Source organism: Perca fluviatilis, chromosome 22, assembly GCF_010015445.1.
Source record: "Perca fluviatilis chromosome 22, GENO_Pfluv_1.0, whole genome shotgun sequence".
Taxonomy (NCBI): domain Eukaryota; kingdom Metazoa; phylum Chordata; class Actinopteri; order Perciformes; family Percidae; genus Perca; species Perca fluviatilis.
This window is the reverse complement of record NC_053133.1, coordinates 3,139,310-3,201,302: the sequence shown is the minus strand read 5'-3', so window position 1 is coordinate 3,201,302 and position 61,993 is coordinate 3,139,310. Positions and strand designations below refer to the sequence as shown.

The window sequence follows — 61,993 nt, the reverse complement described above, 5'->3', positions numbered from 1 at the left end:
TAACACACAAAATACAAATGAACACAAGCACTGCTGTTACCGTTAGCCTATCGCTAGCTGCTATGTTAATGTAGGAAACAGACTTGCTAAGGGCTAACACAATCTACTCACCTAGCTTGATGCTTGGTTTGCTCGCTAGCTAGCTAGCTTAGCTCTGTTCCACAACACATGCAACGTTATCTTAACTGCTGTGTTTTATCCAGTCAAGTGTTTTCAGCAGAGAAGCAAAAGAACAAGCGAGATCCTCTACTCATTAGAGTAACGTTACATCCCCGGTACGTTACACACAGACATCGTAGCTTCAGAGAGACGTCATCCATGAAGTTTGTAGTCTTTCTTATTACGTATTTTCACAGTCTTATACTTCAACAGTTTAACAATAAACTGAGACTTTCTTCGGTTGAAAAATAGTGTTTTAAATTGACAAACATCATATTTGTAATCCATGGCTCAATTCAAACATGATAAAAAAATAATTATTATCTCTCCATTGACCCTCATTCATATTTTTTCGAAAGATAGGTCCCATGGACAGGAAGTAGAAGGGCGTGACTTCGTCTCTCTTGCTGCGTTCATGCCACCTCGGAATAACAGGCACCGCCCCCCCTGGTTACGTTATTTTTCCGAATGGCAGCGTTCACATGGTCGGGATGCGTGTTCTTCTTCTCTGTTATATTGGCGTTTGGCATAACCACTTTAACGCATAACGCACGGTCTATTCAAAGCCAGACTGCCATGGCGGCTTGTTCAGAATACGATCTCATATTGTACTAAAATAGTTCACTCAAACGTGTTTCTGAAAACTAGGGCTGCAGCTATCGATTATTTTAGTAATCGAGTATTCTACCGATTATTCCATCGATTAATCGAGTAATCGGATAAGAAATACTTTTGTTTTATGGAAGAGCAATAATAAACAATTTTAGGAAAAAGCAACATTTTTATTGCCTACATTGCTTACAATATCATATCTCAAAAAACTAAACATATTAAGTGCATTCAAGTACCATATTACATTGTTTTTTAAAGAAAACATTTTTTCAAATGATATCTTTTATCTTTTATACCTTTGTGCGCATCTGATAGGACAGCACACTTCCCTCCTGAACTGTCCCGAACATGGAGTTAACCAGAGGTACATCACTTGATACTGAAATTGTTGTGATCGTAGGAGTAGGCCTGCACGATTCAGGGAAAAAAATATGAATCACGATTTTTTAGCTTAGAATTGATATCACGATTCTCTGCCACGATTTATTTCTCACAATGTGTAATATTTATTGCACACATGAACCATGAAAAAACAAAACAAATTGGCAGTACCAAACATTGATTTTTAGCACCTACAGCACATTGTGCATCACCACAAGCCTGTATACATAGAGGCTTCAATGAAAAAAAAAATAATAAAGTACTGGCCATTTAAGTACAGTAGGCTACCAAAAATAGTGACCTAACATTGAACTAAATATGGCCCTGATACCAGCTCTATCTGAACTCCTTGAACATATCTTTACATAAAACATGTCAATCAACATGCTGCAGCTACAGCTTCTAGAGAAATGGAAATTTTTTTGTAAATTGCCAATCAATACACTATCAAAAACAGAATGATTTCTTAGCACGCTCTTTAACTGCTTGCCTTTTATAGAATTAACATTCAACTGGCCATTCAAGTAGGTTACCAAAAATAGAAGTTTAACGCACTACGCTGAATATGACCCTGAACATGGCTGTGAATAGGCTAATTGAAACGTCTTTCAGACCTCTTGCCTTGTACGGCTTATTGCAGTTTGTGGTGACGTTTGAGGTGCTGGTAAAGTCTTGTGGTGTTACTTTGCGGTGCTGCAACGAGGGAAAAGCATGCCTTGCAAATCACATCGGACTGACTCTCATCTTGCTTGAATCCAAAATACTTCCACACCACCGAATGTGAGCCTTTTTTCGGAACGAGTTCGGTTTGAGACTGAGTGGTTGGCTGATTGATTCTCGTCACTAGTACCTGGGTTTTCATCAATATCCATTTGGTTTATTCTTCGTATATACTATCTATGGGTTTATTTCCGAACTTCCGCGCTTGCTCGACGAGTGAAACACGTGACTAAAAGGTGCTTTGTCATTGGTTGAGGGTGAAGCCCTGAACTGACGAGTGAAACATGTGACTAAAAGGCGCTTTGTCAGTGGCTGAGGGTGAAGACCTGAACTTTGTGAGAGATGTCCTACCAAAATAAACGCCGAAAATCCCCCAAAAATGTTTTAATATATATATATATATATTTTTTTTTTTTTTTTTTTAAATCAAAGTCATTTAAAAATCAAATTGTGAACAATGTGAATCGAGATCGCGATTTTATAACGATTTATTGTGCAGGCCTACATGGGAGCCAGATCAGCAGGAATGTCCTGGTACACTGCTCCGACATTAAGTGTGGCAGGTTCAGGCAAGGGGGAAGTTACTCCTCTGTACAGGTTGCATCTGTGAAAAAGACAGAACAGAAGACAAAAACAATCTAAGTATTATATGCTAAAGCATAAGTAGAAGTGAAGTAGCAGTAAAGACAACTAAAAAAGTGAGTGATGGTGTTTTAAGTTTGTAAGCATTTCAGTAATGCAATAGCAATACAATAATGCAGTAACAATACAAACCTGATTCCTTCTTATACCAGCCTTCTTTCTTTTGGTCGGGCTGAGAGGATCACCATCTCGTTCACCAGACCAGGTTTAACACCCTGCAATGAAACCAAACACATTTTAGTAAAAGTTAACCTAACATCCATTAATGAAACTGTTAGCTTATGTTTTGTTACCCGCTATATTCTTGAACCGTATATCCCCTAAAAGGTGTTGGACAACAGCTTTTGCTAACTAATGTAAACATACACCTAAACATGCACAATTTCATCCAGAATCACTAACTGCACCTATAAGACAGTCTTGAACACAGTTTGAGAACGGTTTTGAACTGTAATGAACTGTAATTAGCCTAGGCTGGGAACTTGTAAGAAGAAATGAGAAAAGAGAGACACTATAAAAGTGCAACTTATGTGTAGTAGGCCTAGTCTACAGCCTACTTTATTATGCAAAATTCCACGAGTCCGATTTTATGATTACGCTCACTTTACTCGTTTACTTACAGAGTGAAGTAGTAGTAAAGAAGTAAGAGAACTCTGAACACAATCTAGTTTCTGTGAGATTTTCTTTCTACATGTTTTCCAATACTGGGTCAGATGACATGGAACAAATGTGACAATATACATTATGAAAAATATAGCCTTTAGTTATTAGGTAGCGTAGTTGAGTATTTTTTTTTCATAATTTAATTCAAAGCAATGCCATGACTCACAGAAACTTGATTTGAGTAACTCATTTATCATGAACCTGATCTGAACATGCATGATCCCTTACACTTGGACTGTGAGACTTTTTTCGTTTCTCCATACTTCTGAAGCACTCAGACCTAACAGTAGTCTCTCCTGCCGGACTCTTGTTTGAAGCTGAGATTAACACTGGGGTTAATATATTATATTGCACACAAATAACACACAAAATACAAATGAACACAAGCACTGCTGTTACCGTTAGCCTATCGCTAGCTGCTATGTTAATGTAGGAAACAGACTTGCTAAGGGCTAATAACAACATTGTAAACTTACCTTCGTAGTTGTTTATGTAGTTCATCACATACAGTCTGAACTCCTTGTTCTTCATCGCCGCAGATGTTGAAATCTGACTGTAAGCAACTCAGCTATTTGTATTGATTGATAAGTTTTAACAATTTAGCAGACAGAAATTAAAACCAACCGTTGTCGGCAGGATTCGAACCTGCGCGGGGAAACCCCAATGGATTTCTAGTCCATCGCCTTAACCACTCGGCCACGACAACTCACGCTACTTCACATTTCACAATAAGAAAAAGGGAATTGAAAAAGTATTAGGTCCCATGGCAAGAAAATTTCACTTCATGAGTTTTTTTTTAACATTAATATGCGTTCCCCCAGCCTGCCTATGGTCCCCCAGTAGCTAGAAATGGTGATAGGTGTAAACCGAGCCCTGGGTATCCTGCTCTGCCTTTGAGAAAATAAAAGCTCAGATGGGCCGATCTGGAATCTTCTCCTTATGAGGTCATAAGGAGCAAGGTTACCTCCTCTTTCTCTGCTTTGCCCGCCCAGAGAATTTGGCCCGCCCATGAGAGAGAGACATCATGGCTTTCAAACGAGCAAAGTGGCAGTTGGTCAAGGCCACACCCCCACCCTCCACCTTGCCCCCTCTCCTCCTCAATAGCTACAGACACAGAAATGGCACATCCTAAGGAAAGCTCATTATGGGACTGGCTCTAGTGGCTGTAATTCTGCACCAAGGCTGAATTTCGGGAAAGAGACTTCAGATACAGTATTAGGGGACCACTGAGGCCTATATAAAAGAGACTTCAGATACAGTATTAGGGGACCACTAAGGCCTACCTTATTTTCCGGACTATAAGTCGCACTTTTTTCCTACTTTGGCTGGTCCTGCAACTTATAGTCAGGTGCGACTTATATATCAAAATATATATAATTTAACATGTTTTTACAAGGTTATTTCATACTGAAAACATTACCGTCTACAGCCGCGAGAGGGCGCTCTAGGCTTGTGACAACTATATGCTGCTCCTAAAGACAACTGAGAAAGAAAAGAGATAACAAACTGCAGGTAGTAAAATATGCAGCCGAAAACGGTAATCGAGCAGCAGAAAGAAAGTTTGAAATGAGGGAGAAACTTGTGAGGGACTGGCAAAAAGGTGACTCTTACTGCAATGAAGAAAACAAAGAAAGCTAATCGGCTAATCACGGGCTGAAAGCAAGATGGCCAGAGCTGGAGGAACGAGTCGGGAGGGGCTCGTCAACGGTGCAGTTACGTCTCCATGCCTTTTAATACATCCATGTTCCACGCCCTGGTAGCTAGTTGTTCTGTGTGCTATTGTATAGTTCAATAACTGTTAATGTGTTACGTTAACATACCGGACACCTACCGTATTCAGCCTGTTGTTCTGTGTGCTATTGTGTAGTTGACAGATGAAAAAAAAATAATAATCTAAATATAGTCCGGTGTGACTTATATATAATATTATATATGTTTTTTTCTTCTTCATGACGCATTTTTTGACTGATGCGACTTATACTTCGTATTTCATAATAAGCACATCTCTGACTACACACAGACTTTTTGGTGCATCAATTAGTACGATTGCCAGAATTAAAGTCCCACATTTGCACCTTACAAATAGCTTTGCAGCTATGTTCCCAGCAAACTTCAGTCAGGTTTTTCCTAACTACACCTCCCTCTCAGGTTTTGGATCTGACCAAATTAGTTGGTCTTTAGCAAACATTCCTCAGAAGAAAACTTTTGCAATGGCCAGGAATCAAGCCTGGGTCAACTGCTTGTAAGAAAGCTATGCTCACCACTATACCACCATTGCAGGACAAATAAAAGCATTCCACTGAAGACTCAGCAGTTTATGTCAGGGCTTGACATAAACTTTTTGAGGCACTTGTCCTTTGGACAAGTACATTTACATTTCACTTGTCCGTGCACAAAAGTCACTTGTCCGGGTAAAGATTTATCATTTTATAAAAGAAATTGTGTTTTGCTAATGCAGAATTCGAACAAACCGTTGAAAGCATCCAAACACTATCAACGTAAATAAAATTCTGTTGAAACAGTAGAAACAAATGTGTCCCAAGAATAGATTTCCCCTTCAACAAGAAAAAAGGATCTCCAGACTCCATAATATAAAGTAATACTTTGCACGCCGGTGTGCAGAAGTCAATATATTGAGATACTGAACCAATATTTTGAGATTCTAGTCAATATTTTACATTTTCTTATTACTTTGAGATTCTTAGTTTATATTCTGAGATACTAAGTCAATGACCAGAGGTAGTGGTGACTTAAACTTGAACTTATACTATATCTAAAATAATTTTGTAGACATAACAATGGATTTTGTCACTATATAATAAATATTAAATAAAACAATTTCACTAATTTCTACCCGGCAGAGGCTGATTTACCAAAGGAATACTTTAAAAGGTGTAGCTACTTTACAGTTGATTATTACCTGATATTTAATCCGCATACCTGCAAACTCAGAAGGGCTGTAAAAGGATATATATATATAGATATATATCTCTCTCTCTCTCTATATATATATATATATATATATATACACATATATATATATACACATGTTAGGTTTACGTGCAGTTACGTCTCCATGCCTTTTAATACATCCATGCTCCACGCCCTGGTAGCTAGTTGTTCTGTGTGCTATTGTATAGTTCAATAACTGTTAATGTGTTACGTTAACATACCGGACACCTACCGTATTCAGCCTGTTGTTCTGCGTGCTATTGTGTAGTTGACAGATGGATTTATTTATTCTAAATAAATGCGACTTATAGTCCGGTGCGACTTATATATGTTTTTTTCCTCTTCATGACGCATTTTTTGACTGATGCGACTTATACTCCGGAGCGACTTATAGTCCGGAAAATACGGTATATATATATATATATATATATATAACGCAACATCTGTGTTGTTTTTCCGACAACAGCAGCTGCACACTGTCATACATTCCTCTACTACAGTGAAATACAGACAAACTTTTACACCGTTTAGCTGTCAGCATTTTAACCGTGTTCCTGGTTTACTCCAGCTGCTAGCTAACGGTAGGCTAACGTTACCTGCTGCCAAGTGTAGTGTTTACTAGCGTGACATGCAGCGATGTTTCAGTTCCCTCTAACGTCCGTTTTCGGAGCATCAGAGAGAAGCGCAGGCATTTAAATGGCACCTAAATCCGCGTTGCAATTCGGCCCGGTAGATAACGGTCGTTAAGGCACCGGTGCCGCATTAGCACTGGGTCTCTCGTTTTCTGCCAACGACGTGGCGAAGAGATAACGTTAAGGCGGAGTTAGCAAGCTAACGTTAGCTAACTGACACCGGCTGGTTCGCTGTGCTTTCATGCTGCATTGCTTACAGAGAATGAGCTGAACAGCGGGCTGGGTCTAACGTTAGCGGTCCACTGCCCCGGATTGCGGGGGAAAAAAATTTATCGTTTCAAATCAGTAACATAGACGTAATAAGTGGCACATAACGTAAAGTAACATGGCATTTTATTTTCTTTGAGTTTTAACTTATCCAGTGGGGCAAGTAAATGTCTCTTCCACTTGCCCTACAAAAAAATCCACTTGTCCCGGAGAAGCGGACAAGCCTTAATGTCGAGCCCTGTATGTGACGAAGTGTAAGGGAAGAAGGGATTGGGGGGAAAAAGGAGGAGTGGAGGAGAGGAAGGGAGAGGTGCATCCAAAACTCTGCTTGCCTTTGAGATTCAGAATCTGACATTATTCAGTAGTATATGCAGGGCTCCAGACTAACTTTTTGCCTTGGTTGTATTGGTGCACCTAACTTTTTTTATTTAGGTGCACCAGCACAAAATTTAGGTGCACCCAAATTGTTCCTTGCGTCGCCATTAAGGCAACCATTTCAAGGGCACCTTTTTATCACACTCCATATACATTCATATATATATTATGTCAATTATTTTAAACAAGAATAAGGAGTTGGTACATTTTTTTTTTATTTTAAGCACAATTATACTGTACTCAAAGTCTTATAGCGGGTCCCCCCTTGCTGTCAAATGCCCCTCATAACTCACAGTGCTATAAGTCATACATGGAAGTGGGAGAAGTCATTGTTCCTGCTGAACTGCACAATCTGGCACAGTTTATTGCTCTTATAGTGTAATTGGTACCATGTGTTCAAAACAATTTTTTAAATGGAACTTTGTCACTGGTATCAGTTTGTTAAGTAAAAAGCACATGTATATAGTGGATAGAAAGCATTCAGTCATAGTTCTCACAGTAACACCATTTCCTGAAGGCAACATGACAGAGGAGTCTTCTGCCTTCTTTGTTAGGCTGTCACTCATAATGCCACGCCCCTCTGAGTTGAAGCCACGCCCCCTACGCAAAATCAGGGCCAAAAGTCTGAAACCGAAAAAAAATTATCTGAAAGTGAAAAACAGATCTAAAACCAAAAAAAAAAAGATTTGAAACCGTAAAAAAAATAAGTTTTGAATCTGAAAACATGAAATGTGGAACTGAAAAGAAATATAAAAGTGAAAAATGAAAATTTATAATTTATTCAAAATAATTCCAGAATTGAATCTAAATTTTATTCAAACTGAAAGAAAAATTGGTACACTTATTTTTAGTTTGAATACGTGGTTTTATTTTTTCCAAGTTTTGACCAAAACTTAAATTTTCAAGTTCAAGCTTTAGTTTTTCAACTATATATATTTTTTTCAAATTAACAAAACATTTGGCCCCAATTTAGCTCCATAAGCATGTGGCCCGGCGGCGCTGTGTCTCTCCATGTTGCAGGGGAGCCGTGTGTGAGTGAATGGGGGCGGGGCTGCGCGGAGGAGAGATCCAAACACAGGCACGGCTTTTCAGAAGGAACAGGTCACGTAACGCAACATTAAACCATATCGATAGAAACGACATCGCTTCGTTCGTGGAGAGGCAGCGGATACGAGGACGTATGCACCGGTGCAACCTAGGAAAAATCTTAGTCGCACCCTTACAAATTTTGGTCGCCACTCTAGAGCCCTGATATTAATTATATATACCGATTAACACTGTGAGTTAAACAGTTAAAAACAACATTATTAAAACAAAAACAAAAAGGCAATTAAAAAGATTTTTGCATTGTAAAAGAAAAATAGGCTATACAATCTTTCCTAACCTTTGAGAGGCGTTCTTCGCGGTCGTCCGGCTCGGCATTTCCGGTAATTGGCCATTGAGTCCTCGCCAGACTGTTCAATGGCTGATAATGGGGTTGGTGTGTCAGCGCCTTAACAACTGGTGACTGTGTCCTGCAATAACAAGGCACGTCGTTTCATCGCCTTTTAGTTTCTCTCTTTTTCCAAAGCTGCCTTCAAGTGCGGTCGGAAATGTTGGTTTCCCCCGCCGCTGCCTCCACCACAGAAGCTTTGAATATTCACTGTTAAAAACCAAGGGTGTAAGCCTCTCCTCACAACGCGTAGCTCCTATAGCGCCATTTTGATGCTAACAAGCACTCACCCGCCGTTAGCATTCCATTGACTGCCATTCATTTTGATGTCACTTTGACAGCGAATAACTTTACATCTGAAGCGTTTAAATGGGTGATAGAATGATTGTATAGGGTATTTCACACTGTTCCTTAATGTCTACTAATAGGGTATGTAACATTGGTTGGGCTGAAAATGTGATTTACCAATTTAGCTGGCAGAACTTAAAACCAACCGTTGTCGGCAGGATTCGAACCTGCGCGGGGAGACCCCAATGGATTTCTAGTCCATCGCCTTAACCACTCGGCCACGACAACTTGTGCCTCTTTACCTTTCACAATAAGCACATCGCTGACTACGCACAGACTTTTTGGTGTATCAATTAGGATGGTTGCCAAAATTGAAGTCCCACATTTGTACCTTAAGAAAACCCTTTGCATCTATGTTCCCAGAAAACTTCAGTCAGGGTTTTCCTAACTACACCTCCCTCTCAGGTTTTGGATCTGACCAAATTATTTGGTCTATAGCAAACATTCCTCAGAAGAAAACGTTTGCGATGGCCGGGAATCGAACCCGGGTCAACTGCTTGGAAGGCAGCTATGCTCACCACTATACCACCATCACAGTACAAATAAAAAAACATTCCCCTGCAGACTAAGCAGTTTATGTGACGTAGTGAAAGGGAAGAAGGGATTGAGGTGAAAAAGGAGGAGTGGAGGAGAGGAAGGGGGAGGTGCATCAAAAACTCTGCTTGCCTTTGAGATTCAGAATCTGACATTATTCAGTAGTATATGTATCAGTAGTGTCTAGAGATGGTAATGATTAACGTTTTAACCGTTAACCGAAAATAATAATTTTTAGTTGACCGATTAACACTATGAGTTAAACAGTTAAAAACATTATTATGCTGCTGCGTGACACTGATGGAAGATGGCGCACACTGTGTGTGTCTCACCGCTTACCTCTGTTGGAATTATTGTATATTTGCCTCTTTCTACTGTTTGCCATTCAAAATGTGTCACCTCTGTTGGTGTATGACCGCCTGACTCTTTTAAGTATGTTATTCTGCGGAGAAAGTAAAACTTTAATATTAATTTATACAATTGCAATGCCTTGATTTTAGTAAAGTTAGTACACAGTCATAGCCATAAATGCAATGGTACTAATAATTGGCATAATTTCTTTCGGTGTTTCGGTTTTGGTTTCCTCTTTTTCGTTTTTCGGTTTCGGCCAAGAATTTTCATTTCGGTGCATCCCTAAAAACTATTAAACCTAAGGCGGACCCTTGGCTAAATGACACCACAAGGGCCATTAGGCAGCACTGCAGAAAAGCTGAACAAAGGTGGAAGAAGGACAAGTTGCATGTATCTCTGGGTTTATTAAGGGACAGTCTAGCAGCATAACAGAAGGCTGTGAAGGTGGCAAAGATGCAGCATCTCTCATCTGTCATAGCTAGCAGTTGCCATGTACCTAGAGTGTTATTTAATGTGATAAACTCTGTTGTGAATCCATGCACTTCTGCTCCGACAGATGTTTCAAACAGTACATGTGAGAAATTTCTGTTATTTTATTGACAAAGTTGCATCTGTCAGGCAAAACGCCAGTGCTAATTTCAATGAGTCTGTACCTGCTGCTCCTGTGCACTCTGCTGTGTTTGGGGAATTTAAGCCAGTTTCTCTGACATTGCTAACTGAGGTAGTGTAACACATAAAACCGACCAACTGTCCTTTAGACATTGTTCCTGCCAGAATAGTGAAGGAGGTTTTTAATAGCACCATTGGGTCAAGTCTTCTTACTTTTTTTAATTCCTGTCTTAGTTTAGGTTCTGTCCCAGCTGCTTTTAAACATGCTGTGGTCAGGCCCTTACTTAAGAAGCCTCAGCTTGACCCCACCGTATTGTCCAATTTTAGACGAGTCTCTCATCTGCCTTTTCTGTCAAAGGTTTTGGAAAAAGTTGTTTTTATACAGTTTTCAAGCCTTTTTGCAACAGAACTTTTGTTTTAGAAAAATTTCAATCTGGTTTCAGATCACGTCATAGCACTGAGTCTGCACTGATTAGAGTGCGCAACGACATTGCCTTATCTGTAGATGCCGTGAATCCGGCTGCTTTAGTGCTTTTGGACCTCACAGCGGCGTTTGATACAGTGGATCATGCAGTCCTCTCTCGCCTTGATCAGTGTGTTTGGTGATTGGTGACTTATCCTCGTAAACTGCTCCTCTCTCCTGTGGGGTAACCCAGGGTTCTATTCTTGGCCCCATCCTGTTTTCCTTATATATGTTGCCTTTAGGGGCTATTATAAGAAAACTTTTCATTGTTATGCAGATGATTTACAAATTTATTTGCCTATGAAACCGAATGACAGTGTCGCACTAGACTCCCTGCTTAGCTGTATTAATTATATTAAGTTGTGGCTTTCACAAAATTTTCTTCATTTGAATGAAGCTAAAACTGAGTGTATCGTCTTTAGTACTTCAGATATGCCAAACGGTCCAGCTTTGAGTTTGGGTGCCCTGGCTTCATACCTTAAGCCAGCTGTCAAAACTCTGGGGGTTAATTTTGATTGCAACATTAAATTTGATAAGCAAATCAGCAATGTTGTTAGAATGAGCTTTTTCCAGCTTCGCTAAAGTTAAGCCCTTCCCTAACAGGCATGATCTAGAAAAGGCGATTCATGCTTTTATTAGTTCAAGGTTGGATTACTGTAATGCTCTTTATGTTGGTCTGAATCAGACCTCCATCTTACGACTTCAACTTGCTGTCCCTTCTCCTAGGAGAACTTCCAGCTTCTTTTCTGGTGTTAACTTTGGGAAGTTTTATTTTTTTGACTACTTTTCCTACGGGCCCGAGTAAGTGCAGTGCCAAGTATTACGTTGTTTGGATTAGAAATGTAAAATATATCGTTAAATATATATTGGTGAAAGAAGCACACATTGACTTTTGCCACTCTAGACGCTGGCCACTCCCCCTCTCACACTGAGGACCAGAGACAGAGAGCAGCAGAGCTTTGGCAACTAAAATGTGACCTCAGACCCACAAAAATGTGCAAAGTAGCACTACTTTGGACTGTCTTTGACTTTGAATAAACAAACAACAATTCCCGAATTTAAAGGGATACACCAATTAGCATTAAGCTTTGTATCAGTAGAAACACGGTAGTATTTTCGAATGACCGTGCTTCCCTCCCTCATGTCCTGAGACTAGATTTCCCTGTATTGTGGGTGTGGAAAAAAGCGTCGGATAACGCAAAAATTGTCAGTTAGCGTCATCTGAGGCTTTTTTGCCCAGAGTCTGTGGACTGCAGCCAGCTAGTTCCGAGTGTTTTCCACCCGCCCACAGGGGGTTGGACTGTCGTCGTTACCCGGAGCGAGCCAAAGCTAGTCGAGTGTCAGCCATCTTGGAGCTAAGCTACAGCTCTCTCTTTTCAGCAGCAAACTTTTACAACAATTATGTTCATTCAAACTACCGCACATGTGTACCACTGGGATACATTGGTACAGATCGGAGAATATGCAGGAAACTTTATTACAGACGGAATACTCAACACACTACGCAAGCTTCGCCTGCTATGGAGACCAGCACCTCAGCCTGCGGTGTCGCTCGATGCCGCTAGCCGGGTAAGGGAACATCCAAAGCGGTGAAACGTGGAACGAGGGCAGGAGTTTGAGCAAGGTGGAAAGCTAACGCTAGCCAGCCACCTGTCTCATCCATCCTGCTTGCAAGTATCCGCACATTAGACAACAAACTGAACTACATCCAACTTCAACGAAACTCCCAACGCGAGTTCAGAGACTGCTATGTTTTTGTTTTTGTGGAAACATGGCTGAACAACAGTGTACCAGACTATCCAGCTACCAGGCCTGCTAGCCCTTTCGAGCAGCTGTTGCTCTGTCGGGTAAGACTTGTGGAGGTGGGCTGTGTTAAAACGGACACGGACTGGTGCAGAAATGGGGTGCTTTTATCCAACTACTGCTAAACGCTGGTGGAGTTTGTGACTGTTAAATGCCGATCATTCTACATTCCACGCTAATTCACGGCTGTGTTTATACTCAGTGTTTACAGCCCATCAAGCACTAATGCTACCAATGCGTTAGCTGAACTTTACGGAGCCTATAATGTGTGTGCACTAATGAGGCTTTTCCATTACTTGGTACCTGCTTGACTCGCCTCGACTCTACTCGCCTTTTTTGGTTTTCGGTTACAAAAAAAAGTACCTGGTACCTGCTAACAGGTACTTTTTTTAGTACCACCTTAGTCGAGGTTCCAAGCAAGCTGAGGCGATACCAAAAGGTGACGTGAAAGTAGGGCTGTGACGGTATAGTATTTTTCTTATCGCGGTGACGAAGCAACATATCACCGCGGTATGGCGGTTAACCGCAACCCCTTTACAAGAGTAGCGTAAATTAGAGCGAGAATGGCAGGTGGCCTTAAGTGATTGACTTCAGTGCCCGTGTGGAGAGCAAGCGGTAACAGAGAGCAGCGTATGAGTGCTGCTGTGAGGAAAAGCAAGAGGAAAAAGAGATAGCAAAGATGATGTAAAGTAAACAATAAAACAACAAGCTTGAGCTTCTCAAGACACAGTGGCTTTATCTGTTGTCAATACCGCCGGTAAAGTGAATGGCCGTTACCCCCGATAAACATCGGCTTAAAGGAGAATTCCGGCCAATTTTTACATTAATCTTGATCGCTATAGCTACGCGAGTACTTTCGATAGAAAAACCCAGACCCAAATCAGTGCAGGTAACACGCTGCAAGCTGCAGCTACGTACTACAAGCGTCCCCTGAGCTAAAACGGCAGTGCTCGGGGCAAGTTTTAGAGTGCCTTTGTGCCTCTTAACAGACACAAAATGCAATTAATATGTATGTACCACATGAACAGGGCCCTTACGTGTCAACAAGATGCGTTTTAAACTCAGACATTGTTTAAATTCACCTACCCTGGTCCCTGTCTCGATCCTGCCGGTAGCTAGCTTGCCCTGCTAGCTGATAGTCGTTAGCTGCTAGCTGCCGTCCGGTGAGTGTATTCAGACAGGCTTCTGTGATAATCATCCCAATAACAATCCACGGAGCGGTGGTGGTGTGGCTATGTCCTCCAGAGGACAGGTCATGTCATGTCTTGAAGTGTATTCCCCCCTAAAAAAAACAGTAGTGCAGTAGTAGCTGTTAGCTGCTAGCTGCCCTCCGCTGAGTGTGTACAGCCAGATAGCTGTTAGCCGTTAGCTGCTAGCTGCCGTCCGGTGAGTGTATTCAGCCAGGCATCTGTGATAATCATCCCAATAAAAATCCACGGAGCGCCCGGTGGTGTGGCTATGTCTCTCCATAAACTCTTGAATGTAGGATAGAAGACAGTCGATGAGGGTAACTACACAATGATTATTGCTTTCATTATATGTCATATCACACAATATCTGTTCTCCTGTAAGTTACGCGAGCTAAAGGTAAAAAAAAAAAAAATGGCGGTGATGACGTCATGACCGCGGTAGTGGTACGTCACCGCCGGTATTGCGGTGATGCGGTTATCGTCACAGCCCTACGTGAAAGCGACAGAGGTGTCCTTTTTTTTGCTGCCTCCAGCTTCATTTGAAACAAAATGTGTCTTCTAGCTGTGGCAACAACAACACACCTTCGACATTCTGTGTGTGTGTGTGTGTGTGTGTGTGTGTGTGTGTGTGTGTGTGTGTGTGTGTGTGTGTGTGTGTGTGTGTGTGTGTGTGTGTCGCGTTAGGTCACGCATGGATGTATTCAGAGAACGGGTCACGGCAATAAGCAAATACTGTATGTTGCAGAGACAAGTTACAACAGTAGTCAGTAACCACCAAAAGAAAACACAATTGTATTTGCTTTCCTGAGGAAGAAATATTCAACCACTTTCTATGTCCTTTCTTACAGCCATTGTTCTATTCCCCTTGTGCAAGTATACAAAGTCTCACATACTGTTGGTATTTTCTGTCTTGAATTTACAAGTCCTTTCAGCTGACTTGGCCACATGTGTTGTAATCACAGCTTCACAGTTAGCAACATAAGTTAAACTGGAGATGCCGGGGATTGAACCCGGGGCCTCATACATGCAAAGCATGCGCTCTACCACTGAGCTACATCCCCTGTCTGACAAAATGTGAAGACAGCAGACATCAAACAACACGTACAACAACATAGAAATTGACAAAGGAGTGTAGTTCAACTTGCTAGTAGTAACCGTATCACTCAACTCACTCATTACTTGTTCATAAATTCAGCACAAGTCAATGGAGTCATTAGAGTGACACGACTTGAGGTGTAACAATTGCCTGGCAAAGCTTTATCCCTACAAAGACAAATTTACTTGTACCACAAATTCTTTGAAAAGAAAATGTTTGCGATGGCCGGGAATCGAACCCGGGTCAACTGCTTGGAAGGCAGCTATGCTCACCACTATACCACCATCGCAGTACAAACGAACACATTCCACTGCAGACTCAGGAGTTTATGTGACGAAGTGACATGGAAGAACGGCTTGGGGGAAAAAGGAGGAGTGGAGAGGAAGGGGGAGGTGCAACTTGCCTTTGAGATTCAGAATCTGACATTATTCAGTAGTACATCTATCAGTAATGTCTGGGGATGGTAATGATTAAAGGGGTGATAGAATGATTATATAGGGTATTTCACACTGTTCCTTATGGTCTCCTAATTGGGTATGTAACATTAGTTGGGCTGAAAATGGCCTGGTTGATATTTTATTGGCCCTTATGCATCCCTGTGTTTTGGCCCTATTTGTAACAAGAGCTTTTCTTCCAAATACGGTATGCTCATGAATATTTAGATGAGCTGCGTTCTGCTTGGTTGAGCCTTAGCCCCGTACACAAACGTAGAGACGCGCACTGATTGGTTGAGCGAATCGCCAATACACACACATTAGAAACGCGACAGAATCTCAGACACTGCAATGTTTCCTTACCAAATTCACTTCTCAGACTTTTTTATGCGAGAAATCAACTATATAAAGCTCAAATATGGGCCGTTTTACGAAAATGGATGGCTAATTGCAAATTTGGTAAAACTGTGTGTCGGAGTTCAGCTGCCTGTGTTGCTGCCTCGCCGCCCGGCATGCCTTCCTCCACAGATCCCGGCCTGCTGTGAGCTCGATTGAGCTCCGGCACGGCTGCTGCAGCCCACAGAACCTCATACCCGCAAAGTCACCGTTTGGGCTAATGGGACTACTACCAAACGCCGCTGCCCTGACAGAGCTCCAGAGCCTTCAGCTCCCCTCTTCCTGCTAGCTAAATGGCCCGTTGTGTGAGAGTGAGAGCGTGGTCAGCGAGCTTGTTACACCAGCAATCTCTTACCACATGTTACACACATGTCACGCCACTTAGCTATACAACATACCTAAAGGTCTTATAAAGCTAACAACGGTGTCCGATTTCAAGTTAATGAATATTTGTGAACTGTAAGGGTTTCGTTAGCTGCGACCCTTCAATCTTATGTGTACACATTGAGGCTAGTTAGCTTCATTTTGGTCGTAATTCGAGTATATTTACAGTTTGAATTTCATCACGCCACTTATACAACATCTAACTAAATGTTTTATTAAGCTAATAACGGTGTCCGATTTCAAGTGAATGAATATTTGTGAGCTGTAAGGGTTTCGTTAGCTACAACTGTCCCTTCAATCTATGTGTACAGATTGCGGCTAGTTAGCTTCATTTTGGGTCGTAATTCGAGTATATTTACAGTTTGAATTTCGTCACGCCAGTTACACAACATCTAACTAAATGTTTTATAAACCTAACAACAGTGTCCGATTTCAAGTTAATATTTGTGAAGACTAGCTAGCTACGTCTTTCGTTAGCTGTGACTGTCTCTTCAATCCTAGCTACAAATCACGGATAGTTAGCTTCCTTTTCGCCTTAATTCAAGTATATTTACAGTTTGAATTCCATCACGCCAGTTACACAACATTTAACTAAATGTCTTATAAAGCTAACAACGGTGTCCGATTTCAAGTTGATGAATATTTCTGAATTTCAGAGGAATTCTAAGAGGAGGCTAACTAGCTCTCATTGATAGAGCTCCATCCAGCCGCAGGCTCTATCAATGAGACTCACGGACAAGCGGCGTTTATTTCCCCAATCGTTTTTTTAAATCACTCAACACATTATAATTACACACATTAAAAGAGTAACTGGAACCTGTGGTAACAGATTGCTGGTGTAACAAGCTCGCTGACCCTGCTCTCACTCACACACACGGGCCATTTAGCTAGCAGGAAGAGGGGAGCTGCAGGCCCTGGAGCTCTGTCAGAGCACCGGCGTTTAGTAGTCCATTAGCGGTGTTACCGGTGACTCTGCGCAGGTATGGAGTACTGTGGGCTGCCAGTCGTAACGGAGCTCACTCGAGCTCACAGCAGGCCGGGGGCTGTGAAGGAAGGCAGGCCGGGCGGCGAGGCAGCAACACAGGCAGCACCGGCCTCTGAAGTCCGACACACAGTCGGACAAAATTTGCAATTAGACATACATTTTCGTAAAACGGCCCACATTTGACCTCTACATAGTTGATTTCTCGCATAAAAAAGTCTCAGAAGTGAATTTAATGGTAAAATACCATATGAACAATGTATACAATTTCTGAGATTTGCACGACCTAGATTTAGAAGACTAACTGATCTCAGGTCAGTTGTGTAGCCTATGCAAATGTTGGGGCATGACAAACACAGACTAGAGCCAAATGAGGAGGAGCCGCAATAGTTGAGGTCAACTATTAACGTTGAGATTTGCCCGTTTTCAGAGGCAGTTTCAAATAGTGAGATTTGCAGAGAAAAGAGGTGTCAATGGGATTTAGAGGTTTTATGTATGTCCTAGTTACCCACTAAACTGTCATTATTCAACTATGACAAGGTAAAATCAGTTTTGCATTCTATCACCCCTTTAACGTTTTAACAGTTAACTGAAGTTATAAGAATTGTGAGTCGACAGATTAACACTATGAGTTAAACAGTTAAAAACAACATTATTAAAACAAAAATAAAAAGGGAATTAAAAAGGTTTTTGCATTGTAAAAGAAAAATAGGCTATACAATCTTTCCTAACTGCTAGTTAACTTGCGTTTTAACTCGTTTTCTGCTTAGTTTGTGGCTCTCAGTTGGACGTTGCTCACAGCGGAGAGCTACGTGACACATGCCACTTTATCGATAAGGACTGGTTGGTTAAATCGGCCATCCTACACACAGAGTATGCCAGGCAGACACAGCTGACTACCCTGCAGGTGGACAGGCTCAGACGGCTGCGCACTTGTGTTGGTCGCATGGACGTGTAAGCGGTTCCAATTAAGTGGCTACATGTGTCCACGACAATGCTTGGAATATCATGGCTGTGCGATGTTTTCAAGTCTGCAGCTGTCTGCAGAACACAGAACGTATGTCCGAGGGTCCTGGACAGATGATCTGGGACTCCTTTGCCTGCTTGCTGGTTTATAGTTAAACGAGGGTCGGCTATTGGTCAGAAAAAAACACTTAATTAGCATCCCTAGTAGTTTGGACAGAATGTATATCATTCCAAGCATTGAAAGCAGGATTCAAAATTTACATTTTCGTCCAGCAGCCAAATGGCTAGTGAATGTTCAAATTTTACCAGCCACTCATTACCATAGCTTATTTTGGCTGGTGATTAGGCTAGATCCGAATATTCAAATATTCATTCGATGGGTAGGTATCTACCTAATTTATGCAGCGCTAATTTATGCAGCGCTATGTCGTCCATCTCAACCAAGAACTGAGAAATGTTGAGTTACAAGCAAGCAGTCTGATGTTTGTAGACATCTGTATGGTTATACTGTAGCAGCCTGGTGTCGTTTTCAGGCGATTTGATAAAGATAAACATAGTACGGCCGTACCTAATGCCAATACAGTGAGACAGCGGCCGACTGAGCATTCATTCACACACCCACTGAGTCTGTCGTCGCTCGTCAGTCAGTCTGGTAAAAACTTTTTCTCTCTTTCCGTTTGTTTTGAATGCCAGCAGCAAAAAGTTTAGTCCAAATAAATTTTTGGAAAAAAGCAACTCGACGTCAACCTGCTGTAGACAATGATGTAACATTAACAGTCTATCAGACTCATCAGTCGCGTTGTGCGAGTCCCATAACGTTACGGTAAAAAAACACTACAAAGGTAAAAAACAAAACACATACACTGAAATGCCCAGGATTTTGTGTAACAACTGGTGACTGTGTCCTGTAATAACAAGGCATGTCGCTTCTTCGCCTTTTAGTTTCTCTCTTTTTCCAAAGCTGCCTTCAAGTGTGGTCGGAAACGTTGGTTTCCCCCGCCGCTGCCACCACCGCCGAAAATTTGAATATTCATTGTTAAATGAAATTTAACAATGAAATGAAATGGTATTCAGTACAGGTGAGTGAAGCTAATCTAACAGACAATTGCATATTTAACTAGATCTGGGCTAGAAGATGGTGCTACTTTTGAAGCCTGACTGTAAGCAACTGAGCTATTTTTATTTATCAAGTTTTAACAATTTAGCAGACAGAACTTAAAACCAACCGTTGTCAGCAGGATATGAACCTGCGCAGGGAGACCCCAATGGATTTCTAGTCCATCGTCTTAACCACTCGGCCACAACAACACATGCTATTTCACCTTTCACAATAAGGACATCTCTGACTACACACAGACTTTTTTGGTGTATCAATTAGGACGACTGCCAAAGTTAAAGTCCACATTTGTACCTTACAAATAGCTTTGCAGCTATGTTCCCAGCAAACTTCAGTCAGGTTTTTCCTAACTACACCTCCCTCTCAGGTTTTGGATCTGACCAAATTAGTACGTCTATAGCAAACATTCCTCAGAAGAAAACTTTTGCGATGGCCGGGAATCGAACCCGGGTCAACTGCTTGGAAGGCAGCTATGCTCACCACTATACCACCATCGCAGTACAAATAAGCACATTCCACTGCAGACTCAGCACTTTATGTGACGAAGGGATTGAGGTGAAAAAGGAGGAGTGGAGGAGAGGAAGGGGGAGGTGCATCAAAAACTGTGCTTGCCTTGCCTCAGCAGTTTATGTGACAAAGTGAAAGGGAAGAAGGGATTTTGTCATGTTCTAAGAGGCAGGTCATTACAAAAAATGATTTGAAGATGGTCAACGTATTTTGAGTGCTTCTTCATTACTTTAATGCACCAATTTCATGTCTTACCATTAAGTATTTGTGACCTTCTGCAACAGTAGCAAAAATACCATCACACCAAATTATTTAAATTCTAGTCATCGTTTTATTAGTCAGTAATTTATTATTAAACTCATGTTCATGTGTTCTTTAAATATGACCATTAAATAAAAAAAATGCATAACATGCAAAATAGTGCAACACTGCATCTCACTCTTTGCTACACAAGAAAGTGCTGAGGTAAACATAGAAAAAAAGCAATCAACCCTCTCTTTGATGATGTCAGTGATTTCATTGTCACAGTGAATCCTTTCTACGAACATGTCCTCCTGTGTATAAACAACAAAATTGCACCACTCACATCCAGAAAACAGCATCTGGCCCTGTATCTGCCAGAAGTAAGGATGGGTTTTCCTCAAAGTTGGTGAGTGTAATGTACGGACAGTCCACATAGCTTGCTACGTTTGGGCACTTAAAGGCAGTTACACACCAACCAGACGGCCAACCGTCGGCAGAAAAGCCAGTCGGACTGATCAGTCTCCCCCGAGTTCGTCCAAAAAGTGCCTCAGAACACACCAAAGAGACAAGATGTAATACGTCTCCATAACAGTAGGCGGCGCTAATCTGTATTGTTGCCCAAAAAATGAAAACCGGCAGCTGATTGAACGAACGCGTCACGGGTTTGTTTTCTCCGGAAATAGAGAGCAGAAGTCCAGCCCCTTCCAGTGGACCTCATGGGACCTAAACTCGGAAAAAATATGAACGGTAGTGAACGGCGAGAAGCAAATAATTTTTTGATCCCGTTTGAATTGAGCCATGGATTACAAATATGATGTTCGTCAATTTAAAAGATAATTTTTCAACCGAAGAAATACTCAGTTACCCGTAGGTTTGTCGTAGTACCACTTAGTTTTGTGTGAAACCGCTCAGTGGACTACATCTCCCGTTTCACACAATCTACCTCACCTAGCTTGATGCTTGGTTTGCTCGCTAGCTAGCTAGCTTAGTGTTGGGGACCAAGAAGCTGGTTAAACAGTGATTTGGCTCAGACTGAGCTGACTGCAGAGACACAGGGAAGGCAAGACAAAGGATCTTGGCCTACATGTGAATCCCAAAGCCAGTTTCACCAAACTCCTACAGGCAGAGTCGCCAAGATGGAGATTCTACCTTCACCACACGCTAGGCAAGGCAGACTGGTGGTGAGACAAAGAACTGCTTCACACCTGTGACAAAGTTGCAGCTTTCCCATTGGCCGTCGGGCCTTTGAATGCACCACCACTAGGAGGCGGGGGAAGGATAAAAGCGGTCCGCGTTTGTGCTTCTACGCTTTCACGGTAACCCCCGGTTGCTGACAGGAAGCACTAGTCTGGACTAGCTAGCCAGCATCACCTCGCTGGTCGAGTGGAGCTGGGACAATTTTATATCGGTCTGATATACAAAGGGGATCCGAGTATTCCCTCATCTGCAGCGGGTTTAATCAGCCTGGATTCAAGAAAAGGACGGCGTTCTGTTTCTTGCTTGTCGACCTGGATCACGTATCGCCCCCTGCTCTCTGGACGAAACGGATCGTTAAACTCTGGCGAGAGATTTAACTGACAAACAACGCACACCGTAAGGCTTTACACAGTTCTGGGCAGATGTTAGAACTAGTGCGTTTTGGTTTGTTATTAATGAGCAAAGGGTTCGCTACCGCTTGTGCCATTAATGTGATCTGATTGTAATCATGTATTGGCCATATCTGGTTACTAATCTGTTTCTGTGAATGTATAAATTGATCACTATACGGTTTGATTTTGTTGTGTTAAGTAGCTGGGTTAAAACCGTAAGCGCTACCTGCTAAACCACTCCTTTGACGGAGTTTAGTCACTGTCCGCGAGATAATCGCGGTGAATCAGCTGTTAGCCACTGAGCTGGCCATTATCGATAACTAAGATCAGAGTGTTTCTTTTCTTTTCCTCCTTTATTCTGTTCCTTTTACTAACACACACACACGGACATATAAGCTAGCCACGTAGCTCCCGAGCTAACGCTGCTAACTTAACCACGTGGGGTTTGTATAGAGCTAATAGGTGATTTAGCATATGGTATAAACGTGCGCGTTGCCTAGCAACCCCCACCTCGGCTTCTTCACACCCTCCTCGTGCACCCAGCACTACTACCGCCCTCTGGAGGCTGAATAGTTATGTGCAGCTCACAGGAGTAGCCATTTTTGGAGTTGTTTTTGTATTAGAACTACATTTCGACACCGCCCCCTCCTCTTTCACTCACTCTCTCTCACACACACGCGCGCACACGCGCGCACACACGCACACACACACACACACACACACACACACACACACACAGACGTGTCTACAAGACATGCTGCTTTTGTTTTTGCTTTGTTTGGTTGTGATATTGTAAAATGTATATACGTTTTATTATTGAAGGATTATTGATTGGCTACTGATAATTGTGACGTTAATAAATTCGATTATACTTAATTAGCAGTTGCTGGTGATTATTTGTGTATTTGTTGTGATAATTGCTGGTCGAACGGGTCGCGCTCGAAATCACCCCTTCCTTTAATTCCTTTTCAAGGATTTTTACAGAAATGAGACTGTTCCACAGTTTGATTATTGGTCCCTGACAAGCAGGGTGGTGCCCCGTTTTGATTGTTTGTCGATTTGATACAGTTATTAATAACCATATTCATAACTTTATTAATATTGATAAAACATCTTTTGATAATTTTCCAATGATCAAATCTGTACCCTAAGGGAATCCAACATTAGCTCTGTTCCACAACACATGCAACGTTATCTTAACTGCTGTGTTTTATCCAGTCAAGTGTTTTCAGCAGAGAAGCAAAAGAACAAGTGAGATCCTCTACTCATTAGAGTAACGTTACATCCCCGGTACTTTACACACAGACATCGTAGCTTCAGAGAGACGTCATCCATGAAGTTTGTAGTCTTTCTAATTACGTATTTTCACAGTCTTCTACTTCAACAGTTTAACAATAAACTGAGACTTTCTTCGGTTGAAAAATAATGTTTTAAATTGACGAACATCATATTTGTAATCCATGACTCAATTCAAACGGGATCAAAAAATAATTATTATCTCTCCATTGACCCTCATTCATATTTTTTCGAAAGATAGGTCCCATGGACCGGAAGTGGAAGGGCATGACTTCGGCTCTCTATTCAAAGCCAGACTGTCATGGCGGCTTGTTCAGAATACGATCTCATATTGTACTAAAATAGTTCACTGAAACGTGTTTCTGAAAACTAGGGCTGCAGCTATCGATTATTTTAGTAATCGAGTATTCTACCGATTATTCCATCGATTAATTGAGTAATCGGATAAGAAATACTTTAGTTTTATTGAAGAGCAATAATAAACAATAGTTTGGTTTAATTTTCGGAAAAAGCAACATTTTTATTGCCTACATTGCTTACAATATCATATCTCAAAAAACTAAACATATTAAGTGCATTCAAGTGCCATATTACATTGTTTTTTAAAGATTTTTTTTTTTCAAATGATATCAACCTCAAACTAAGGCATACATTAAACATACATAAAAATTACATTAAGTTGTGCAACTTCACTTTCAGAACTACAAGTTTCAACCTGAGACTGATCTGTATATAGGCCAATATGTAAATATTAGTTATACTCAACCTATTTTCATTTATATATTTGATTACAATGCTAAACAGCTCTGTTACGCTTATGCTAGTAGATCGTTGATCAGCTGTTTCTCCGTGGAGAGAGTGAGAGAAAATGATGCGCAACAATCAGCTGTTTTTCCGAAGGGATAGTCAACGCGTCAGCTCTTTAGATCAGATTGTAGTCACCACTCCATATGTTCTTGCCTTTGTTTTTGGTAGTTGTTGTGTTTGGTGTAGTTTCATCGTCCATACGACTCTGATTTACTTTTGTCGGGTCCGCTTCGTGGAATGGAGGATTAAGTTAGACTCAAATATTTTCTGTTGAGATGCTAAAGCACTGCCGCTATTATTGTGGTAAGCTAGTTCAATTTTGCAGTAGACACACTGTCCATCCATCCATCCATCTTTGTCCGCTTATCTGGTGTCGGGTCGCGGGGGGAGCAGCTCCAGCAGGGGACCCCAAACTTCCCTTTCCCGAGCAACATTAACCAGCTCCGACTGGGGGATCCCGAGGCGTTCCCAGGCTAGGTTGGAGATATAATCCTTCCACCTTGTCCTTGGTCTTCCCCGAGGCCTCCTCCCAGCTGGACGTGCCTGGAACACCTCCCTAGGGAGGCGCCCAGGGGGCATCCTTACCAGATGCCCGAACCACCTCAACTGGCTCCTTTCGACGCGAAGGAGCAGCACCCTATCTCTAAGGGAGACGCCAGCCACCCTCCTGAGGAAACCCATTTCGGCCGCTTGTACCCTGGATCTCGTTCTTTCGGTCATGATCCAGCCTTCATGACCATAGGTGAGGGTAGGAACGAAAACTGACCGGTAGATCGAGAGCTTTGCCTTCTGGCTCAGCTCTCTTTTTGTCACAACGGTGCGATAAATTTAATGTAATACCACACCCGCTGCGCCGATTCTCCGACCAATCCCCCGCTCCATTGTCCCCTCACTCGCGAACAAAACCCCAAGGTACTTGAACTCCTTCACTTGGGGTAAGGACTCATTCCCTACCTGGAGTAGGCACTCCATCGGTTTCCTGCTGAGAACCATGGCCTCAGATTTAGAGGTGCTGATTCTCATCCCAACCGCTTCACACTCGGCTGCGAACCGATCCAGTGAGTGCTGAAGGTCGCAGGCCGATGATGCCATCAGGACCACATCATCTGCAAAGAGCAGCGATGAGATCCCCAGCCCACCGAACTGCAACCCCTCCCCACCCCGACTACGCCTTGATATCCTGTCCATAAATATTACAAACAGGATTGGTGACAGAGCGCAGCCCTGGCGGAGGCCAACCCTCACCTGAAACGAGTCCGACTTACTGCCGAGAACCCGGACACAGCTCTCACTTTGGTCGTACAGAGATTGGATGGCCCTGAGAAGAGACCCCCTCACCCCATATTCCCGCAGCACCTCCCACAGTATCTCCCGGGGGACCCGGTCATAAGCCTTTTCCAGATCTACAAAACACATGTAGACCGGTTGGGACAACTCCCAGGCTCCCTCCAGGATCCTTGCGAGTGAAGAGCTGGTCCGTTTTCCACGACCAGGACGGAATCCGCATTGTTCCTCTTCAACCTGAGGTTCGACTATCGACCGAACCCTCCTTTCCAGCACCTTGGAGAAGACTTTACCAGGGAGGCTGAGAAGTGTGATACCCCTGTAACTGGCACACACCCTCTGGTCCCCCTTTTTAAAAAGGGGAACCACCACCCCGGTCTGCCACTCCTTTGGCACTGTCCCAGACTTCCACGCAATGTTGAAGAGGCGTGTCAACCAGGACAGCCCCTCCACACCCAGAGCCTTGAGCATTTCTGGACGGATCTCATCAATCCCAGGGGCTTTGCCACTGTGGAGTTGTTTGACTACATCAGTGACTTCCACCTGGGAAATTGACAATGATCCCCCCTCATCCTCCAGCTCTGCCTCTAACATAGAGGGCGTATTAGTCAGATTCAGGAGTTCCTCAAAGTGCTCCTTCCACCGCCCTATTACCTCCTCAGTTGAGGTCAACAGTGTCCCATCCTTACTGTACACAGCTTGGATGGTTCCCCGCTTCCCCCTCCTGAGGTGGCGAACAGATTTCCAGAAGCACTTTGGTGCCGACCGAAAGTCCTTCTCCATGTCTTCTCCAAACTTCTCCCACACCCGCTGCTTTGCCTCTTTCACGGCAGAGGCTGCAGCCCTTCGGGCCCTTCGGTACCCTCCAACTGCCTCCGGAGTCCTCTGGGATAACATATCCCGGAAAGACTCCTTCTTCAGTCGGACGGCTTCCCTGACCACCGGTGTCCACCACGGTGTTCGTGGGTTACCGCCCCTTGAGGCACCTAAGACCCTAAGACCACAGCTCCTCACCGCAGCTTCAGCAATGGAAACTTTGAACATTGTCAACTCGGGTTCAATGCCCCCAGCCTCCACAGGGATGCACGAAAAGCTCAGCCGGAGGTGTGAGTTGAAAGTCTGTCGGACAGGGGCCTCCTCCAGACGTTCCCAATTTACCCGCACTATCCGTTTGGGCTTACCAGGTCTGTCCAGAGTCTTCCCCCACCCCCTGACCCAACTCACCACCAGATGGTGATCAGTTGACAGCTCCGCCCCTCTCTTCACCCGAGTGTCCAAAACATACGGCCTCAGATCAGATGAAACGATTATAAAATCGATCATTGACCTTTGGCCTAGGGTGCTCTGGTACCAAGTACACTTATGAGCATCCCTATCGAACATGGTGTTTGTTATAGACAATCCATGACTAGCACAGAAGTCCAACAACAAACAACCACTCTGGTTTAGATCAGGGAGGCCGTTCCTCCCAATCACGCCTCTCCATGTGTCTCCATCATTGCCCACGTGCGCGTTGAAGTCCCCCAGCAGAACAATGGAGTCCCCCACTGGAGCCCCATGCAGGACTCAGTCAAGGTCTCCAAGAAGGCCGAATTCTCCGAACTCTTGTTTGGTGCATATGCACAAACAACAGTCAGAGTTTTCCCCCCCCACAACCTGCAGGCTGCAGGCAGTAGACACACTGTACAATGTTTAATTACATTTGAACTGATTCTAAACTTTGGACACTTTCTGTCGTTTTCTCTAGCCTGTCTCTTCTCTTAGCCCCTCGCCAGCAGCAGACTTAGCAGCGTCTGGTGTGCGACAGTAATAATGATCCGTGCGGAAACATCGTCTGTCAGCATACAACGTTGGTAACATTGATTTAACGAAGCTTCGAGGCAAGTCATTTTGCATCGAAGATTTTTTGTAATCTAATTATTCGAATTACCCTCCTCATGTCAGCTGTCTGATAGCAAGGTCTGAGAAGCCGTTTGGCCAGATTTTCAGCAGACGTGCCTTTGTGTGACAGACCTCTCTAAATCTGGTCGAGGTGATGTGGGAGTGCCTAAGTTGGTGCAACTCAGTGCAGGTACTCTGCTCTTTAGTATAGATTTCGATTTGGTGTGCCATCTCTAGTGATGTTTCGAGGGACGCCATGTGGTGATGTTGCTGTTCAGTGTAGACAAAAGCACAGTTTGATGGCCCAATTCTGTAATCACAGAGTGGCAGCTGTGGGGGTGAAGGAGCATCTCTATGTGGAAAGGTTTGGGGCACTACCTTTGTGCGCATCTGATAGGACAGCACACTTCCCTCCTGAACTGTCCCGAACATGGAGTTAACCAGAGGTACATCACTTGATACTGAAATTGTTGTGATCGTAGGAGTAGGCCTGCACGATTCAGGGAAAAATATGAATCACGATTTTTTAAGCTTAGAACTGATATCACAATTCTCTGCCATGATTTATTTCTCACAATGTGTAATATTTATTGCACACATGAACCATGACAAAACAAAACAAATTGGCAGTACCAAACATTGTTTTTTAGCACCTACAGCACATTGTGCATCACCAAGCATGTATACATAGAGGCTTCAATGAATAAAAAAATAATAAAGTAAATACTAGCCATTTAAGTACAGTAGGCTACCAAAAATAGAGACCTAACATTGAACTAAATATAGCCCTGATACCAGCTCTATCTGAACTCCTTGAACATATCTTTACATAAAACATGTCAATCAACATGCTGCAGCTACAGCTTCAGTTTCTAGAGAAATGGAAATTTTTTTGTAAATTGCCAATCAATACACTATCAAAAACAGAATGATTTCTTAGCACACTCTTTAACTGCTTGCCTTTTATAGAATTAACATTCAACTGGCCATTCAAGTAGGTTACCAAAAATAGAAGTTTAACGCACTACGCTGAATATGACCCTGAACATGGCTGTGAATAGGCTAATTGAAACGTCTTTCAGACCTCTTGCCTTGTACGGCTTCATCGTATTGCAGTTTGTGGTGACGTTTGAGGTGCTGGTAAAGTCTTGTGGTGTTACTTTGCGGTGCTGCAACGTGGGAAAAGCATGCCTTGCAAATCACATCGGACTGACTCATCTTGCTTGAATCCAAAATACTTCCACACCACCGAATGTGAGCCTTTTTTCGGAACGAGCTCGGTTTGAGACTGAGTGGTTGGCTGATTGATTCTCGTCACTAGTACCTGGGTTTTCATCAATATCCATTTGGTTTATTCTTCGTATATACTGTCTATGGGTTTATTTCCGAACTTCCGCGCTTGCTCGACGAGTGAAACACGTGACTAAAAGGTGCTTTGTCATTGGTTGATGGTGAAGCCCTGAACTGACGAGTGAAACACGTGACTAAAAGGCGCTTTGTCAGTGGCTGAGGGTGAAGACCTGAACTTTGTGAGAGATGTCCTACCAATATATATATATATATATATATATATATATATATATATATATAATATAATATATATATATATATATATATTTTTTTTTTAAATCAAAGTCATTTAAAAATCAAATTGTGAACAGTGTGAATCGAGATCGCGATTTTATAACGATTTATTGTGCAGGCCTACATGGGAGCCAGATCAGGAATGTCCTGGTACACTGCTCCGACATTAAGTGTGGCAGGTTCAGGCAAGGGGGAAGTTACTTCTCTGTACAGGTTGCATCTGTGAAAAAGACAGAACAGAAGACAAAAACAATCTAAGTATTATATGCTAAAGCATAAGTAGAAGTGAAGTAGCAGTAAAGACAACAAAAAAAAAGACCTACAGTGATGGTGTTTTAAGTTTGTAAGCATTTCAGTAATGCAATAGCAATACAATAATGCAGTAACAATACAAACCTGATTCCTTCTTATACCAGCCTTCTTTCTTTTGGTCGGGCTGAGAGGATCACCATCTCGTTCACCAGACCAGGTTTAACACCCTGCAATGAAACCAAATACATTTTAGTAAAAGTTAACCTAACATCCATTAATGAAACTGTTAGCGTATGTTTCATGATTGACCCCTATATTCTCTCGAGTACCCCATAAAAAGGTGTTGAACAACAGCTTTTGCTAACTAATGTAAACATACACCTAAACATGCACAATTTCATCCAGAATCACTAACTGCACCTATAAGACAGTCTTGAACACAGTTTGAGAACGGTTTTGAACTGTAATGAACTGTAATTAGCCTAGGCTGGGAACTTGTAAGAAGAAATGAGAAAAGAGAGACACTATAAAAGTGCAACTTATGTGTAGTAGGCCTAGTCTACAGCCTACTTTATTATGCAAAATTCCACGAGTCCGATTTTATGATTACGCTCAATTTACTTGTTTACTTACAGAGTGAAGTAGTAGTAAAGAAGTAAGAGAACTCTGAACACAATCTAGTTTCTGTGAGATTTTCTTTCTACATGTTTTCCAATACTGGGTCAGATGACATGGAACAAATGTGACAATATACATTATGAAAAATATAGCCTGTCAGGGTACCCCCAGGATCCTCCAACTTAAATTCAAGGCCTTTTAATACCATTTCAAATGAAATTCAATGCCAACTTCTTACCCATTCCGACAGAAGTATGAGGGGAAAATGTCAAATCTGTATAAATTTCAAAACCTAGAAAATAATTATGTACAAGTAGGCTATTTGAATTAAATAACACATTGTACTTAAAGTATCAGTCATTTAATACAATTTATTGGGTTATAATATATATATATATAAAATAAGATAATTACACTGCATAAGAGCACTTTTACTTTTGGTACTTTAAGTACAGTATATTTTGATAATATTTTTTACTATTATTTAAGGACAATGTTGAATGCAGGACTTGTAACTGACAAGCAATTTGTAACTCTACAACAAAGTTTTTTCTACTTTTAATACACGATCTGAGTAAGTCTTCCACCTCTGTATCACCAACAACAGTCGTGCATGAATACCTGCAGCTGTGTTTAACACTGAAAACACACAGCTCAGTTCAGCGTTTACTCAGGGCTGTTAAGTTTTAAGGACAGGCAAGAGTGACATCTTTTGTTGAGGAAGTAACCTCCTTAAATGTGCATATGACAATTATTCACCTCAGTGATAAATTCATTTTAATGAATTAATACACCCCTGGACTGTAATATTTCATTTGTGTTTTGAGCAAGATTTCTGCTCATGTTCAAAACTTTGTGCACATTCAAAATATATCTGTGTTCTGAGATTTGGAGGAGTCATGATATTTTGAGAAAAATAAAGTACCTAAAAAAAAAAAAACTAGGCTATTACGAGAATAAAGTCACTATATTTCAGAAAATAATCTACCTGCACCGTAGTCTGCTGTGCATTACGTGATTGCTCTGCTGATAAGGTAAATATCAGACCGTCTGACAGACACAGAGCCCCGTTTGGGTCTCTGGTCTCTGAATGAGTGAACGTTTAGGGAAGTGTCTGTACGCTGCTCCATGCTTTTTTCTCATTGGTTGTTGCGTTAAATCTTACCCAGATACAATAGTGCTATTTTCTGATTGGCTATTGTGTAGCCCCTTTCTTTTTCTTTTGATTGGCTGATAAGTGGCAGGCTCGACTAAGAACTCCATATATATATGTCAATGGGGGAGACACGCTTGATTCCTGTCAGTTTCATAGTGAGAGCGGCGCGCCAGAAATATTATGGGCGCATATTAAATATATATTTATTAATTAATTGAATTAATTAAATATATTATAAATAGTTTTTCCGCGTGAGAAAAACAATGTGTGGCGGGACTGCGTGACAAAAGACCGAAATGAGTGACTGTCACGCTCAATGTGTGACACTTGAGAGCCCTGGTTTACTTGCAGCTCCGCTACAGTAGCAGCGAACCTTTAACGTTACCTGTAGTCACATCGTCTCTAAACAGTCCGCTCACCGTGAAGTCCTGCACGGATCAACAGATGTTAGAGTGCGGTGGCTGCTCGCTCCGTTTGTTATAAGACGCACCAAGCAGATTAATGGAGCCGCTCGGTGTTTGGCTAGCTAATAAGCCGTTAGCCTGTTACCTTGAGCTTTGTCTGAAGGCGCAGAGTGGCCAGCCAGGCTCGACACACCCAAAACATTCCGCACATCCGCCGATCAGTTTATCCGCTAACCACCCCGCCCCCCACCATACCAGTCAGAGAGGCGTGTTTACTTTGTGTCTCGGTCCTCCGGTGCGTCCAGAGACGGGCTCTGGTCAGTTTTTAATTAGCCTACATTAGTAACAGTTAATTTTGTTACGGTATGAACTTAATCCTAGGAAAGGCGAAAAATATAAGACCTTTGTAACGAAATCCAAGACTTTGTATACCAAATTCAAGGCTTTTAAGGCCTTAATTTGAGATTATCAAATTTAAGACTTTTTCAATGCTTTTAAGACCCCACGGGTACCCTGCCTGTAGTTATTAGGTAGCCTAGTTGAGTATTTTTTTTGTCATAATTTAATTCAAAGCAATGCCATGACTCACAGAAACTTGATTTGAGTAACTCATTTATCATGAACCTGATCTGAACATGCATGATCCCTTACACTTCTGAAGCACTCAGACCTAACAGTAGTCTCTCCTGCCGAACTCTTGTTTGAAGCTGAGATTAACACTGGGGTTAATATATTATATTGCACACAAATAACACACAAAATACAAATGAACACAAGCACTGCTGTTACCGTTAGCTAGCTGCTATGTTAATGTAGGAAACAGACTTGCTAAGGGCTAATAACAACATTGTAAACTTACCTTCGTAGTTGTTTATGTAGTTCGTCACATACAGTCTGAACTCCTTGTTCTTCATCGCCGCAGATGTTGAAATCTGACTGTAAGCAACTCAGCTATTTGTATTGATTGATAAGTTTTAACAATTTAGCAGACAGAAATTAAAACCAACCGTTGTCGGCAGGATTCGAACCTGCGCGGGGAGACCCCAATGGATTTCTAGTCCATCGCCTTAACCACTCGGCCACGACAACACCTGCTACTTCACATTTCACAATAAGCAGATCTCTGACTACACACAGACTTTTTGATATATCAATTAGTATGATTGATTGCCAAAATTAAAGTCCCACATTTGTACCTTACAAATAGCTTTGCAGCCAACTTCAGTCAGGTTTTTCCTAAAAACACCTCCCTCTCAGGTTTTGTATCTGACCAAATGAGTTAGTCTAGAGCAAACATTCCTCAGAATTTTTTTTTTGCGATGGCCGGGAATCGAATCCGGGTCAACTGCTTGGAAGTCAGCTATGCTCACCACTATACCACCATCGCAGTACAATTAAAAAACATTCCACTGAAGACTCAGCAGTTTATGTGACGAAGTGAAATGGAAGAAGGGATTGGGGGGGGAAAGAAGGAGTGGAGGAGAGGAAGGGGGAGGTGCATCAAAAACTCTGCTTGCCTTTGATATTCAGAATCTGACATTATTCAGTAGTATATTGTGCTAAGACCTGGCACAATGCATCTCTCCTTGTTCTTATACAAGGTTAATGTTAACTTGTGCATTGTCCCTGTTTAAATAAAATGAATCTGTACCTGGTGTCGTTTTCAGGCGATTTGATAAAGATAAACACAGTACGGCCGTACCTAATGCCAATACAGTGAGACATGGGCCGACTGAGCATTCATTCACACACCCACTGAGTGTGTCGTCGCTCGTCAGTCAGTCTGGTAAAAACAGGTCTTTCCGTTTGTTTGGAATGCCAGCGGCAAAAAGTTTAATCCAAATCAATTTTTGGAAAAAAGCAACCAGACGTCAACTTCCTGTGGACAATGATGTAACATTAACCGTCTATCAGACTCATCAGTCGCGTTGTGCGAGTCCCATAACGTTACGGTCAAACACCACTACAAAGGTAAAAAACAAAACACATGCACTGAAATGCCCAGGATTTTGTGTAACTGGTGACTGTGTCCTGTAATAACAAGGCACGTCGCTTCTTCGCCTTTTAGTTTCTCTCTTTTTCCAAAGCTGCCTTCAAGTGTGGTCGGAAATGTTGGTTTCCCCTGCCGCTGCCACCGAAAATTTGAATATTCATTGTTAAACCACCTACGCTCAAGAAATGGTATTCAGTACAGGCCTACTGGTGAGTGAAGCTAATCTACCAGACAATTGCATATTTAACTAGATCTGGGGTATAAGATGGTGCTACTTTTGAAGCCTGACTGTAAGCAACTGAGCCATTTGTATTGATCAAGTTTTAACAATTTAGCAGACAGAACTTAAAACCAACCGTTGTCAGCAGGCTTTGAACCTGCGCAGGGAGACCCCAATGGATTTCTAGTCCATCGCCTTAACCACTCGGCCACAACAACTCATACTCTTTTTCAGCAGTTTGCACTCTCTGTCTCTTAATCAATAGTAGTCAATAGCCACTTTCCGACCAAGTAGTTACAGGAACGTAGTTCTAGGAAAAGTCCACTTCTAAGCAGATCTACTAACTACTCTCCCCCAAAAGCGTTTTTTTTCCATTTGCATTCGCAGTGGCCAAGTGGCCATAGGGACTGGTAGGAGGGGTAAGGGAGTAATGCAAACACAGCAACGGTCTTTATAGCGTTAAAATCTGAAAACAAATACACCAAAAAAGTATGAACTAAATACAAAATCTAATGTATATAGCATATTTGTTATAATTTAAACAAGTCTCCCGAAGAGAAACGGGTATCTCTCTCGCTCCCGCCTCTGCCTGCTGCGCTGTGGACGTGTGTGTGTGTGTGTGTGTGTGTGTGTGTGTGTGTGTGTGTGTGTGTGTGTGTGTGTGTGTGACTATAAATGCAGCGCGCGTGACTGCAAACCGTACGCTGTGTGTTGCCGCTTATTAGACCGATCACCCCCGGGGGCCACACCAAGTGTAACAGGAATTCCCCTCCCCACCCCCACCCCTTTATCAATGCCTTTCTTTAATGACAACAAAGATCATACATTCAAAACAAAACACCCACAGTCCGTACTAGCCTACAGACTGCATGTAGGCTAGTAATGATTATAAACATTAGCCTACTAGCCTACATGCAGTCAAAATTTAAAGAACATTAGACCCCGAGAAAAGTAACCTGGAACCGATCGTGTCAAAATAATGATTGACGTGACGTTGGAATATTAATTGTAGCGGAACAAACTTTCGATATATGATATATGTGTAAATATAGATATGTGTAAATATAATATAAATATAATAAAAACACAACATGGATAAATTTGTGACACGGACCTCAAAAGTTGTCGAGCCAGCGCCAGCAGAGAGAAACAAACCAGACGGGCCTAATCAATCAAAAAGCCAACCGAAAAGAAAATATGATGAAGGGTATCTTTCTCTTGGATTCACGGCAGCGGTGGTGGGTGCAGAGGAGAGACCGATGTGTGTCCTGTGTCTTAAACCGAGAGCAGCAGACAGTATGAGACCCAACAAATTAAGAAGACACCTAGAGACCACACACCCCAGTCACGTCAATAAGCCACTTGATTTCTTTCAAAGAAAACTGGCAGAATACCGTCAACAGGAAACTCGCATGGTAAAAGCTGCATCAGTAAACAGCAAAGCACAGATGGATTCATATAGAGTGGCATACAGAATTGCACAATGCAAGAAAACACACACAATTGCAGAGCAGCTCATTCTCCCCGCTGCTTTAGACATGGTGTCAATTATGCTTGACGAGACAAGCGCAGCAAAATTAAAAGCTGTCCCCCTGTCAAACGACACAGTTGCGAGACGTATATGCAACATTTCAAGTGATCTTGAGGAACAACTCATAGAAAAATTAAAAGACAGTCGTTTTGCATTACAAGTGGACGAAGCTACTGACAGTAATAAAGACTGCTTGCTCATCTCGTACGTCCGCTTTGTGAATGGCGAGTCACTGTGCGAGGATTTGCTGTTTTGCAAATACATAAAACATAGAGCCACAGCTGATGAGCTGTTTAAGATCATGGACAGTTACCTCAAAGAACACGGCCTTAAATGGGAAAACTGTGTAGGCTTTTGCTCTGATGGCGCACAGACCATGGCAGGGTCAAGAAACGGGCTGCAGGCACTAATAAAGAGGGTTGTGCCAGATGCGCACTGGACGCACTCTGTCATTCACAGGGAAGCGCTCGCATCAAGGCAGCTCAGCCCTGAACTAAATGAGGTTTTGACAGAAGTTGTGAGCGTGGTCAATTTTATCAAAACCCGACCCCTGAAAGCGCAACTGTTCTCCGCACTTTGTGAGGAAATGGGAGCTGATCACACATCTGTGCTGTTTCACAGTGAAGCAAGGTGGCTGTCCCGGGGCAAAGTGCTGTCGCGCGTCTTTGAGCTCAGGGCAGAGATTCGGATGTTCTTGGAGGAGGAGCGCATGTATGAGGCTGCAAGCAAGTTCAGTGATGAACAATTTCTGTTTAAACTGGCCTACCTCAGCGATGTGTTTGGCAAGCTGAATGAATTAAATCTTCAGCTTCAAGGCAAAGACAAGCACCTACCTCACCTGGCAGACAAGATCACTGCATTCACACTAAGGGCTAGATTTACTAACACTAGCGCAGTTTGCGCTGCGTCCGTTTATGCGAGTTCGGTAATAGCGCACGCTATGCTTCCACATTTTGCGTAGTATTTATCAACCCTGACACCCATCAGGCAATCAGCGTCTTTCTCCGCCCACTAGACCGTAAATTGCGCTGTAGCAAAGCGGTACTTGTGCTATGATATGGCTGAGTGCAGACTGCGATATTCCCACTGCTGATGCTAGGACTGTTTGAAATGATCCTGATGCCAATATTTGTAATGTAGGGAGGAGTTTAACAACTGCTGGAATGGGATGTGAACGCTGAGTGGGAGATTCAATTTCATCTTTGATTTCTTCCAGTAACTCTAATATTGCATGGCTGCTTGATCCGTAACGCTAAATGATGTTGTGTTCACTGACAAAGTGTGATTCTTGTGTTTAAAAATATTTTCAGCCCCGCTCCCTAATGTCTTCGTCTTGCTCAAATTACTGTTGCCATTTCACCAGCGGCATAAAGGTCTACGAGGAAACTTCGATTGCGGCTGGTTTAGACCTGCTTTTTAAGGGGCGGAGAATTTCCCCCGCCCGGAATAAAGAGGCGCTCTTACTGACAATCTTTGTAAATACCACGGAATATATAATTAGGGGCACTTTGCGCTTATCCTCCCACCTTTTGGGTGGAACTCCCACTTTCCCCACGACCCTCCCACAAACGCATATTGAAAGCGCAACTCGTCTCTTCTCGCTCATGTGGCAGACAATCTGCGATTTTACCCAAGTGCGCCCTGTTTGTAAATAGCCCGCATCGGTTACGTCTGTCTTTGCGACCAATTAGCGCCTGGAAACAGGCGCAAACGGCTTGATAAATCTAGCCCTAAGGGCCCTGTTTTAACGATCTGAAACGCAAGTATGAAACGCAAAACGCAAGTATCTTTGTGGGCGGATCTCGGCCGCTGTTGCTATTTTACCGGCGGGATAAATGAGTCTTGCGCCAGACGCAAATCTAAAATGGGTTGGTCTGAAGTAGCTAGGTGTGGTTTGGGCGTAACATGCAATAAACCAATCAGAGCGTCATCTCACATTCCCTTTAAGAGCAGGGCGCTTGTTCCATGGCGGATTGCTATTATGACGGAAGATTTGCCTGGCGCACGCCAGCGGGAGCTGCCGATGCGAGATGCGGCAAAGTAATAAATGCCCGTCTTGACCGGGTGGCGATGTTGCTGCGGCCACTCGGGCGCATCTCCTCAAGTCTGGAGAGGATTGCTGCAGCCATAAAGCGTGGGCCTCCAAACGCACCACCTGCACCTGTTGTGCCCCTTCCTCCTCCCTCCACTCCATCTCCGTCCACCCGCTCCACCAGGAGCACATCGCGCATTACTCCTGGACCAGATCCCGCCGTAGTTCAACATCACGTCTCCTTAAGTCCTCTAATATTTCCTCATTTATGTCATCAACACATCCATGATTCATGGAAATGTGTAAAACACAACAAGCCACAAAGAATGCTGCGACTTTTTGAGGACTGTACTGTAAAGTGCCTCCTGACCTATCCAAACACCTGAAGCGCATTTTCAGTAATATTTTCCTTTGTAATTATGTATGGTATGCAAAAATGGGAACTGATGCATCCATTTAGATGAGAGAAGTGTATGCACGTTGTGCACACGCTACATTATGGCCAAGCATGCGCCCCTAAAATAGCATCTGAATAACGCGCTACTGACTTTAGACTAGCGCCACTGACTTTAGACCAGGTTTTTCCTGGTCAGTGGCGGAATTGTTTTCTGAAACTGCAGAATAGCACAAAGTAACGTTTGCGCCGGAACACGCCTCCTCTTTTCGCTGAACCGCCCCCAGGAGCGCAAATACATTCCCTAATTTACCGACGTGCGTCTGTGGAGGGAAAAGTACGCTGTGCGTCGGGTGCAAAATAGGAATGATACATGCATCGGTGTACAAAGGCAATTGCGCTGAGTGCAAGATAGGGCCCGAAAGCTTGAGGTATGGGGCAGGCGCCTCGATCAGCAAAACATAGATGTCTTTGAGAACCTGAGTGAAGTTGTTGAAACCACTGATTCTGGAGCCACCACAGTGATCCCATGTATTAAGGAGCGCATCTCTTCCCTGAGAGGATTGTTCCAAAAATACTTCCCCAACAACAGTGCTCAGTATTCCTGGGTTATGGATCCATTCAATGCAGCAGGTTGGTATTTGGACATTTTATTGAATATTATACTCATATATTATACATGCATTTTATTCATGTTGTATGCTACTTACTAACTGGAATGGATTATTGTCAAACTGATTTCTTTGTGTTTATTATGCAATGACAAATAAAGTAAGCCTATTTATTTATATTCTGTCTGCAGCACCTGCTGATTTTAGGTCTGCTGAGGAGGACCAGTTTATTGAGATGCCATCTGACTCCACCCTGAGGCTCAGGTTCAAAGCTCAGACTCTGAGTGAATTCTGGTTTGAAGTGGAGAAGGAGTATCCACTCATCGGGTAGAGAGCTGTGTGCATTCTTCTTCCCTTTGCCACATCATATCTCTGTGAGATGGGCTTTTCAGCTGTTGCTTCACTGAAAACCAAGTACAGATCTCAGCTGAACATTGAGCATGACTTGAGGGTGGCAGTATCAAGCCTGCACCCCCGCTTTGAGAAATTGTGCAATGCACAACAGGCTCATTGCAGCCACTAATGCAGGGATAACTAGACCTGTCTTGCAAATGGATTTCTCTTCTTTTCTTTTTTTAACAGATTGCAAAGTGGCACTTTTATTTCTTTTCTATTTTTGAATAGAGATGCACCGGCGACTGGCCAGTCAGTCCGACATACGCCGATTTTATGCCGGTCAAATGCACTCGGATGATTAACATCTCAAGATCAGCGCACTGCCGCTCAATCATCTGTTCATGAAATGTTATAAAGTCGTAATTATACACGGCTCTCAGAGCAGTCTGCTCTCTCTCTCCCCTCTGAGGCTGAATAAGTGGAACATGAAAACCGCGGGTCCCGTGAAATATGACAGCTACAGTTTATTGGAAAAAAGCGTTGGGCACACTGACTTTGATGAATTTTTGGTGTTGATCAGACCCCAGATGAGACAAGAAGCTAACGTTAGCAAACGCTGCTGTGACTGTCCCTCTGCCTCTGACGCTGCAAGAGACGCTGTGTCAAAAAAAAAAAAAAAAAAGAGACGCTGTATTCCTCCGACACGCTGTATTAACGCAATTGTTTAAAGCACTTTCCAGGTTAGTGGGGATGCATACCACTCCACACCAACATTAAAACCGTAGTAATCTTCCCCTAGCGTTTAGTTTGTTGCTAAACTGTGTGTAAAATGAGTGGTGACATTTATGTTTTCAGGTAACGTTACTGTTGATGTTCAAACAGGCCTGCGTGTGTGTTTTGAGAAATATCTTTATACTGCAAGGCTATATTTATTATATTAAGTTGGTTATTGGATGTGAAAAGAAGGAAATGGTTCTAACATTGCTCTTTAGATGTGTGTGAATTTCCCACACCAGGAGTAATTTATATAGTTCTATTTTATAGTGATCCATTATCTGTTCAAAAAAGGTTATATGCAAAATGTAAAATGTTCCATTTAAGAAAAGCTAGAAAATAAATATTTGGGTGTGCTGTAAAGTGGTTAGAAAAAATTAAATCGGAATCGGCTAAAATCGGTATCGGCAGGTCAAAATCAAAGTAAATCGGAATCGGCCTAGAAAGTTCTAATCGGTGCATCTCTATTTTTGAACTTGATACACATTTTGACTCAGCTGCACTTTTATTTTCTTTATTTTTGAATTTCATGCAAGTTATGACACAGCTGCACTTTTATTTTCTTTATTTTTGAACTTGCTGTTATTGGATGTGGATCATTAGTTTGTATTTAGATACAACTTGTTACTATACTGATACTACTTGTTACTTCAATAAATTGGAACATTTTAAGCTTGTTGCGGATTTCATTAGCATTGTGTTGGGGAGATGGGGGCAGGTGGGGCTTGAAATTTCCCCCTTGTCCAAAGTGGGGAATGACTGAAAAAGTTTGAGAACCACTGGGCTAATGGATCCACGTTTGTATCTCATAAGTTACCCCACTAATAATGCCCGAAATGATACCAAACTACTTTTACACTAGTACAAATAGGTTATGTACTCATAAAACGATGTATTGGAAAGTTTTTAAGTACACCAGAAGTTTACGTAAATAACACATGCCCGATGGCTTCTTCTCTCTGCTGCTGCTGCTACTGCTACCGAGCATTAAGAGTGCTTAGGGACGTCTACAAATTACAACACCGAAAAGAGATGCAAAAGAAATATTTTTTAAAGTAAGTGCTGTAGTATAACTAGCAGGAGACAAATTATAATTGAGGTAAGTTTGGAGACATTACCTTATTTAATCATTAAATTAATAAATATTTTTGTTGTATCTCTTTTCGGTGTTGTAATTTGAAGATGTCCCTAAGCAATCGTCTTACTGCCAGTAGCAGTAGCAGCAACAGCAGCGAGCAGAAGCCAACAGGCAAGTGTTATTTACATAAACTTCTGGTGTACTTACAAACTTTCCAATCCATGCTTTTTATATAATAAGTATTAATTTCGGGCATTATTAGTGGGGTAACTTACGAGATACAAACGTGGATCCATTAGCCCCTGCGCTAAGCTATTCAGCTGATAACGCTAACTCTCCCAATGCTCGACCCAGGTGAAAAAAGCTTCTAGGGGGTTGTTTGGCTCCAGGTCATGGTGCAAAGGACCCTAGGGTGAAATTACTCCGAACCATCACTTTAAAGGAATACGCCACCATTTGTTGAAATAGGGCTTATCACGGTCTCCCCTGGCTGTAGATAGGTGGGCCAATGCATTTTTTGTCTCAGTGCAAGTAATTAGGTTGTTTTTTTGTCTTTTGTTGGCTCACTTTTACTCACAACATGCTAACCGGCAACATAGGATTCCATTCACTACGCTAAGCTAACTAGCAGCGGCGCTGCACCGGACTAAAACTATGCATGCACAAAAAATGCGTTGGCCCACCTATCTACAGCTAGGGGAGACCGTGATAAGTAGAGGTCGACCGATTAGTAGAGAAAGAACAGCACAACAGTATGTTTGTTTGCTTTCGAGGCTGAGATGATGCTAAACATTAGTAGTAGGCTAACTTACCTCAATCGGTTAAACACTGACAAAAATAAACGCAAGTCCGACCCAAATCGTCCACGATCCGTCTAGTGGCTGCTGCTGGAGAATTGAGATGTGTAGAATCGACAGCGCATTCATTTTAAAATCCTCAGCGGAGGAGCATCAACAACTGCCCGAAAGCACGGTAGCGTTATATGGTGCAGCGAGATAGAGAGTGAGTGAAGAGAGGGAGAGCCCAGCGGCGTTAGAACAAAGCCTTGACTCATTGAAATAAAACGTGTTTTCGCCGATTCATCTCTAGAAATGCGACTGTAGCAAGCATGTCACTATCGTTATCCACATTTATATTTACATGCAAAAAATGATATATCCAGCTTCAAAAAAGTCGAAAAGTCGGAAGTTAGAACGAATGCATTGTGCAAAGAGTGGTTGCTATGGAGACGATACACAGTGTTGAGTTCTGTTGACAGTTGCGTTGAGTTCCGTTGCTCTGATAGGTTGTAGGTCTATCCAATGAATGAGCATTATGTAAGGGTTAATGCCCGACGAGGTGTCCATTGTCAGGTATTAATGGACGACGGCGAGGCGTGAACCGTCCGACGCGCAACCGTCCGTCCTGACAATGGACACCTCGAAGGGCATTAACCCGCTTATACCATGGTCACTTGCCATATAATATATTTTTAAAACATTAGTTCATATTTTAATTAGTTTTACAATCGAAATCTAAAGTTTATCCAAACAATAACTCCGTTTCCCTGGTTACGCCTGACGGTTTGACTAATACCTGGAACAATCATTCCCATCCATCAGGTTCTTATGCAATGCAAACGTTGTTCTCTCCACCAGGAATTAGGAAGGACCTTAGATACGACTTGCCTCCCTTAGCAACCGGAGATATTTATATAGTCCGCTCAGCTGATAGAACCCTTCAGTTTAGCTACGAGCCAGAAAGCTAACGCTATGCTAGCAAGATCCAAAGTCAATAACATTGTGTACAGTTGGCAATCAGTAAAAATAATTTGACAGTATGTTGAACAACAAGACAAGCTAGCTATCCAGCCATGTCATTGTCCCCAAAACAATATAACGACTTTTACGAAGAATTTGATCCGCGATGTGTAACGTTACTGTCGGCTGCAGCGGCGCAGCCTGAAGCAGCGAGCTGAACTGTGAACGGGATGTGAGATAACGTTATTCGCTGTGAAACTGAGTCAGTCCAGAGGGCCAGTATAACTGACTTCTTGCAGCCTGTGTGTTTTAGCGCCATCCTGTGGTGTTCAGAGGACGATTTGGAAATAATAAATCCACATTTCCTTATTGATTTAATGTAGCGCATTCATTTAGAACAGTAAACAGTCAGTTTCACCGAACTCCTTTACTAGGTGTCCTACATCACTTTTTAATGGACACCCTGCAGCCAATCAGAATTGAGTATTCACCCAGACCATGGTATAAAATTCATATAAAGGACAAACTATTTACATTTCTTCAAAAAAGGCCCAAATGTATGCCAAATCTCAAAACAGTGACGCCATTCTTCTCTGTAGAACGGTTTCAGACTCACATTCTGACTAGAATCTGAGTAGGACCACGTCAGGCTAGTTCTAAACCGTTGGTTGGTGGCGTATCCCTTTAACTAGTCGCAAGTTTGCGGTAAAATGCAGTTGGGTTGTCGAAGTCAAAACACTATATGTAGCAGCTGTTATGTTATTAATTTGTTTACAATATTTTCAGGTTTCAACCAGTGCTGCTCAATCATAAAGACAGGGTCAGGGAGAGAAATAGATAGATTCATTAGGCATTGAAGAAAGAGTAGGAGAGGAGGACAGCATCCAACAGCGTGTCCTCCTCAGTTTTTGATACTTGATTGTATGAAAATAAGTATCTCACAATTTATTATTTCCAATTAGAACTATTCAAGTCAACTTGTAAAAATTCCAGTATGACGTTAGCATGCAGCTTCATGTGGCAGGGTATGTAATGTGCAGATGACCTGGAGCAGATGACCATATATGGAAACCTGGATCAGTATATCATGATACAGAAAAAAAAACTGTTGAAACCGGAGTGTTCAGAACAGTGGGAAATCTGAGGTTTTGGCTTACAGGGATTTCTTTTAAATAATGTTTACCTCATTTTTTGAAGCTTTTGCCACGTGCAATATGAACATCTGACATTGTAACGATATAGATATGACAAAATACAGAAAAGCATAATAGTTCAGATAAATCTGTGGGGAGATCCAGAGTTAATGAATGAACAGTATAACTACATATTACAGCACACTGTATCGTGAGCACAGTATGCAGTAATTGACTAGTTAATTTATATTTTATAATAATAATGTAAATCTGCAAAGTAACTAAAGCTGTGAAGTCAATGTAGTGGAGTAAAAGTTAAAATACTCAAGTTAAGTACAAGTAGGACCTACCTCAAAAGTGTACTTAAGTACAGCTCTTGAATAAATGTACTTAGTTACATCCAACCCACCCAAGATTATATAGCCTATATTTCTAGGTGAAGGACAAATTGTAAAGTAAAAACATTTCAACAATCTCCTTAACTGTCGTGTGGATTCACTTTACATAAGCAAGTATTTTGGATATTGATTTAACTGAAATAAACTTGAGCTTGGAATATGACTGAAATGTGTTCCTTCTAACAACATAGGAAGTTTATTTTAAAAAGGTACCCATCGTTTTTAGTTCCATAACTTGGCCACAAGATGGCAGTGGTTCACATTGTTATAAAAGTCACCTTGAGGTAACCCACTAGTTAAAGCCCATGTTGCAAGTTTAATTTTCCAACAAATTTGTGGTAATTGCTTGTTGGTAATAAACATTTAAACTGTTACTCATGTATTTGATGTTGTTAGGTATCACAAAACAGAATATAACACGAAAAAGTAGGTACTATTTTACAGCGGTTTGTCTTTCCCCCACAATGCATTGCATGACGTCACGTTGGGGAGACGACAGGCGAAAGCCCCGTCTCGGTTCACTGTCCCGGTCACGGTTTCTGCCACTGGTCTGGCAAAATATGGCTTCTGGTCTCGACCGAGTCAATGTGTCTTTATTATGTGTATAATAATATTGGGGGGGAAGTGAAAGGCAGCTTGGACGGGGATGCTATTCGGCTTTTCACAAGTTTAAACAGCTAGCAAACGAGTACCCACGTGTTTGCTAACGTTAGCGCAACAGTGTTAGCTTAGACTGCTAGTTAAATACCGGTATTACAACTGCCTCGAGCTGCGTCCACGTTGTCAACACAAGACATGTGGCGTTAGTGCTCCTTTGTATCATACTTTTATTGAATGAAATATTAAGCTTCGCTCCTACGAAATAGGTGTTTTTTTTGTAACATTACACACAAAGCTAACTGGCTATAGTTAGCCTGTATGTATGCTAGCGGGATTAGCTAACGTTGCGTAGCCAGCCAGCAACTTCGGCAATCGGCAGTAGTTTCGGCGAGCTAACCGCAACAGTATGTTGCCCACAATCAACCTCTGCTGTTAAAAGCAGTCAATCTGCAGTGATGTTTTGAAATGGAGACACATGGATGTGTTAGCTGTCGAGGTTAGCTCCCGACGGCTGCTTGCTGGCTATGCAACGTTAGCTAATGTCCGCAGCTAATGCATAGGCTAATTATCAGCGCCAGTTAGCTTTGTGTGTAACTAACTAACTAACAAAAACCATCTCGTAGGAGCGAAGTTTAACGTTTCATTCAATAAAGTTATGGTACAAAAGGAGCACTAACGCCACAAGTCTTATGTTGACAACGTGGACGCAGATATAGGAAACTCCGAAGGCAGTTGTAATATTTACCTAGCCGTCTAGGCTAACGCTGTTGCGCTAACGTTAGCGAAACGTCGGTGTAGCGTTAGCTAGCTGTCTAAACTTGTGAAAAGCTGAACAGCATCCCCATCCAAGTAATAAATAAACACCAGGCAAATATGTTGTTACTGGAGCTAGTAGGCTACCATCAAAACGCGAGATATCTAATCATGATATCAATCATATTTATGTGTTTACAACCATCGGGGGATTTCACAGGTGCGACTGGCAAGTTAGCACATAGCTAGCATGATGCCTTGTATTTTCTAGATCTAGATAAGTTTACCGGTACTTATCTGAACTAACGACATGATCACTGTCACTAGATATAAATAAAACGTTGACTTTCACTTGGTGCTATTCACGGACAGTAAAAAACCCTCTTCCTCATCCCAGTCAGTCACCATAGTTCTAGTAAGAGGCTGATACACGTCTCCCCAACGTGACGTCATCACCGAAAAAACCTGACAAAAACTGGCCTTTAACACTATTTGGAGACATTGTTAACAATGATATACATATATTGAGTGCTATATGTACCTATTAATCAACAGTGGTGGTTAACCTGCAACATGGGCTTTAAGTTACATGCACTCATACTAACTATAGACTGTATATAAAAATAGTGAAACACATAAACACATGAAAAGTGCCAGAGTGTGATGTGTGGGGAAGTGTACCTTGCAAGGCTGCGGAATGATGCAGTTAACGTTACAGGTCTTCCTAGGCTGCATAAGTATGAATATCCCTCTCCTCTCAAACAGTCCTCCAGTCTCCTACATGCTGCCTGGCCGTTAGTGTATCGTTACTTCACACACAGAAAAAGGCAAATGGGAGAAAGGTTTAATTGTTAACTACTTCAGTGGCAATGGTACTTTTTTTTAAACCAACAATCTACAGTACACTAACGTCAATGCATTCGGATAACGTTAACTTTGCTAGCTAGTGCATGATAGGGGATAACGTTTTCCTATTATTGCTTAACAGTTATAGAGGGACCTTATATCAACTTTATATAATGCTGGACAAACATGAACCAAACTGTGATTCAGAGGCCCGGTGTTTTATTGTGCTGAAAAGCAAACGATAAAAGAATATAACGGGCCGAAATAAGAGTCAAACTTAGCTAACGTTAGCTAAAGTTAAGTTAGCTCGAACGTTAGCTAGCTAGCTAACTCCTATTAAGCAGTATTTACTTCTATTTCGTAGTCTATGGTTTAACGTCACTTACTTGTGGACAAGCTCCGGTTTAACTGACAAACTGGGACGGCCTTTCGACTGCACAGTCACCTGCCAGTTGTTTTGGCTGTTGACTTTGTGTGTATTTATTTATGTATTTGAGTTTCGCCGCCATTAGCTAGCTACGTCAATAAACTGACTTGTGTTCGCGTCTTCATGTTCCGCGTGCGGTCCTGTGTGGCGGGGTCACGCTGGTCACGCACGTTTATATACAGACTCAAACCAAAACCAAATTATGTGACGTCAAAATGTCCTCCATGACCTCTGGTAGATCCGTTTTTATAAAAATAAATAAGATCCGTTAATAAAGTTCCCCAGTTTATTAACATTCTGTATAACCTTCATGAATCGGTTGAGTTTACAGTGCCTCTCATATAATTGTTTTAATTCACAAAGTTAAGAGATTTCAAGTGCCTCGTGACAATGAACAGGAAGCATTGCGAAAATAAATGGGTGATTTTTTTCCAATGTCTTTCAAGTTACCTGTTAAATAACAAGTAACTACACACCATTTTTTGCCACTGGAACACAAAACTTGTTGATGGAAAAGCTGACATGTTGTCTGCTGACATAAGCCTTTTTCACAGCAGATATTTTGACTTTGCAGATAAACCACAGGAGACTATTACATTAATGATGATTTTATTCCATTTAAGTGTCCAAATAAGCCATGCCAATAAGCCAGCACGCACAGTTTCAGGGCCCTGGAACCAGCAGACATAAAGGGAGTGCAGATATTAATAATGTTATTACACCTATGCCATTACATTTCAAATATTTATAGTGAAAATGACTTTATTCTATGATAAATGGACAAAACCACACCTTATCTGTCAGATGAATGAGATAAGATTCCATGTTTAACAGCAGGAGGATTACAAGGTGAGAAAGAGTCTGCAGTTTTTTGGGTGCATGGTGGGTAAGTGTTTGGGAGGGACAGCGGTAATCTATTCTTCATTCAAAAGGGAAAACTGGATATATAAACCATTGCTATGATACATAGCCTACAACAAAACAGCGTTTGCCCATATCAACCAGCTGCAGCACAGAATCTATTCCTGGTCCCTCTGCTATGACAATTTTGTATTAGTTTATTTTGTAATGTGTAGGTATGTGGAGCTTTTAAAAGACACGTTGAAATGAATATACCTATACAAGTAATTATGAGGGCCGAAAAAAGTTGACGAGGGTTGACGATTGGCCATGGTGTGTGTGACACAACGCAAAAACTACTAGGGCGACTGATGAGTGCGTTCCATTTAACTCGGAACTCGGAAGCTGGAGCTGGGAATGACGTCACAACCGAGTTGAATGCGATCCATTTACAAGTCGAATTTTTCATTGTGGGGTTAGCTCTACCCAGGAATAGGCATCGTTAGCATTACCAATTGATAACAATCCTTGACACTGTTTTTTGTGCATACAAGCAGGGTAAAAACAAGTCCACAGAAGTACTAATACACCATATGTTACTACAGCTTTCACTACTGTTGATACACAGGATAACCTCTTCTCTTTGAGGGCAATCAAGCTGAGGCCACTGCAGGAACACTGTATTTCTGTTGACAAAGGATGATATTTTTCAGCCAGTAGCAGGATCTACTGAAGCTAGTTACACAAGCTGTCTCTCTACACAATGGTTCATCTACAGTTTCTCAGCTGACCACAGATCCAGCTGTTATTAAACCACTGTGGTCTTTCCACTGAGGAATTTGACAGAATGTTTCAAGCATCTCAATAAAATGGGTCAAGGGCTTGGGGAAGAGGCTATCCAATCCCTGTATCTGACATCATCATCCACCATTTCTCTCACATGTTTTTGTTTGGTTTCCATCATGGCTAAGCAACGCGACACAGTCTGTTGAAAAGGACTCAAAGCAAGCAGCATTTTTTTATTTGCTGGATACACTGAGCGGAGAACAAAATTCAGAGTGAGGGCAACATCTGGCACAGATCAAACGAAGAAAACGAAGGACAGAGTTGTTTCCATTTTCTGGAATGAAAGCTTGCGAAACAACCCCACTTGACATGACATTGCAAAATGATTTGCTCTGAGAGTTTTGGGAGAGCAGACTGAAAAACATTACCTCACTTTGGGAAAGTACACCCAGATGAGCAACATGAAGGCCTGGCCAGCTGAGAAATTTTATATAACATATGGTGTACCAACACCAGCTGCCACAAAGAGTATATCATAGCTTCCAAGTACTGCTTGATCCTGCTGCAATATAAACCTTCCATTTTGTATCTCCACCTGATTGTGTAAATTACCATGGTACACACTGTATGGCAATGGAGAGGAAACCTCTGTCTTTAATTATTCATATGGCTATAACAGTGGGCCACAAACAGTACAAGGCCTTCCAGCCATCCAGCACAAGCTTAACCATGAATTATGTATGAATTGAAGAGACTTTTGTGTCTACATACTCTGTTTAGGGAGAAATGCTACTCAGGTTTGCCCTGTCAAAACTCTAGGTTGTTAATTGTTTTCAGAATCATAATCTGCAAAGTCTTGACAAGCTCAAATCCAACTTACTCCGTTAAGTTTTAGTGTTGTTCTTTTACACTTTAGTTTCGGCGCATGTAACTGCCTAAGGCAGTTCATCCCAAAGTGGGTTCCCCCAGGGGTCCTTGAGGTGGTTCCCGGGGGTCCCCAGCAACAAGAGAAATCATTTATTTTTTTACTATAATTCCATCCATAAGTAACACAATGACAGAATGTATGTCTATTTTGGACATGGGTTTCATACCAGGGGTTGATGCATAGACTGTATAAGTGAAGGGGTTAGGGTTAAGGCTGTTTTATGCTTCTGCGTCAAATCCATGCCGCAGCTACGCCATTGCTCCTACGGCGTCGTGACCCTTTTTCGGAGAAACAGACACAGTAAAATCCATTGACCTAGTTACTGTAACCAGAAAATAAGTCTGAGGTTATTTGTGAGGTGTCTGCCAGCCAGTTTATGTTATGTTAGCAAGCAAACTTTAGCACAACTGCTTGCTAGCGAAGTGCTAATTTACGTTACTGACAAATAGACACTTTACAAACCGATAACCCTGTCATTGTAACCAATATGTCTGAGTGTCCTTGCGGTCAAGGGAGGTTCGGAGGGAGTACGCCGTCAATTCGACGCAGAAGCATAAATCAGCCTTTCAGCGCTGTATATTAGAGAGAGTGTGGCCAACTAGGGAATCGAATGTTCTGAGCTATCCCGTTATGCGATTGGTTCCGAGGTGGTCACGTGTTTCATGGACTCCATGTTGGATACCAATATTCATCTGATTCCCATTGACATAGTGCAGAGAATAGTGGAAACATTTCATAAATTATTTTTAAAATGGCATAAATCACGGAAAAAATGCCAAACTGCACGTTTGGCACTGAAAGACAGAGAAGTGGCAAAAAATTTCACAAGTCCCCCCGTGAACCAAAAAGGAAAAAAGTATGGGAGCTAAAGGTGAAAAGAGCAAACTGGAGGCTAGCTAAGTGACTACTCATTATTGTGTGAGGTAAATGTCAATTTCTCTCTTCGATATGATAACAAATTACATAGGACAAATATAGTAATACCATCGTTAATGTGTACCATGCTGTCACATAACTTCCCTGTTTGTCTGGAAAGACATTGTGATGAAAAGTGGCAGCACGGAATGAAAAAAAATCATCTGGTAATACAATTGACATGCAATAATATATTATTGTGAAAGGAAGTATAAAACGGTTTTCTAATTATGAGCTTAGCCCTTAAAATGTTAAAAACAACCGTTTTGTGCCTGTTCGGAATGGGCCAAATCCTTGGTACCCAGTATTTTCTTTCCAAACTTTAAAATAAATATAATCCTGCGTGTTCATCTCTAACGTGTTTGTGTACGATTAACTTCACGCCATCCGCAATCAATAAGCCTTTTAGGGATGTAGCAACTCCCCGCCCCCACTGCTGTACTGCGCATGCGAGACACACACACACACACACACACACACACACACACACACACACACACACACACACACACATTCCTCGATTTACAGTTAGATATTGGGTCTCCATATATTCCCTGTGTCTTAGTGTTGATTCATTCAGCATTCAGAGTGACTGATTCTCTGCCAGCAGAGATGGCTATTTAGATTGACACTGCAGCTCACTGCCCACTCAGAGCTACAAAATGCTACAAGGACACTGAATTCATTCAAAAGAACACATTTTTGTACAGCATGTACAGTAGGTCTACTGTTGATGTGTATCGTGTGTCCGTGTGGGTTGTACAGTATGTATCAGAAACTGAGCTGTACTGACCATGCTGCTGCACCACAAGCAAATTCCGCCAGTTGTGGCTGTGTGTGGTAATTAAACTTGACTTCTTTCCACATAACTGGCCCTCCTCAGGTTGATCATATGAGCTTTACCTGTCTGCTGCACTTTGGAAAGATCTCACATAAAGCACAGAAGCTCGAATAAAAACTTCACCATGATCCTGTTTACCTGACTTCAGTTAAGTTAGGATGAGCAGATGTAAACCTCTCTTGCTGTATAGCCTACTTTCATCCAAAAGTATAGTTCTAATTGAGTGTAAGATATAAAATAAAAAGAAATCCAACAAATTATAAAGTGAAATACAATACACAATTTGACAAGTATTTCCTTTCTATGTAAGCATATAATAATGAAACAATATGTTAAAAGGACAATTATGTGATCTGTTTTACTGGGTGCACTTTAAATCTTCCATATCTTTGTACTTTAACGCTAAATATATTATAAGGTGTTAAGCAGTGGCGGCAGTTAGAGGGAACTACAAGTCTATGAAACCTGTATTACACAACATTTGGCTTATTATTCTTTATATTACAGCCTGGACTGTTTCTGCGTCTGCTGAGGAAAGTAGCATCTCATGCATACAGTACGTTTGACATTTATCACATTCAGAGAATGTTATCTCTTCGTGAAGAGCCAGCTGCTCAGACGTTAGTGGAAAGGGCATGTCCCGGACTGGCATGAGGAGGCGTGCGAACAGAAGAATGAGAAGAGGATGGATTACTTTAGGAGGAGGAGGAGGAGGAGGAGGAAGAGGGAAGGAGTAAGGACAGTGCTCTTAAATCTGCATAATCCCCTTGACAACAAAGGCGGACAGTGCGGGATGAGCATGGCGGTACGGACCACCCTGGATCTGGCAACCCAACAGACAGAAAGTCAACGACCAGACGGAGTCCAGCCACCGCAGTTTTGCTGACGAGATCTGACAGTGACAGAGCATTTGTGGAGCCAGAGTGGTTGCATTTGTGTAGACTGCTGTCTGTTCAACAAACACACACAGTCACACACACACACACACACACACACAAACACACACAGTCACACACACACACACACATATACAGGCAGAGGAGACATAAACGAGCTCACACAAACAGACTAACTGAGAAACAAATAGTCCCGCAAAATAGATCTAGACAAATATTCACATAATGAGAAAAGCAAGGGAGGAACTTTGGGTTTAACATGGGGGGGGGGGGTTCTGTAACCCCCCCATCTCCCCCCTGTAAATTACACCTATGAAGAAAAGAAGACATCAGTGAACGTACACACACACGCACACACACCTGATTTCAGACATAAGTGCTGTCCACATCTCTAGTTTTTGCAGAAATTTAAAGGGAAAGTCCAATATTTTTTCTTTTTCTTGAGGCTTTTTATCATTCTGTAGCTTCCCAGCAGTGTTCAAATCCAAACACTCACATTTTGGTCAGTGTATGTATGTTTTAGCGTCAAATGCATATTTCATAAACCTTTCTTTCCCTTGTGGTTTATGTATGTGGTTTCTGTATGATGTCATTGCTTGAGTACAGTACAGTAACTTGCGGTTGGCGCGACCCCATGTTTCGGAGAAGAAGCAATGAACTGCTGTGGATGCCACGTTAGGTCGGATCCGTAAGTCGGAATAACACTAGTCTCGCATTGTCAGACCTTCCTCCACAGCACTGCGGAGGAAGGTCTGGCTAGTCCACACAGCATTCTGGGATAGGAGAAAAACGTGCTCTGGCATTTCTTTAAACCAATCACGTCATGGCTGGCACTAAGCACCAGATGGTGCCATAGTGCCTCTACAAAATTGGTGGAACATGTGTATCTTCAAAAGTGAAAAGAGCGAAAAGAGCAAAATCCAGCGTTTATATGGAAATATTGAATAGCGTAGCTTTAACTGAACTGCTCTAGCAAATTTGTTTATGATGATTTTTTTTAAAACCTTTTATTGACAGCACAGCTCAAGATCAACAGGAAAGGGAGGAGAGAGAGGAAACGACATGCAGCAAAAGGCATCAGGTCAGAGTTGAAGCCGGGTCACTGCAGCAAGAACTTTGCCACATTTGAGGTGCACACTCTACCAGCTGAGCTGCAGGGGCACCTTTTCATAGCATGCTAGCATTGTGACGACAAAAAATGACATCAGCAGGAGGGTAGTCTATATCCCATGACCTTCCACTTCCGGGATTGTTTAGGTGTCGGCGGAAATTCTGCTGGATGTCCCTCTTTTCGGCCGGATGTCCGTCCCCTTCCTCTGTCTCTGTGTTGGCGTTCCAAACTCCGGTGGATTTGTGAGGACTATGGTTAACTGCTCCTCAGATCTCTGCAGGGTAAATCCAGACAGCTAGCTAGACTATCTGTCCAATCGGAGTTTTCTCTGGCACGACTAAAACTACTTTTGAACGTACACACGTTCCACCAAAACAAGTTCCTTCCCAAGGCTATTTTGCAGAGGCACCATGGCTCCGTCCGGCGCTTAGCACCGCCAAGACGATTGTGATTGTTTAAAGAAATGCCAATAAACCAGAGCACGTTTTTCTCCCATCCCAGAATGCTGTGTGGACTAGCCAGACCCTCCTCCGCAATGCTGTGGAGGAAGGACTGGCAATGCGAGACTAGCAGGAGGGATACATCACTGATTTGGTCAGAGCAAAATAACAACACTAACCCAAGAAAACGGCTAAGATGAATGTCGGGATGTCAGACTCAATTACAAAAAAGGCAGTCTGATACACACCCACTCACAGGGCAGAAATGCTGTTATGTGTTTGTGAGGAGTATTTTGGACAGTCATGGCTTAACCCCCACACTGTAACCACAACTGTATATGCCCAAAATTTACTTTTACCCCTTACTTAATCTCAGGTTTGGTCCTTACAATTATAGAATTGACAGTCAACACACACGCACGCACGCACGCACTCACACACACACACACACACACACACACACACACACACACACACTTGTGTTTCCTCCCCTCTGCTTCTGTTCTCATCTTGTTATCTTGTCCATTCTGTCATGTTTTTTCTTCTCGTCTCTTTCTTGCGTGCAAAGCTTTCCATCGACACAAGACCGACTTGTAAGCAACAAGCAGATTGTGTTCTGTTCCCTCCCTAAGCTGCACAGCCCGCTGAGCTGTTGCATTATTTATGTTTGTCATTATTCTTCCTTTGAGCCACAGAAGCACATGCTTTCCAAAATATTGTTCATTTTCCCATGTGACTGTTCTTTTGTGAGAAAGGAATAAGAGGCGTGGTTAGATAGATAGTGATACACCATGGCATGCCTGCAGGGTCAAAGAGGCTGAGAAGGTTGAGTATGATTCAGAAATGGCAGAACTAAATAATGCCATACAGCCATTTGCATTAGATCAGACAGAAAATATATCCAGCTGCATCACTTTAGTCTTAAAAAAAGCCGGGGGGGGTGGGGGGTCTGGGATTACGTAAACATTGACGATAAGGCTAACTTAAGTGTATGTATGCATTTATATGTGTACATATGTGTGTATATATATATATATATATATATATATATATATATATATATATTATAATATATATATATATATATAGAGAGAGAGAGAAATATACATATATATTTTTATATATATATATATAAATATATATGTATATTCTCTCTCTCTTCAGTGGTTCCCTGTAATACTGCAATACTTCTGTAACATGTTTATACTATTTATCTGTTTATGTTCATTGGACTAAAATGATGAAGTCTGCTTCCATGGAATTTGTGTATTCTGAAACAAAAAAGGTGTGCTATGTAACAAGCCTGTGAAAAATTCAGTAAAAAAACTTGAATTCCGAAAAAAAGACAAAAAAGCAGCTTTTAGTAAATGTTGGTGGCTGGGTAGCTCAGCTGGTAGAGTGCATGCCCATATATAGAGATTTACTCCTCGATGCTGCAGCCGTGGGTTCGATTCCGACCTGTAGCCCTTTCCTGCATGTCATCCCCCCCCCCCTTTCATGTCTTCAGCTGTCCTGTCAATAAAGGCCTAAAATGCCTGTAAAGAAGTTTTAATAAAGCCAGCCCTTGACATTTTCACCCACCCTGCATTATGTGTGAATATTACTAATATTATAGTTTTCAAATGTCTTAGTAATTGTTGAAAGGTATGAGGTTTTTTCTGCCATAATCACTTCTCAAAAGTCCATGATTATCCATGAACCATGCCCTGAAAATTACTGCGCGTTATATCACTATATAAACCATCTCATATCATTTGTTGTTATTTCACAATAATCAGTTGCAGATGGGAATGTCTCATTGGTTGGCCTCATCACATGTCTCAGTAATCTTAGAAAAACAGAGCCTAGAAGAAAAAGATCTCTCTCCTAGATTCAATGACACACCACTTTTGCACCTGTTTTTCATTTCTACTTCCACTAAAGGATCACTGTCTAAAAAACCCTGTCACATGATGAGGTCACAATGACATTATTGGGACAATTCTAGTATTTCTAAAACCACAACATGAACCGAATCGGAATGAAACACAATGATGGCTTGAAATAAAACCAAATGCATACTGTATTATATGTCCACATCTAAAGACACAAGTACATTGATACCAAATGTCTTTTAAACAGCCTACTATAAAAAGATCCACATTTGTGTTGAAGTCTAGTATTGAGTTACAACTTATTGTCTGTAATACAAATGAAGTCTGGACAAATGTGATGTTTTAATGTGCAGAATCTCATGACTCAAACCTAAAAAAAATCCCACTTTACTAAGCCTGAATGTCAAAGACAACTTGAAATTTTTGCACAGTTCATCTCCATCACTAGCCATGGCTGTTTCCAGAGGCCGCTGAAAGCATGCCCTTGTAATTAGCAGGGATTTATTATGTAGAGGAAATTTATGGGGTCAGTCTGGAATGAAATTGTACCAGTCAGGATCACATCCATCCTGGAATAGGTCAACACACACACACACACACACACACACACACACACACACACACACACACACACACACACACCCACAGCCTTTCTATTCTGCCTCCCAGTGAGCATTGCAGCATGAATATGGCCATTCGAAGCATCACAGTGTCAGAGAAATACAGTAGACAGATTTGTTTTCTTACTGAGCGTTAGATGAGACGATCAAAACTGAACCGCGATCACGGAAGGCTTGTATCATGTGGACGCGCCGACAGTTTGGTTGTCATTACTTAGAATTCCTCATGGGGGAAGACAGAAACTACGCATTACAGCTTTAAAGAAAAGCCTCTGGATACGTAAGAAGGGTGCATTTTTTTAACGAGCAGCTGGTCCATTCAAAGTGAGTCAAAGTTCACCTGGCGGAGTGTGTTTGTTCAGCGTCACACTACACTGCTCACATCCAACAGCTTCTCTCAGGGGTGTACAAGCCCCCAGTGAGAGAATGGTACCCATACAGTATGATTGCTGTGGGGAAACTAAACTCTGAAAGAGCTTTCTTCTTCTTCTGAAACATAACAAACCTCAGCTGGCCTTCGCCACAGCGAGGAGGACAAAGTTCACACCAGGCAGTGCGCCGTGCAATCAAAGCTTCTCTGACATCCAAAATTATACTCATTACAGTATCTTATTTTCCTTGAATAACATCTCATTTAGCTATCTTGGGCATCCACTGTAATTCAAACACGAGATACAGATTACAGTGGGGGTGAGGATTCTCTTGCACTTTAATGGTGCATTGTTGACAACTCAACTGCAATTTTCAGCAGGCGGGTTCTTCTCGATCAGCCATCATAGGGCATGTGGATGATAAAGAAGGTTCCTCTGTTGCTCTCATATGGCCATTATGAGCACTTAGTTTAGTTCAGTTTATTGGTTTACACATATACAAATACTACAGATTAATATACACATAATCAATAAAAGATGTGATGGAGAGATGCAAAAAACCTTCAGAGGGGCTTAATCTGGGCACTCTCCAGTGCATACTCCAATTAAAATAGAAAGAGGAAAACAAGCCACAACTAAAATTACACACTATATCAAATCACAGAATACATATGAAAGGTAAAATAATTTCAGGAGTTACACGGGTTGTTTACAAGACATCCCATAGGGATAACATTGTGCAGACAAAAACCAACCTTTAAACAGCTTTCTTAAATTGTACAAAAATCTGATGATTACTTGTTGGCATGCAAGGCATATTTCCCATCAAAAGAACAAAAAAAAGACAATACTGCTCACAATCATTATTGATAATGCAAAAATGCAATTAAAATAATGGCAGGGAGGGATAACATATCAGCTCTGCAGAAACAAACAAGGTTACAAGGTTCCGGTCTGTCCAGAGATATAAAGAACAATGGGATAAAAGAGGGGCTTGTTAGTGTATCCAGAGCTGCCAGAGTCCGCTGCCAGGTTGACCTCATTACTGAGGCTTATACTAGTCCCAGAGTTGATGAGGGTCGGAGCGGCACAGATAAATGCCCTCAACAGACACGACTACCCCATGCCAAGAATGCCTGCTCATTTGGCATGCAGCAGTGAATCAGACCCACGCAAACCGTTTTGCTCTGAATCCTCAAAAACATCAGCATGTTCATGAAGGAAATGAAATATTACTTGATGTTATGCGTGACTGGGAGCAAAAACAATGACCACAGAGATCATGCAGGGATGAGTATTTGCATTTCGTATGACCATTTTCTTTACTAGTATCATTGTGTGTTGTGAAATAGAGACAACCTATCAAAAACAAAAGCATCTGGGCGAGTTCACAGAGGGTTGCTGTAACCTTTGCAATGCGTGATAATAGTTGTGCATGTTGTGTAAAAGTGTGACAGTGCCCCCAGCAGTCTGGATGTTGACATGTGTCTTGGAAGAGATTCCGTCCACCTTATGTTAGTACTGAAAAAACAATTTATGTAACAAAAATAATCTAAGTTGAAGTTTGGCCATGTTAAAGTTAAAGGGTACACGGTGTGAAATTGTATTTTGCATTCAAACGAATAGTGCTCTCTAGCGCCTCGCTTTTTCAAATTTGTGTTGCAACTACGGTAGCCGTTATGTACCAAGAAGCTATGACAACGTGTCTTCCAATTTTCTCTTTTTTGGCGACAAGGATTCCTTCTCCTGTGGCTCGGCATAAGTATGATCCTCCATTATGAACTAAAGTGCAGTGCAAATTTGCAAATTTGCAAATTTGCAAATTTGCCGGGGCAGTGACTCAGCGCCTCTCACTGATCTCCTTCTCCTTGGTTTAAGTCATGTGACGCTGGCTCTGAATGAAAACGCGTTGTGGATTAGCTAGACAGGTCAGCTAGTGCTTTATGTCCCTCTCAGCGATTATGATTATTTAATTATTAAATGGCGGAATGACATGGAAGCCTCCTTGGACTTGCCCGTCCAATGTAAATACAGATGTGAAATTCTTTGCTTACGAGAATAAGTCAGATCATTGGCAGAGGTCATTTTACACCAATGAGGACATATTTATGAAGGAAGATATTGATTTTAACCAATAAAATACTTAAAACACTACACAGTGTAACTTTAAATTTAAGCCATGTCTGACTTTCATGGAGGAGCTAGGCCATCGCCAGTCACCTTTTTATTAACAGTGACCAATAACTTTCCCTAACCTAAATCCACTGTTTTAGTTGCCTAACGTTACTATATCTTAGCCATAGTTTATTTCTCATAACTACAATCTTTTCCTAACCTCCGCAGTTGCCATTCACAGATACTGCAGTAAGTAAAACGTTTGCATTGAAAGTAATGCAGTTTTTCAGAACTGTCCAATATCAGTGCTGTGGACTGGTGATATGGTTGGTATATCGTGATATGGTTATATTGAAACAAAAATAGAGAGGAAGTCCATCCCCTTCCGGTGTCCCCATGGGACCATATTAGAGACAATTACTTTTTGATCCCTTTTGAATTGTGCCATGAATTAACTATACTGAAATATGTTTAGAATATGTAGGAGAATAATTGAAAATAATAATAATAATAATAATAATATAACAATAATGAAGACATTGCACCATAAATTGATTGATTGAAAGGACACACATTAGAACACATATGACATTTGTCACTTTAAAAGATCATTTTGCAAGTCAAGAAAGCCGCAATTTGTCGTGGGACCCTTTTAGGTAGGTAGGTAACTTAGCTACGTTCCACACACACATGTAACGTTATCTTACCTGATGTGTTTTATCCAAGTTTGTCTTTTTGTCAGCCAGTAAGCAAAAGAACGAGCAAGACCCATTGCTCGCGTAAGTAACGTTACACACACAGGCATCGTAGCTTCAGCGAGACGCCACTCACGCAACTTTTGGGTGCGTTTCTAATTACGTATTTTCACTGTCTCTTACTTCAACAGTTTTACGACAAACTGCAACTTGGTGGTGGTATGGTGGTCCACCGGAAGGGGAGGGACTTCACCTTTCTTTAGATCCGCACACCAAATTACTCACGTTAGAAGGATTTTAATGCTGTGTAACATTTTGAGCACCAGGCTCTTGGTCAGACATCTGATAATTACAGAGTCGCCATATTAAATACCCATAATGCATATACTAGCAGAAGTGACATACCACATCTGTTGCAAATAGTCAACATCAAAGTAGTATGTATATAAATATTCAAGTAAATGCATTATATATTGAGCATATACACCAATAGTATCAAGGCTATGTATATACCAAGCAGTGTTGTAGTCAAGACCACCTAAACCGAGACCAAGTCATCACCAAGACCAGAGTGTATCGAGAATGAGACAAGACGAAGACTTTGAGGGTTTGAGACCAAGTCAAGACCAAGACCAAGGCAGGGTGAGACCGAGTCAAGACCAAGACTAGATATGTGTTAGACAGCCAGAGCTTCTTCTACTGTCTCTTGCATTCACTTTCTTGGGAGTGCGTGTAAAGGGAGGCGGGGAGAGGGGGGTTTAAGATAACAAATTTCAAGTTAGATATGAGCCAAGTTATTGGTTGCATATCCAAGTTTTAACACATATATCAGACAATGCACAGCCAGTTTGGCAAAATCCCTGCAGTTGTGGTCTTGACCGGTCTCGAAATAAAATTCAGAGTCTTCTTATTCCGAGACCGAGACAAGGACGAGTTCAAATGTGGTTGATTCTGAGATGTGAGACCTTCAAAAATTGGTCTTAAGACCGGTGTTGAGACCAAGACCAATCTCGAGGACTACAACACTGATACCAAGTGTACAAAAAGATACATAAGGAAGATAATGATGTACACAATGGAAAATACCAGTATATATACACATGATGTACCCCCATAGGTAAGACCTTCAAAGGCCTCAGGCTAAACAGGGATTCCTTGATTTATAGTTAGATGTTAGCATGCTGACGTTAGCATTTTGCTCAAAGCTGTTCCTAAGTACAGCCTCAGAGAGCTGCTAGCATGGCTGTAGACTCTTAATCTTGGTTTTACTTTAAGGCCACAATTTCCACCTGGACACTAGAAATATCAAATAAAATATAATGCACACTCCATGTGCTTTCCTCTAGTACCATCTTCAGGCCAAAATGACACACAATATAATCACAGAACCACATTGGTAGTAACTTGTTGAGCACATTCACACTGTAAGGTTGACAAACCCTTTTGATTTTTATGACCCACTGGTATTTCCTCTAGAGACACCCTCAGGAAAAACATGATATTTTTAGCCCCACTGCTGGTAAGGCTCTAAGAATAGAAAAACAATCATTGTTCACGGCTTCAGTTAATAACCCCACATCCCATAGTGGGATGTAATATAATGGCAGCCTGTAGGGGCCACTAGAAAGGCTTTCGATATTATTGAATATTTGCACTGGACTGGAAATCCTCAGGGGAGGCATTACCATCACATACTGACTCTTAATTCTTCTGCTTTGATTCAACTTTGCTTCACTGAGGATGTGATGATTTATTTTAAGATGGCTTTCAATCGGCCTGTCTCTGTTTTATGTGATATTTGAGAACCTCGTGGTTGGCCGAGCCATTCAGTACATGCCAAACCCATGTGTGGAAGGCCTGCTGGAGCCACATGTGTTTCTTGTGCATCGAGTGCCAAACGGAATTGCCATCAAACCATTTCTGAAGTGCAGGAGAACCTGGACGTGTTTAGAGAGCATAACACACTGTATTTCAGTCAGATTGAAGGGGCGACAGTCAACAACATGGATCTCATCATACGCTTTCCCTGAGTGAGAAGAAGAAGAAAGTGAAATTAGTGTTACTGGCCTTCATGTTACTCCAAGAAACCATTATGGGATATCTGACCAAAAATTGACCTTGCAGCCATGCAAGCTTGAGTGCACACACACAAATGTGAAGGACTGAAATATAATATGCCACATGGGGATAGGGAAAATAAAAGTTACCGTATAGTCATATGACTTGCTGTGATCGTATTTAGTAAAAACAGCTTCAAAGCCTCTTGAAAACCTGCTGGTACACTCTGTTACTCAAGTCAAGTAAAGATAGTTTTATTCATATAGAAATATAATAAAAATATATATAAAAATATATGTAACTTTCAGTTTGTGATGATTTTAGCGGCCACTTTGTTTGTGTTTTTACCACACCTGCTGTCATGAAGGTCTTTTTTTTACAGTGCCAATATTATGAAAAAAACACTTTTTCTGGGATTTGGGGTGTTCTTTTCTGTCTCTGGTGCTTCCACACACATACAAACTTTGAAAAAAATCCATCCATGCTGTTTTGAGTGAGATACAGTTTCTGAATGTGTCCTGCCTTCAGTCTCCTGGTGAGCTGTTCAAAATCGGCTCGGACTGTGACGTCACAGTCCGAAATGAGCTGGCTAACCGCAACCGTTAGCTCGTAGCGTTAGCATTAGCATGCTAACGCTAATGCTAATGCTAATACTAGCATGGTACCTCGTTCTCAATAGCAAAGCACTGCTACAACACACACAAGTTCACCATAATCTACAAAAGAACTACTTATATGTGCGCCCTCATTTAGAAGTCTCCCAGCTAATCCTGCCTTGTTGACTGAAGTTGTAGAAACAGCCTGTCTTTTACTTCTATGGAGCTAGCTAGCTGACATGATCTACATCTGAGCTACTGAGCATGTGCGAGTGCAATCAAAGATAGTACAGAAGAAGAAGATGAAAAGAGGTCTCACTCTGTAGCTAAAACAGAAACCAGGTGAAAAGAGGATCTGCAGCAGTGAGAGAGAGCTGTGCAGTACAACAACAATATGGTGTTTTTTGAAAATTAAACCATGTAAACCTATTCTGGTACAACCTTAAAATACAGTTATGAACCTGAAAATGAGCATAATATGGGCGCTTTAAGGTGCTGTATTGCCCCCTGTATATTACTGAGTTAGTGTTACGGGGAGGTCATATAGTTGCGATGAATATTTTACTCAGACTGAAAATTAATCATTTACAATAAAAGAATACGTTACAGATGCATCGTTGCATTTCAAGTGTTGCATACAAGAAGTGTGGGAATTGAGACCCAGCCCATTTCTTCTGGGTTTTTTTTCTACAGTTATTTGAAGCACTCCTTGTTTCTGATTTTTCTTTAAATACACACAGACCATCCATCATAGTTCACAGATGGCTGAGAATTGCCATCTTGTTTGCAGCTAGCATCACATCACATCTCATCTCACAAATCAAATCTCACCTATGTGGAGATCAATTCTCAATAGATGATAAAGGTACGAAGACATATTGCAGATTTTTTTTTTTCATAGGGAAGCAAATCT

The 61,993-nt window shown here is 41.8% G+C and overlaps 1 long non-coding RNA gene and 10 other non-coding genes across 11 annotated transcripts; all 11 read right to left on the bottom strand.

Moving 5' to 3' along the window:
- Positions 1–3,801: 3,801 nt before the first annotated feature.
- trnas-aga lies at positions 3,802–3,883 on the bottom strand. The gene has a single exon. It is a non-coding gene; the product is annotated as a tRNA-Ser (tRNA).
- Positions 3,884–9,329: 5,446 nt separating this feature from the next.
- trnas-aga lies at positions 9,330–9,411 on the bottom strand. Its single transcript has one exon. It is a non-coding gene; the product is annotated as a tRNA-Ser (tRNA).
- Positions 9,412–9,646: 235 nt separating this feature from the next.
- Positions 9,647–9,718, bottom strand: trnag-ucc. Its single transcript has one exon. It is a non-coding gene; the product is annotated as a tRNA-Gly (tRNA).
- A 5,404-nt stretch (positions 9,719–15,122) lies between these two features.
- On the bottom strand, positions 15,123–15,194 carry trnaa-ugc. The gene has a single exon. It is a non-coding gene; the product is annotated as a tRNA-Ala (tRNA).
- A 252-nt stretch (positions 15,195–15,446) lies between these two features.
- trnag-ucc lies at positions 15,447–15,518 on the bottom strand. The gene has a single exon. It is a non-coding gene; the product is annotated as a tRNA-Gly (tRNA).
- Positions 15,519–19,617: 4,099 nt separating this feature from the next.
- Positions 19,618–19,699, bottom strand: trnas-aga. The gene has a single exon. It is a non-coding gene; the product is annotated as a tRNA-Ser (tRNA).
- A 234-nt stretch (positions 19,700–19,933) lies between these two features.
- Positions 19,934–20,005, bottom strand: trnag-ucc. Its single transcript has one exon. It is a non-coding gene; the product is annotated as a tRNA-Gly (tRNA).
- A 12,131-nt stretch (positions 20,006–32,136) lies between these two features.
- Positions 32,137–32,218, bottom strand: trnas-aga. The gene has a single exon. It is a non-coding gene; the product is annotated as a tRNA-Ser (tRNA).
- A 226-nt stretch (positions 32,219–32,444) lies between these two features.
- trnag-ucc lies at positions 32,445–32,516 on the bottom strand. The gene has a single exon. It is a non-coding gene; the product is annotated as a tRNA-Gly (tRNA).
- Positions 32,517–33,478: 962 nt separating this feature from the next.
- Positions 33,479–33,560, bottom strand: trnas-aga. The gene has a single exon. It is a non-coding gene; the product is annotated as a tRNA-Ser (tRNA).
- Positions 33,561–38,226: 4,666 nt separating this feature from the next.
- On the bottom strand, positions 38,227–46,118 carry LOC120552406. The gene is made up of 3 exons (XR_005637993.1): positions 45,954–46,118; positions 45,403–45,530; positions 38,227–38,313 (listed from the first exon to the last, which is right to left on the bottom strand). It is a non-coding gene; the product is annotated as an uncharacterized LOC120552406 (long non-coding RNA).
- Between the last annotated feature and the right edge of the window lie 15,875 nt (positions 46,119–61,993).